Source organism: Diadema antillarum, unplaced genomic scaffold (assembly GCF_040938485.1).
Source record: "Diadema antillarum isolate AM-2024a unplaced genomic scaffold, OU_Dant_1.0 seq00001332_RagTag, whole genome shotgun sequence".
Lineage (NCBI taxonomy): Eukaryota > Metazoa > Echinodermata > Echinoidea > Diadematoida > Diadematidae > Diadema > Diadema antillarum.
Genome location: NW_027272102.1, coordinates 18,170 through 90,258, shown reverse-complemented (window position 1 = coordinate 90,258; position 72,089 = coordinate 18,170). Strand labels below are relative to the sequence as shown.

Genomic DNA, 72,089 nt, shown 5'->3' with positions numbered 1-72,089 from the left:
GAACAGGGCCCACTGGGAGAACAGTGCCCAGATCACTGAAGTGGTAGGTAGGCCTATATAAAATTATAAATAAGACTAAAATGAGAATGATGATAATAATAGAAATAATTATACCGATTTATGCAGTCTATATTAAGGAGGTTACGTTTAGTGGAATTATCCATCTATTTCCTGGTTTTCAAGACATCTCTTAAGGCATATGTCTACCAATGTACAAAAATGCATATCATGATATATATATATATATATATATATAATGTATATATATATATATATATACACACACATATGTATAGCTATATATATAAAATATATGAAGAGTTTATTCGCAAAATCGATAAGTCCATATTTGTCAAAGGGAGATATTTGCAATTAAAGGTCAAGGAAAATAAAGAGAATAATAAGAAAATGTTTGCTTCTTTTGACCATAACTTCAAGTATGTACCTTTATATGTAGTGACAAATATATCATTTAGAAAGTATTATTTTGTACTTTACGACAGAGACCACACTTCAAAATCTTCAAAAATGGACTTATCGGTTTTTGCGAACAAACTCTTCATATATATATATATATATATATATATATATATATATATAGATATAGATATATGGACTTATAGAGTCGACGTCGAGCTTTCCGATCTTTTATTATGGCATATGCCATTCTTCAGTGATCAGGTGGGCTTCTGCACCTGTCCGGTCGCCGAACCTTCGCTGCTATACAATGAACTAATTTACTCTGTAAATTATACCCGGTAATGCTCACCTTGCGAGTTTGAATTTTCGTAGAGACGCTCTCTCGCATTCGAACGAATTTCAGTGCTCTCGAGTACCACTTTAATTTGAATGACGTGAATGCTAAATTTATTGTGTTAGCGAAATCGAATGATTTTTTTTTTTCGGAAAAAAACGCAGGTGAATGACCGACTTGGTGCAATCTCTTTGCGGAATTTTGAACGACCAGATTATAATCAAATTACAGGATGAAAGAACGAAACTGATTGCAGAATCTGTATTAAGACACTATCCCCTCATTATAAATTATGAGTTTGGATTTCCTATCATCGCTTTGGCTATTAGATAGCTGCATAACTGTAGGGCCTATTCCACTCGCATTGATCTCTTCATGTTTTCTCGATGATATCTCGAGAGTAAACGATTACTTTCTCTGGTGGCCCGAGAAAGAAAATGTAGTAGTCCAAACGAAACGGAAGGGTAACAATTCCTTTTTATTTCTATTTTCAACTCGCCGATAGGGCCACCACAAGATATATATATATATACATACATCAATATATGTTTTTTTTAGTTTTTTTTTATTATTATTATTATTTTTTTTTTTGGGGGGGGGGGGAGGGGATTTGGGAGCCCGACATAAGTTAGTGGTGCCCCACCACTCTCGTCGAGCCCCCTTGTATAACCGATTTGAAACAAATCTTGGTAAAAAAAAAATATATATATATATATATTCCGTTTGAGTACTTTATATACTGAGTACTTTCATATACTTTGAATTATTTCAATGCGATTACCACTTTGATGCTGATGTGTATCTATAAAATATTGCTATTCTGTATTGTTAATTCATGTAACGCTGTTCATATTACTTTTTGTCATGTTGCGAATTCACGTATTGGCTCCAATGTAACGAAGAATAAACCGGTTATGCAATATTTCGCCAATATTGAGTTGAGTTGCTCAATAAACTCAATATTGGCGAAATATTGCATAACCGGTTTATTCTTCGTGATATATATATATATATATATATATATATATTATATATATATATATAATGTATGTAAGTGCGAGAGATGCGCGGTGTATACATACATATATATTATATACATATACATACATATATGTATATATATGATTAAAAAAAAAAAATGGCAATAGATCTAAAAACACTTTATCCTGGCGAGGAAAGCACATGATTTAGAAAAAAGACACCAAACAGGTTAGTCATCGCATTCTATATGTATATATATATGTATATTCTATTATATATGTATATGTATATTATTTCCTTCTATATTTTGACATAATTGATGTTGATGACGTCAAACGAGAGAACCCTAACCCGACAAGATTTATGATTGCGTTTCTCCAATTTTCTGCTTTTCACATAATTATTAGTATAATTGGTCCAATGAGGGAACGTTTCGGTGTACGCTCGGGAATGAATTCACAGTGAAATGAAACACGATGTACGATTGGTGAATATAATTGTATTATAGGTAGGGAACACCATTATCAGACAATATGAAATTGATTGTTATTTAATTGTGTTATTCGGTGGAATACTGAGTTCCTCGTGTGTTGACCTTTACGAAAGTCAGTGACCGCAGTGGTAATGCCGAACTATGAATCGTATTGAGACTGTTCGAGAGATGCCGCTCCCCCTATCAAACGGGAAAATCCAGTCTATGTAAAGTTAGTCTGATAAGAAAGAATAAGATATCGAAATCGGGTGAAAAATAAGGAAGTTATGACATTTCAAAGTTTCGCTAATTTTTCATGAAACAGTTCTTAAACGGTCAATATGAATACGTAAATGGAAAAATGAGCATGTCATGTAGTTTGTAAATAAAATCCCGAAATTTCTATTTCTTCATTCAAACGCAATTATTCTCGATACTCAAATCCTTGTATACCTAATTGATCACTATTCTGGAGATATTCAGTCATGCAGGAATAACATCATGTTTCAGACTTCAATGACAGGAACATTAAGTTTCATCATTTTTTTTTAATTGTACACTATTTATGGAAATTGTGATGGTATGACATTGTTGATTTACTCACATTACATAGAATCATTCATATAAACTGTTCAATAGCGCTGTTTTGCAGAAATTAGCTTCAAAACTTCAAAATGTCATTACTTCTTTATTTTTCATTCGATTTCAGTCAAATTTTTACCGTAGAACTTTTTTTTAAAATCTGACTAACTTATGTTTGGACCGGATTTCCCCTTTTGATGTATCTGACTCGACTCGATTAGAGGGAGGTATAATGCAGTGTTTTCGAAAGACACTGTATGTGACAGAAATCGGTACATTGATCAACCCTGCTTGTGAATTTCACCACCACGAGCGCGTTCATTCTCAACGAAGAATATTATATTTACAGCAATAAAGCGAAGCTTCCGTTTGCAATCTAAATCAACAGTGTGGTCTTTCGAGCTGAACAGCTCTTTCATGGCATTACTCATTACAGTTCTTACATAGACCTAGACATAATTATTATGCATGTACGTATACTGATGAATTTTGCTGGGACTATACTAACATCTTCCACGTACAGATATTCTTTGTCTGCATGCATGCATTGTATTATCATGGGAATATCGTTGCTCAAACGGTGACTGTAAGGACTGATTTATCCGCCACGCTGGAATGAAGAGCGATCGTTGAAAGTCTTGAGGTCCCACCCCCAGAACTCTATACACAAAATAGAGTTCTAAGCTGGTTGAAGCAGCTTGTCCCTTCACACACCAGTGATGCCCTTCTTGGGTGCGTCCCGCTGAACCCTCAGTCTTTGACTCCGGAGATCCTATTCGGGAAGTCCGTCCTGTATCTATTGTACCCTGTTACGCAAGAGGGTACGAACACGAACAATGGGGACAAGTCCTCTCCTTTTCAAAGTGCGATTCAAGAGAGGAGACGTGGTAAATAGCTCTCCCATTTCACAACACGAGGACAGTAGAGGCTGATGTTTTTTTGCGGGGACTCATGCATCACCAATTCCTTCGAGTAAGAGAAACGATGGACGGATCGACGCACTCCTGTAATGATCAGTAAGTCGACGTGATTCAATGTCACGGTGATGGTATCGACTGCTATTTTCCCACACTCAACAAACTCCTTCTTTACGGCCTCATCATGTTATCACACCTATGACGATTCCAGCGTCTCTGTTTGAAGAAGTGACTGACAGTCCATGATCAGGTGAGAAAAGTGTGACATTTTACTCTTGTATACCATGTTCTCATGCTGTTAGTGACGTCAGTTCTCTACAGGGAGTTACTTCAAGGTCAAGTCAACGGAATTGACTCTTCAAAGTTATGAATACTGGCTGCCGGAAGGGCCGATGGTTTGTGGAAATTTTTATCTACAAACAGTTTCTTAGTTTTTGCTTGCACTGTAGTTTAGTTCTTTTATACTGCACACAATATCATGTGTGTGTTTGCGACCTCACCAATTCATGTACGACATTGCGAAAATACTCCACACAGAAAACCGTATAAGAGTGACGGCAGAAGAGAAGAAGAAGTATACAGAATAACTTTCAGTAATCATAGTCTATTCGTAATACGCCTAAATGTGTATGCACGTGTGTACGCACGGTATGCACATAATCTATGCATTTACGTAGGCCCGACACGTATGCAAGTAATCAAGGGGATGGTTACTTTGTATCTCCGTGCCGGTGCGATTTCTATAACGTTGCAAAAAAATAAAACACACACACACACTAAAAAAACAAGAAGGAGAAAACGCATTTACATTTATGCGTGAGCAGACAAGAACAAACAGCAAAATGAGTTACTGAAGATTGAGTGATTGAGCAATTCAGGTTCCCATTAATAGTGTAGTTTCTTTACTGTGTTTATGTGTGTGTGTGTGTGTGTGTGTGTGTGTGTGTGTGTGTTTATGTGTGTGTGACGGTTTCATTGATATTCTCTTGCTGTAGGATTTTTGTGTGTGTGTTTGCTTGTTTGCTTCCTTCTTGGTTTTTTGGTTGTTATTGTTATAGTTGTTATTGTTTAATGAAAGTGGAATTCTTAGATTGATATGCCTAAACTTTGTCTGCTCTACGGTCCCTATAGATTTAACTACATTACATGTAAAGCCAACCATAAGGCCGATTTCTAGGGATCCAAAGATCGAGGGACTTATCTGACATTATGTTCTCTGTAACAGAGGAGCGAATTCAGTTCTGTATAGTCAAAAAAGGATGACTTGAGTGGTTGTGTGTTATGAGGCGAAAATAGAAAGAAAGAAAGAGAGTGAAAAAGAAAGAAAGAAAGTACAACGTACAAGTGTATATAAAATGAAACTAAAGGGAGCAGTATGACATTTTCTATAATAGGTCCTATATACTACAGTACGTGTGCCAAGTTTTGGTACGTTGATGTTGACAGCCTTTTTATATTTCTGGTCGAAATAAGCATGTATAATACCTTTTTTTAGTATTCACTGAACACCGCCATTCCAGTTGGTGATCAAGCGCTGCCTAACGAAATGGAACACTTCTCAGATCTTAGGGCATCCAACCATTTCACACGATAGAGGTACAATGTACATGCAGCTTTTCAAGATTTTTGCCTATACACGTCTAATATCAATTTCGATCGCGGCCAACATTTTATTGTATTTCCGGAAGTTAAACAAAGGCAGCTGACCAGAAAGAGAATGATACAACTGGACATTTGGCAAATAAAATGGGCTTCCATTAGAATTCGAGCCCGATGCCTCAGTATTGCAGCTAGACCGGTGACTTTACCCACTAAGCTATGAAGACCTCAATTGTTTGGTGTTTGTTTCTAAAACTACTTAATTTTCGCTACTCGTATGGAGAGACGCTTTACGTGTATCTGACACGCCCGAAAGATACAGGTAGAAATAAATTATTGGATGAAATGCTAAACATCACCAAAGTGTTGCCGCTTTTTGGAATATTCAGTTAACGCAAACAAAAGGAAATTGACCAGAAGATAACTGATTTACTATTAAATGAGAATTGAGCAGCAAAACCCGATGAAATCTCATTCCTTTACTCAATTTCATTTCTCCATTTTTTTTCCATTAGTATTCCATGAACAAGCCGTGCACCTGGATTTTCTGTTCTTTCATATTGCCCCTCTGAATTGATTAATTTGTTATGACAGGGAATATAATGCAGGTTCAGGAGGAGAGTCAGAAGAAGATGGCTACATCTCCAAGGGAGTTCATGCTGTCCTTGGTGAACTATCGTCGACTTAGAACGCCTTCTGTCGAGGAAGTGAGTAGATCTTTTTAATAAATATAATAATAATAATAATAATAATAATCATCATCATCATCATAGCAATAATGATGATGATAATAATATTAATGATACTGATATTAATAATACGAATGATAATTATTACTATCATTATTATCATTATTATTGTGTGTGTGTTTTGTTTGTTGTTGTTCTTTCTATCTTTTCCCCGCAGTTCATTAGCAGGGTTCGTCACAAGAATGTGTATCAAAAGGAATAGGCATGGGTTAATTTGTCACACCCTTTTAAGTCCTTAGAGAAAATTAGACCGGAGCAATTAAAATAGTCACAGGAGTAAATGTCGTGTCACCAGCACTTATTTGGCACAAAGGGCATAATATGAACAGGCAAAACACGAGACGAACATGGAACAAACTAAAACTAGTCAGACAGATGCATAGAATTAACATCTCTCTATCTCCCTCTCTCTCCCTCTTTCTCTTATTCTCTCTCTCTCTGTTATTTCTCTCCAATTTCTCTTTTGCTAATCTTCTCATCTGCCATCTTCTCTCAGATATTAGGGAGCTTTAGATTTTCGAGAACATCTGACGAACTTTCAGAGAAACAAAACAAAAAAAATATGAAGAATAGAAAAATCTGTTCTGTTGCATGCACGCCTTTACTTGTATCGTAATATTGTATCGTAATATATTGCTTGCAATATCTATCTAAACACAGATCTCGTGCCGTCTGAGTTTTACGATCAGGTTTTGATTTTGATTTTTTTTTTTGCGTTGAAAATTTAATTAAAAAATAATTAGAATTAATCATGGATTTAACGAAACTGATTCGACATGTTTTCAAATTCAAATCACCTTCAACTAAACTGTACACTATTTAGCTATTACTCATATCAATGAAACTATATTATCTGATGTATAGTTTTCGACCTATTAGTAATCAAAAGAGGGATTAAAAAAAAAACCAAAAACCTAGTATATAGATGATGATTATGTCGATATATTTTGATTTTGTTTTGTTTGATTATGTTTATCATTCCGAACTCCAGGTGCGGTTCACCCTAGTAATATTTAGTTTGGCAACGATGTGTTTCGTGTTGGGATGTCTGACGTCAGATGGTACGTATTTAGTCAATCAAACACAGGAAATCGACCGAAAAAAAATGGGTCCGATATCAGATGCAGTGATTGCTGAATGTCCAACGGCGTCTGCCGATTACCTGGGTTAAAAAGAACGAAGAAGAATAAGAAGTATTGATAATGATTCAATTGCAGGAATGCTTTGTTTTTTGCAGAAAATTTTGCTAACAGTTTTTTTTTTTAAACTATAATTCATCTTAGATTTTCCTTTTTAACCCTGAACTTTCTGTGCCGATGAAGTAAAATGTGTACAAATGTTACATACATACCCTTGGACAGGTAATTAATGTGGTATGCAGAGAGTTAATGGAAGTATTGAACATGGTTTCAAGAGTGAATTCATGAACATGATTTCTCTTTTCCCACTTCTTTTTATCATTCCGTTATGTGCTTGTATCTTTGAACAACAAAATTATAGCATTGCATTAGCTATATTAAAAGAAAAAACGATGAAAAGGAAATCTAAAACTATTTTGTCGTCATTCTTACGTTTCATTCAGAATACACGAATCCTTGGAAGCCAAACGCTCCCCATTACGCCATGAAGGTTCAAACTCTTCGAGTAAGTGCCGAGGAGGCCCTGGAGTTTGATTCTTCCATTTCCTCTTCCCAAGATGCATTGGTTCACTTCCCTTCATCGTCTTCCTTCTCATCGACCTCGACGTCGATCTCGTCATCGAACATCATAGACTCTTCTCCGCAGGAAGAAGGAGAAAGCGACGACAGTTCAGCGGAAGTGCGGGGAGAGCTGTCGGATTTTTTCCAGGAACCTCAAAAACGAAAGACGCTGGAACACTTTGTCTTCCCTAATGCAAGCTCAGAAAAGAGAGGAAGTGACGTTAAAGTGACCAAAGTTGACAGGTCACGCCCTTGGACAATCCTTGCTACAACTAATGAGGGCTTCGTTAATTTTACGGAGAACTGGCTGGAAAGCCTGAAAAGAAGTGGCGTCGTCGATCACATCACAATCATTGCCGAAGACACACAATCTTACACTTCACTGAGCATGCGCGGTGATATGACCCTTGACGTTAAACTAGCCTCAAAAGCCGGCTCGTTACAAGGCGTAGTAAAATTCGGCTCCGCAGCTTACAACAACCTAGTTAACAAGCGCCCGCAGTACATTCTAAGCATCCTGGAAGAAGGTACAGACGTTCTCTTCTCCGATGTCGATATTGTTCTCCTACAAAACCCCCTTTCCTATCTATCAGACGACTACGACGTTCACTTCCAGGTCGATCTCTACTCTGCCGACAACAAAGGCCGTCCTGACGTCATCTGCGCGGGCTTCGCCTACTACAGCGCCACCAACGCCACGCGAGATCTGTTGCGCCGATGGATACAGCGCATCTCGACCGAGCCGAAAATTCCCGACCAGATCTTGCTGAACAAACTGCTCAAGAGCAAAACGCTTTCAAAATCGTTGAGGATAAGAAAGATGGAGAGGGTGCTGTTCGTCAACGGGAGGGACTACTTCAACGAGACGTGGAGGGCAGCAAACATCCTCAAACAGCCGGTAATGGTGCACAATAACTGGATCAAAAGTCACACGGAGAAAGTGGAAAGATTTAAAAAGGCAGGACTATGGTACATATAAAGACATGAAATACTACCAGACTCTAGTTATATTGTTTCGAAACTTTCTTATCATGCTATGGCTATTCTAAACAAAGAAAACACAGAGTTAGAGAAGTTATACACATAATTCCACCTTTTCACGATATTTGTCACCTTTGGCTATAATGATATTACCGGTCTCGATCCTTATGCAACTCTTACAACACTGTACTCAAATCGTATGTTCGACTATCAGTGTAAGCATCAATCAAAATGATTATTAAATGATTACGTTTACTAGTATAACGCGCATTATAAATGTAATTATTATTATTCATTATGTCTATTTTGTTCTATATCTTCTTCTTTTTTTTATAAGTGAACCTGTCTGTATTATATTTCTTTGCAAACAGTTGAAAATGAACCTAGAAACAATCAGTGATACGAATGACCGTGTAGAGCCCACTAATGTCAAAATTACCACAAATCTCATAACACGACAACTAAAGATGTCAAAATTTCAACAAATGTCATAACACGTCAATGAGTTTTGACATGAACGGTTTACGCGTTATGACTTTTGCGGATAAATCTGCATCAACCTTCATCCACCCACCAAGTTTCATCCCATTTTTTACAGACAGATGGACAGACAGACCAGGCAGGTGGGAAGAGACTCTTCCTACCTGCCTGGTCAGACAAACGTTATAGTATGATCCACTATTTTTCATTGTCATAATGCAAGCACTGAGTTTTGACATTTGTGGTTGACGCGTTATGACATTTCATTTTGTGGCACTTCTGACATTAGTGTTCGATTTTAACGTTTGTGGGCTCTACAGACCGTTTTGATTTGATTTGTCAAAATTCCCAGTACTACTAAAAAGATTTTTTTTTTAGATAATTAAAACAAGGAATGGGCAGCTTTAATATTATCACTTCGAATGTCCAAAATGTTCAAAAAGCAAAATAAAATCATGACAGCTGTATTACAGGCACGTTAACATCATAAAATATTAGGCCTGTTTCGAAAGGAGTTTTGACGGTCTAAGGCTTGCTGAGGGAAAGAACAAAACGGACCGTAATTCTGTATCATAAAGACATAATATAGGTCCTATCTATGTGGTGTTTTTTTTTTTTCAAATTCAAAGCACAGATTTAAAAGTAGATTGAGTGAATTTTTCTGAATCGCATCAATCGTAAAAGCCAATGTGACGATCACTCTTTATGAAACAGGCCCCAGATCTGGAAATCTGATGATATTCTTAGATTAACGATAAGAACATAATTAACACTGCCTTTCCCACTGTGTTACAGCAATGTAGTTCGTATCAAAACACGCGAATGCCATGCTTTACACGACTTAAAGGCACTGGCATGGATGAGATTAGTAGGACCCTACTCTTTGTGATTGGAACACTTTTTTTTCTGCCCTTCCCTACTATGTTTTTCCCCCAAACCCCCAAATTTTCTTCCATTGAATTTTCCTACCTATAATTTCCGATAAATACATGTTCTGTTGTTGCAACATACTCTTCTGGAGGTTAGTCACAGGAGAGATACCAAATGGGAGAGCTCGTTATCCAAGGTACAGTGTATTTCCGTTGCATCGCAATGCTGTTCAGCGGTGGCATCACGATCTCTTTTACAACATTCTCCTCAAATGATGACGTCATAATGATCAAAATAGTCGACTGCGTTCAGGCATATCATGACATTATGTGAGCTAGACGTCTGGATGAATTCTGATGGTACACCTGTATTAGTTGTTGTTGTTTTTTTTATTGGTCCATGAGTCTGTAGTACTGGTCTTCTTTTTGGTTTTTTTTTTCAGCCTTTTCCCTGTTACCTTAACAATCATCAGTCGATGATACCAAGCGGGCTGTCCGTGGTTACAATATATCACAGGTGCAATATGCGATGATATGAAAACAACAACAACAACAAAAACAACAACAACACACACACATAAAAAAAATGTGCACAACCATAAACTACATATATATATATATAATATATATATATATATATATATATATATATATATATTTGCAACAGATAACTAGGAGATAATGATTATCATTGTATACATCGAAAATTATTTTGTTAACAAAAACCTTGTTGGAATGGCCTACTCGAGACTCCTTCGGGTTATCTTGAAATGTTGAGAAATGGCGCTGAGCTCATTTGGCAATAAAACTCTTAATACATAAAATCTCTCTCTCTTACTCTCTCTCTCTATATAACATGTTTATTTTTGTATATTTGTATATATATATGAAGAGTTTGTTTGCAAAAACCGATAAGTCCATTTTTGAAGATTTTGAAATACGGTCTTTGTCATAAAGTACAAAATAATACCTTTTAAATGATATATTGGTCACTACATATAAGGGTACATTTTTGAAGTTATGGTCAAAAGAAGCAAAAATTTTCTAATTATTATCTTTATTCTTCTTGACCTTTAATCGCAAATATCTCCATTTGGCAAACATGGACTTATCGGGTTTTGCGAACAAACTCATACATATATAATGGGCCGTGACGCGAGAAAAGGGCTCTTAGCGGCGCTGCGCGCAAACGCTAGAAAACGGCGCGGAAGTTTAACAAAGCAATACGCGCAAAAAAGATCAACTAGCTAACTACGCGGAAATGCATAGACGCATCAAAAAGTGACAGGATTTGGGCAAAACATGCTGTTTTGAATGTCGTAATTGGAGCATTTACGCGTGGAATTTCAGACAAAGGTTTGCATATCCAAATACGTCAGAGTTTCTTCTACAATATGGAGGTGAAAACTCATTTTCGGTATATAATGCCCTAAGGGCCCTTTTCCCGCGTCACGGCCCAATTATATATATATATATATAAATACATATAATTTCATTACATTCCAAACAAATATTCTGCTCTTGACCTCATCTGTTTATCATTGCTCAAGTACTAATGTTATACTTAACAAGAGACTCAGTCGAACTTCCAGTGGACTGAGCATTACTTGCATGTCTCCGAGTCGGTAACTATTCATACATTGCAAGACATTGAAGTGCGTTCCAGTATCTTTTGTTTCCCAATCTTAAACAATAATTTACGTCACGTACTAACTATTGATTTCAAATGTTTTTGTTTTTTTTCGGCGGGGGGGGGGGGGGGGGGGAGGGGGGGGGAGGGGGGGGGGAGGGGGGGGGAGTACTCTGAAGGAAAATAGTAGACAAATACTATAAGATACCTGAAACGTTTTCAGATATTCGTTGCACCACATAAGTGATTTCGGGAGTATCACGAAACAACACAATCATGTCAACATATATTTTGTCACAACATAGGTCCTTCAAGTTTACGGCAAAAGGGACACTGAATAGACCACCTAATACATTAATTCTGATTGCATTGTAATTCATTCTCTTTTACTATACGCTGTGTCTCTTTTTTTCTTATTTCGGTGCTTATCGATACTTTTGTTATTCCCTGCTACCATCCTAATGAACATGTTCACAGATTTGAATACACATAAGATAGATGTGTGATATGATTGAATGAATACAGGAATTAATGGATAAGTAAAGGAACAAAATAATTTAATCAAATGAATGGGTACATTGATTAATGAAGTAATTAACCAATAAACCAATTATCCCCAGTCAATGCATAAAACAATAATTGAACAAACATATTTTCATTAATGTATAAGTAAATAAATTGGACAATTGAATGTTTTTGCGCTCGTTGACCAGCTGTGAGTGAGCAAATATAGGAAGCGAAGGATAAACCACGCCGGTAACGGTCGACTCAGTTCGAGATTCTTCTTCTTCTTCTTCTTCTTCTTCTTCTTCTTCTTCTTCTTCTTCTTCTACTTCTCCCTCTTCTTCTTCTTCTGGTTAAGTCTGTCTCCTTTAATAAGTTGAAGATTCTTGCAGACTGTGTGTAGTTACATAGAGATCAATATTATGCTAAAGCTGTGCACAAAATCATGAAGGACAATTCTCGCCTATAGATACGTCTTTTCACACTGGGCCAGTTCTCCCATTCCCACTCGTTGCTGCCCCTACGTATGATACCGGGTCTTTAAATCTCATTTGTGTTTTGTTATGACAACGTCTTTCGATGAGAACAAGTCAGAAAGCGCACATCGAGGAAATCCTGATTATTTTTTACCGGTTCTCACAAGAGGGGTGCCGTGTTGTTAGGACTACTGACAGACTGCGGTTGGCACTTGTTAGTTTCAGAGTGAGAACAATAGACAAGTCTAGAGCCACGGGACCTGACGGTAGGGGCAGCAACAGTTATGAAAAGAGGACAAAGTCGGGGGGGGGGGGGAACAGCAAACGAAACAGCTACCATACAAAACGCTCACTTGGGAATAAAGAAAAAAACCCCGGAAGGATTTGGTGGGGTTGCACAAACTAAGTATACACACATACACACACACACACACGCACGCACACACACACACACACACGCACGCCCCCCCCCCAACAATACTTACTTGTGGGAGTACCCCGTTATATTCTCCAAAAGACAAAACTCCCACAAGGTCATTTTTACCCCAATAGTACCTGACTTAAAGGGGAAGGCTAGTAACTGATCAGTGTTGATCAGTGGAAATGCTGGGAGATGATTGTTCAATCCTTATGGGATTCATTCAAGAGTACATTATATATCTAGTGTTGTGTGAAAATTATTTGCTTCAGAATGGTCTCATATTCAAGTAATGTGCAGTTAAATGTTTCCAGGTTAGCATGCCTGGTCAGTGACAGGGCATTAAGCTGCACATTACTTGAATATGAGACCGTTCTGAAGCAAATCATTTTCACACAACAATAGATATATAATGTACTCTTAAATATATCCCACAAGAATTGGAACAATCATCCCCCAGCATACGCACTGATTCCCACTGATCAGTTACTAGCCTTCCCCTTTAATGATGCGAAACATACGATGGACCCCGACACTCTACCTATAGCTCGTCCTAAAAAGCGTTCCATGGAAAACAATATCATGTTCGTGTGAGTTGTGTATACTTGTGAAAGTCGCAGGGAGTGGCATGTGGGAACCTCAGAAGTCCATTGCCCATAGGAACCTGCTATTAGACCCGTGAAATGTCAATGACGCATTGAATTGGTCAAGGGGACACTAATCAATATCTGCATATAGGATGAATAACCATTCTCTTTGAGGGTTTTGTACCTAGTTCAAATTCAATGTCAAATTCAAATTCAAACTTTATTTTCACTTATTTTTCAAGAGGAAGGGGAAATCCAGTCCAAATATAAGTTAGGCTGATTAAAACAAGAATGAAATCTTACGAGTTCAACGGTAAAAAAAAATGACTGAAATCGGATGAAAAAATAAGGAAGTTAAGACTTTTTAAAGTTTTTTGAAGTTTTTCTAATTCCTGCAAAACATATTCAAGTAATGTGCAGATTAATGCCCCGTCACTGACCAGGCACGCTAACCTGGAAACATTAAACTGCACATTACTTGAAAATGAGACCATTCTGAAGCAAATAATTTTCACACAACAATAGTTATATAATGTACTCTAAAATGAATCCCACAAGGATTGGAACAATCATCCTCCAGCACTCCACTGATCAGTTACTAGCAATCCCCTTTAAACCACCTTTCCAGGGGCCTATACATGGAGAACAAGGAAAACAGGCATTTACCAATAAACTCTCTGACGTCATTTCCTGCACGCTTAGTGACACAAACACACGCTCCACCCCCTCCCCTCCCCCCCCCCCCCCCCCCTGCCCCGATCCCTCCTTAACTTATCATCGCAGAAGGTAACTGGATATCTGCCCCAGCCGGGAAAAAACAAAATACCCAACAACATATAGAAAGTCATATTTTTGTTCTTGCATGGTGCTGACGAAAGGGGGTTATTCTCTATATAATGTACACTGTATAACGTACATTTCAGAGAAGCAGCTCTACCCACTATCTCAACTTTTATACACTGCAAAAAGTCCGGTGTTAAATAGTGAACACCGAGCTGGTGTTAAATCTTCGGTGCTCCTTTATGGTGTTAAATTAACACCTCCGGGTGTCATTTCCAAATATAAAACTGTTTTTTGAAGAGTTTCTTAGTAACTGCACTTCTTGTTGATTTTTAATTTAAACAAGACGATCAAGAATTTTACATTAAAATACTAGATTTTTGAAAAAAATGTGAAAATAAATTTACACCACAGTAACACCAGCTGGTGTGGTCTCTTATTGAAGCTGGACGGGTGTTAAACCATTGATATTAACACCAACAAATATCAAATCAACACCATGTGGTGGCATTTTTGAATTAACACCAGTACAGTGTCAAAATAACACCAGGTACAGTGTCAAATTAACACCACGTAGTGTCATGTGAACACTTTTCAACACCATCACAGTGCATTTTCTACACCTGTGGGTGTGGTCCTCTATTGAAGTTTGAGCGGTGTTAGATTTAACACCCATGGTGTTAAATCTAACACCGATGTTTTTACAGTGTAGGCACTTTTTTCCTGGATCTCTCACTCTCTGACCTTTTCTGTTCCAATAAGTCATACAGAAATTTCACACACAAACCTGTGGACGGGTAATCAATGTAGAACACAGGTTACAGCGAGATGCTATTAAGATTTTTACTCGCACAGAGCACACGTATATTATACTCTTTTTATTGTAAATAGAGATCACCACATTAGCACCTCCCGACTCTGTCACAGTTATGTGTGTGATATAGTTCATCTCAGTATTATAGCTTCTTGGAACTATTGGAGAGGGATTACCTCATTCAATATCAAAGATGGGATAAATCAACTGCTATAAAAGCCCTGCGTTTTAATTTTCAGAGAAATTTCAGAGAATAATGACATTATCTATCATCGTTTACCTTTGGAGCTAATTACATTTTGAATTGCATCGTCTTTATTATGCGTCTGTTATCTGAAAAGAATTATTACATAATCTGTGAGCCAAAAAAAAGTCTCAAATTCTACTTAATTTCTCATTTTTAACGGCTGAGTCTGAGGTCCATCACGCTATGTCCATCGTGGTCTCTGGGAACCTGATATTAATAATCAATAGAAACACAAAGATGGATGCATATCCCATTATTCATGCATACACACATACATACATATTATATACATACATAAACACATAATCATACATAACATTTAGGACACACACACAAGCACACATACGTACATACACACATACATTATAGGGTCTACATACACTTGTACATTCCAAAGTACACGGTGTAGGCCTATATACATCGATTTATAGGTAGAAAAATAGATAGGTGAGATAGACGATGATAGAAAATAGAAAGACATAGGAAGATCGCTAAGAAGAAAGAGGGAGAATCTGAGAGGAGAGGAAAGAAAGAAGGTAGAAGGAGGAAGAGACAGACTATGAAGGAACAAGGAAGAAAAGAAGGAAGAAAGGAAGGAAACAACGCACTCATTTCGACAAAGAAAGTCGCCTCCATGCTCAGGATTTTGCCACGAATGTATATATAGAGTGCGGTCGGAAATAAAGATCGTGGAGCGTACAACGAGACGTATGGTATAAGGAAGTCACGATTCAACCACATCTTAATATCAGATTTTGCACGCAACAGCTTCTTTAGTCAACAGATATTCCCACACATTACTGGATATCGCATTTGGGCTATACACACATTTAGGCACTACACAAATCACATGGGTTTGTTTTTCTTCTCAAATCATAATAAAACAAAAAGGGCCTCTTCTACCGGATCCAGTTATTTTGACTATAAAAGCCCCTGTTCCACTGTGCCGTTCTCGCTACGATTTGACAGTTTTCTCAGATCGAGAAGGATCGGGTAAAACCTGAGCCGATCTGGACACAGTACGATGTTAGAACGCTCTAAGTACGCTGCACTTACGACTACCACGTGCTTGCTACACGCTCTTACTACGATGATCGCGAAGGAGGCATTACGATCTCTGCCGCTGCAGCTATTATACGCTTTAGGACGATGTAGCTACGCTGTCATTGCGATGTTGCCGATGCTATCCGATCGATGCACGCTGTATCTACGCTCTGAACGATCTATACGATCTTATCACGCTGTCACCCTGTTCAGAGAGCTGAAAAGTGCCCGATGTGCCCCGATGTACCCCGATTCGACTGTTGATCTGCAGTCAGTCAACTTATTAGCATGCAGAACCGAAGAAATATACTGTGGACCTCGAAGAGGCTCCTCAACTCACAGTTCTTTTGCGCAATGCATTGTTGTAAACACTGACGTGCTGATTTTTTCAAGGCTTTTTCTTGATGTCCTTGCTTTTATAGTCCGTCTTCCTCCAGTTGTAGATGATTTCATATTCTTCAAAATTCTGCTATGTCCCCTTCCTCCTCTTTAAGCATCACATGCAGTCTCTCTTTCTTCGCCTTTTGGGTAGCTGTTTTGCTGCTTTCTTCTCTTCTTTTTCTTCATCTCTTCTCCTTCTTCGAAAATTTGAGCTCCTCCTTCTTCATGTTCTGCCCTGACAGGTGTAGCGACAATGCCCTCCTCCTCAACAGTTCTGCCTCTCGATCTCCTCGATCTTCTTCTGGCAGACATTTTTGTGTAAGTTTTCTTCCCGTTCTTGTGCCGATGTTACTACGCTCAGATAGACCTTGTTACGCTCATTCCGCTGCGTTTGCGCTGTCACTACGCTCTCCCCGCTTGCCGTACGATTAAAAATAGGTCAATTTTGATCGGGGAGATCGGGAAGAAATTTTGAACAGGTTCAAAATTTCTTCCCGATCTGAAAAAATGCCCGCTCCAACCCCGACCTCCACACGCTGCTGCTACGATGCTTCCGATCCCCGCACGCTTTTGCCGCTCTCTCCCGATCTGCTAGATCGGGACAGATCGGGGTCCAGATCGTGATAGTGGAACGGGGCTTTTTAGGGCTATAGCAATAAGAACTAATAAGGACGTGGTTATTGTCGGGGATAGATGCATGATGCAGGCGAACCGCTAGAGTGTCGATTGATCGAACTGAATTAGAAGCTAGTTCGTCATGACCTTATTTTGTTAATGTGTTTGTTTACCCGTTTAATGATTATTCGGGGCATTCTGGACACCAAAAAATGAACACAATACTTATATAGCTTTGATAACAGCAGCTAGTCGGTCATTTCAGCAACAAAATGGTGACAACTTTGTAATGATCAATAGCATCATTATTATGAGGATGATTATTAATGACACCCACTATGTTTTCATCATCTCAAAAGTAGGTGGACTTAAACTAAATTAGTATGGGAAAAATTTGTAGTTAAATATAATGGAATGTCCCTGACCGCATCACAAAAATCGCACCAAAGATACTAAAATAATTTAAGAAAATATTGATTAAAAATCAAACATGCAGTTTGGCAAAAACTGAGTATGAATTTTTCTATACAAACTGCATTTTGGTTGGAAGATGAAAGCTTTTCTATGGAAATTGAAGGGGCTATATTTGATTGGGTGCATGTGCAGAAAATACGTGATTTTTTTTTTTTATAGTAAAAAGAACTCGTAGTCTGGCTTTGCGAACCCTTGGACAGAGTTTGAGCTGAAGAACCCCCCTTGGAAATTTGATGGATGAAAGGATATACATGTATCTCACTTTTTCAGGTTAGTGAAGATTAAACACTTCATTTCTCCCAGCTATTTTAAAGAAATTTTTGAATTTTGAATTTTAACACACGTCTCTATGGGGAAATATTTACGGCCGTGTGAGCCCTATAGGGAGGTCATACCCCCTGCTAGAATAGCCAGGTAGGGAGAATAACAACAGGGAGCAATTTTGATACAGGTAATGACATCATTATAATTATGATTATAGAGAGTCACGGCATATACCGAGTTGGTACAACCGGGCGCGATTACTGCAGCCACGGGGAATAACCACGAACTTCGCGATCGTTTCCGCGAAAGTGTACTTATGGAAAGCCATGTGTTGCAAGAGTCGGAAAACCGCTGATCAGAGGTTTTTCTTTGCTAGTGCAAAGTAAAAACTACTCATCAGAAGTTTCCAACTTTGCATGAGCGAAGAAAAATCTCTGATTAGTAGTTTTAACTCTGCACGCACGACTATAAACCGCAGCTGACCAGTAGTTTTATTTATCTATTCGCGCACAGCTCGAAACCGCCGATCAACTCTGCGCGTGCGAAGAAAATCAATGCTCTGATCGGTGGTTTTCCCAATTTTTGCAACACATGGCGTTCTATACAAGCGTTCATTGTGACGTATTTGCATAGAGTGCACAATGCCATCCGACACGACTGTATACTGTAGTAGCTACCCGCTTGTTCCTCTGTTTTTCTCTGTTCGTGCATATGTACTCGCTCTCCCGCGATTCTCGCATAGAGAGTACAATCCGTGCAATTTCAGCGTACACAAGGTACAACGTCAGAAAGTTTGCTGTCAAATTCGTGTCGAAGAAGCCATCCTTGCATCGATCCGCCTTTTCGCTGTGTGCACCCGGATAAGTAAGCATTAATTGTTTCCTTCTTTGTCATTCATTATCACTTACATTCACTGCATGAGGAGGTGACGATGTCATGTCTTACGATTTTACTGTTTACGACTACAGAGAGGGCCATAATAAACATAATATTCTCGAATGTGCTATTGACTCTATTGTAACATAGATTAGAGTGCAGTGCATGGGAACGCTGGGGGGGGGGGGGGGGTGAGACTTCTCACCTCCGTGATAGAAACGAGAACGTAGTAAATCACAAAACCATAATCTACTGTAAACCCCTTTGTACAGATCGATGTACTGTATTCGGTGCGGGAAGTATTTTTGGACTGAGTTTGCATTGCATTGTGTTGCTATACCATTAAAGTCTCTTACAAGTATCCAAGCACGCTCTCTCGGGTTGTCATAATATACAACTTTCAAGGTTTATATTAGGGAATATGTTGCATTCAGTTTATATAAGGCATAATTGTGTTAGCAGACCGGTCTTGTACGTCTATTCACTGTTCAAAGAGGATGAGAAGTCGGGTTGAGCTCCTGCCACACTGGCTACACTACAGAAACCTCACATTACCAAAAATGGTATAGACAATGATAGACCTATCATTTAATTAGGCTAAATACCCCTGTAGGCCTGCTATACTTCAATTGAGCTTATTTTCTAACATATTTTTGTATTCAGTATTGTTTACACTGCCTATGCATTCTCTGCCAAATGTAATACTTGTGTCCTATCATTATGATAAGTGAGTATAGGACCTACACTGTATGTGTACACAATATTGCAGTGTGCATCGACTTCTTACGTTCATAATATTGCATTTATATAGAGATATATTGTATACACGCCCTTTCATATCTCTATATATATCTATCTATCAATATAATATGTATAAACATATATAATATAATATATATACATGTATATGATATATATGATAATATATATATATATATATATATATATATGGATATGCACACATAATCATACATGTATTATTATATTTTTTTGCGGGGTGTATCATCGCGTATAGGGTACATTATCTTATATACTTATCCCAACATGCAAGTGAAGGTAAACCAGTAAATAACATCAAAATCAAACAAAATATTTCTGAAATATCTAGTATTATGATGTACAGTTGTAGATATAAGCCTACACATGGCTGTATTCCGGGATGAACATGGTTAATCTCCATTTAGAAACAATATGTATATCCCACGTACATCAAACTCCACGCCACAATTACAAATCAATGTATTATTCTTGAAATTCCGATGCAAAAAAAAAAAGAAAAAGAAAGAAAGAAAAATCACAATAAACAAACAAGTAAAAACAGTAATTACATTGTATGTCAGTTTTCAAAATTAATTTCTATTATTATAAAAATATATACATCAACGTGAAAATATGAATGTATGATTAAGAAGCTGAACAAAATTTATTCATTGTCCTGTATTTCCCACCTGTGATTACTTCAAGATGGTCATGTGTTGAGTACCAAATAAAACATCACTTGGAGGATAATCATTAAAAAAAAGATGAGGATAAGGTGAAGTAATTTTCAACAATCTTTTAAACAAATACTCTACAAACACGTGTTGGATTTCTAATGCATACGACAGACCGATCCCCGTATGTCCCCTCCCCCTAAAAAAAAAAATAAAAAGATAAAAATAAAAATACAGCGTGACTCTCCGCATTTACTTTAAAAATAATGAATAAATCCAAATACAATTTCAGGGTATAAGCTATTACCCACGTCTTGCAGGAAACCCCAATCCGATTTGATTCAGTGGTCAAAGAGAAACGAGAAATGATTATTCAGTTAAAAGGTTAAAATTTAGTGATTTTTTCGCTCCTGGAGAAATTCGCGAAAATATAAAGAACAACAAACGTGCTCATTTTACAGTATAGGGCCTACATACGGAATTGTATGAAGGAAATGTTAAATTAGTATTACAAAGATGACTTTTTGTGAATCAAAAGCAGTTCCCTGTAATAGGGTAAGCATTATTATTATTATTATTATTGTTATTATTATTATTATTATTATTATTATTATTATTTATTATTATTATTATTTATTATTATTATTTATAATCATTATTATTATTATTATTATTATTATTATTTGGTTTTCCTTTTGGACAGGTGTTGGACCCCTAATTGGTGATTCAAAGAACAAGAAAAACACCACTTCTTCAGGAAATAAATCGCCGACGGCATATCTGTGTCTTAAAAAGTGAGGCTATATTTTAAAGGTACTGTTTACCATTGGGAGCAGAGATTAAAGAAAAAAAGTCTGTTCACGTTATCAAATTGTGATGCGTTGTAGGTCAGTTATACCTCAAAACAGCCTACCTTGCATCCTTTCCGATAAAATTTTGCAATAAAGTCTAAAATATGAGGAGATATCACTATTTTCTCAAAAAAACCCAACAACCACCAACTGAAAACGGTTAATTCTAGAAGCAATTTAATCATAATCATTGTTAACATTTCATTTAACAGTTTACTGGTCATTATATTAATCAACGTTTTTACATTGGTTGTTTTTATCCCTGACTCATATTTTTGGAACTTCTGTGAAGCGCTACTGTTGGATTTTCGTTTCATCTGCTACAAATGGTAAATAATGCCTGAAATACTTTTTTTTTGGGGGGGGGGAGCGTCATGACTTGAGTGCGTAGCGTATCAGACACTTTTCTCCTTGGAAGATTCTTACGTATTAAGCTCACGGGGATTTTTTTTTTCCACCAGCAAAGCAAGCAACGAACAGCGAGATATCTGCTGACGCAAATAAGTACTGCCAGCAAACTGCCAGTCCATACATTAAAAAGTGTGTTGTATGAGTGTGCGTGCGGTATGCGGAAGTTTTGTTCAGTTCGACTATGACGTCACAGTCTGTCAGACTACGTTGACCAAATGAATCCTAGCAACCTGACTCTGCCACTTGTATGAGGGAGATGCGCGGAGAGTCTGCGGCTGCCAACGCGCCTGTTGAATATATGCATGATTGACGTCATAATCCGTGGGTTTATAATTGCACCCTGCAGATGAACACCTCGAATAAACAATAATTCATTTTACTATGTATTTGCAAGCGTGTGTTGCGGATCCGAATACCCAGTTGTTGTGGGTAGTGTACGGACTGGCGTTCTGCCATGAATAGGGCAAATAATGACGACACATAACCAACGTGCCTATCTAGCTGCCCGTTGTTTCCCTTCAAGTTCTATGCAATAGTGAACTTCTGTAAGTATAGCGGCTGATAAGAGACATAACGTTAGTAAACTAACATTAGTCACGCTAGTAGCAACACAAATTGTTTGCAGTAATTTATACAATTTCACATTTCAGTGACTGTTTACACTAGCGAGATACAATAGACACCACTTGATCAAAATGCTAAAGAGCATGCAATTTTAATGAATTCAAAGTTTATTTGATATGTACATATCAGTTTTGAAATGACTGAGACATCTCAAACCGTTGAAAGCAAAACAAAGCAACCAAAATAAAAGGTGGGTCCCACCTTTTTTTAGAACCACTTTTTTTATTTCTTATTTTTGATATTCCAGCCATTTGAAAATAAATTTTCATCAAATAAACATTGAATTTCTGTTAGAATTACATTGTATATGCTCTTTTATATTTCATATTAGGTATCTCATTACCTTGAAAAATAATCATCAAAAAGCATTAGAGACCAGACGCTCCATCTCAGTCAAAACTATACCATCCTTTTGAGAGTTTACTTTTACTTTTTAGTTCACTGAATTACGCTGAGCACGTTTTCTTTACAATGCAGATGACAACGTTTGTCGGTGGTAACGCTGCCACGGCTGCCCAACCTCAAGCTATGGCACCCCATCCCGTCGGCCCAGCACCCGGTCCGATGGCCGTGAACTACCAGCATGCGGTTATTGTGCAGCAGACGCACCCGAACCAGAGCTCACGGTACAACGCCAAGAGAGGTCGCGCTACTGGGTGGGTCCAGCTTACATGTTCTATCTTATGTCTCGCACTGGGCATCGCTCAACTCGTCGTGGGGTCATCGGTGAGCATTGTTGGCTATGGCATCTGGAGTGGTATTTTGGTAAGTTATTTTTTTCAAATTCATGAAATTCTTCCGTCGAGGTGTTTTCATTGCAACTGACTGACAAATTGCCCTACATCGACGTAAATAAGCACTGAATTTATCAGTGTTTTCGAGTATGTACGCCCGTGATTTTTTTTTTTTTAATCATGGCTACTACTAAAACACTGATCCATTCGGTGCTTATTTACGTCGATGTAGGACAACTAATCAATCAGTTGCAAAGTTATTTTTTCCCCTAAATCATTATCTTTTCCCTTAAATGGATGGTATAGTATTGATGAGTGAACATGGTATTGCAATTTAATATATTCTTAGGGATTTGTCAAAAAATTCAAGAGGAAGGAGATTAGCTGAAGGAGAAGAAGAAATAAAAAAGGAAGAAGAAAAAGAAAGAAATACAGAAAAGAGGAAAAACGCCCCACACATTTCTCGACAAAGTCTTTGCACCTAATAGTTAATTGTCCCTTTTCAGGACCATGATTACTAGCGGGTAGTGCTACCATAAGTCATAATCATGGGCCACGCTGGGAGAGCTGTGTGAGATGCTAATGCCTGATTGGTCTCGTTCATCATTTGTATAATAAAAATTATACATCATATGGCTCTCCTCCCCTCTCTCTCTCTCTCTTTTCCTCAGTTCTTTTTGCCTACTGGAATTCTTGGAGTGGTCTCGCACAACAAGAACACATGTGTGGTATGTATTATTTTTAAAGATTTCTCCTATTTGTTTTGCTTCATATTCCCGTTTATTTATGTATGAATTTCTCTCTTGGTTCATATTGTGATATTGTACTAGAATGTCTGCCGCACCTCAAGTCACTTAAAATGTAATAATACATAATAAAACATACCAGAATTGTAATAAATAGAGACGCATGTTATGTATGTAATTTGTATTTATTCTTTTACCTTGTAATCATTGTATTTTTATGTGGACCCCTTTGAAAATCAGTCTTGTGCTGAAAGGGCTATCCATCCTGTGAATGGAAATAAATAAATAAAAATAAATGAAATGTTCTCACTATACCGCACGTCACTGTTATTCAAAACTCGGCCATAGTGAGGAAAGTGTTTAATAATTCAGTGCGTTTTTTATTATAGTGGTGCTCTAATAAAGGAGCTCAACATGCCTGTATCAGATGATTAACAAAACATCTGAAAATGCAGAAAACGTATGTAGATTTCTAGTTGTCAAGTACAATATATATGATATATATATATATGAACAGTTTGTTTGCAAAAACCGATAAGTCCATATTGGCCAAATGGAGATATTTGCGATTAAAGGTCAAGAAAAATAAAGAGAATAATAAGAAAAATTGTGCTTCTTTTGACCATAACTTTAAAAATGTACCTTTATATGTAGTGATCGATATATCATTTAAAAGGTATAATTTTGTACTTTATGACAGAGACCATACTTCAAAATCTTCAAAAATGGACTAATCGGTTTTTGCGAACAAATTCTTCATATATATATATATATATATATATATATATTTATTTATTTAGTTATATTATTATTATCAATAATAATATATGTTTTGTGATTATGATTCATGTCATATTGATATATTTTTGGTGATTTTGTTTTATTGTTTGCTGCATACTTATCATGAGACTATGACAGATTACATTCATGATAGATTTTCATGATTCACGATTTTTCTCTTTTGGGCTGTCTATCTCTCTGCTCTGTCTGTCTTTATGTATGTATGAATGTATGTACATGTATTTCTTTATGTCTATAGGACTATAATTATCATACACATAGATAATAGTTTATTCGTCGTTTGTTCTGGCACACATCTAGATCGTCTCCTACATGGTGATGTCCATTATATCTAGTCTTGTCGCGTTATCTGTTCTTGGGCTCGGCTTCACATCGGTTTTAATCAGTGCTTCTGAAAGCTGCAGCTATTTAGGCGTGGCCGACTGTGGTTACGGCATCCAGGTATGTATTTCTAATGCACACAGATTCCTACTTGTGATTATGATAATGATGATTAATAATAGATTTGTGTAACGCATTTGCCCTAAACAGTGACACGTCATTTGCTCCTGCCAAAATTGCTCCGGTCAATGACTCGCGGTTAGGGTTATGGTTGTGTCAGGGTTTTAGGTCGAGTTTGATGTGAGGAGTAGAAATAGGGTAATGGTTATGTTTGTCGATAGAAATTTAAGTTTGGCTCAGCATGCAGATTATTATTTTATGGGAGCAATTATTGTCACAGGTCGGAGCGAATGTCATGGGACCTCAAAGGTGTACAAATATGTTCAAAGTTGTGCTTTTTGATGAGACTATAAATGAATTAGTGAGCTTTTTAATGTTTTCGATTTAATTATGTATTTATGTATGTATTTATTTATTTATTTATTTATTTATTTATTTATTTATTTATTTATTTATTTATTCATTTATTTATTCATGATGGTTACTTATTGAAGAGTTGAATGAACTCACTTGGTGACTGAACTCATTGAAAATACTAAGTGTAATGTGAATTTTCACCTGAATTATATTTAGTTTGATTGAAATATGCCTATATAATGTTTCCCACCTCATGGTTTGCTTATTATTCGTTTTCACTTACGTGCAATAATACCCGCGCGTTGAATCTTTATTTAATTGAAAAACATGAATATGTATGTCATTGTTTGCAGCTCTCGATGGAATTTTCACCAATGATCGTCGTCTCTTGGTGAAAGGAAAAATAGATTAAACAAGAAATGATTCCGTTTTTCATGAGAGCGAATGCCCAACGAATGCTTAACAAATTCGAAGATTGTTTTTGAAAAATACGTTGGCATCCATTGCTAAAAATTACCGGGAAGTTAATACATGGAATCGGTGTCCTATCGGTACTCAAATTGAGAAAGACCAGTGGTACCCAATCGCTTCTTGTACTAATGTCAACAGGCTGTCTTACAGACACAGAGTGCCATTATCTTATTAGTGTCTTTCTTTTTTTTCTCTCTCTCTCTTTCTCTTCTGTGTGATTATGTATTTATCGCTCCCTTTCGGGTTCACAGAAAGTTCGGATTGCACTGGATGCCTTGATCACAGTCGTCGGCTTTGTCGAGCTCATCACGGCCATCGTCGCGGCGTCGTTTTGCTGTGCAGGTGTATGCTGCGTCACTCAACCAAACACTGTGGTAAGCTGCAATGACTGCTGAAGACCGTAGATCATTACTAAATATTCCATTGAACGGAAAATTGTTTATACCGTTCATTTTTCCCCTTCAATTATGCAATTTTTTTTTCGTAAACATGAAGGATTTGTGATGACACTCCGGCATCAGTCCAAAGCCGTTCATTGATATTCTAATATATATATATATATATATATATATATATATATATATATATATCGGCGCTGGCGCGACAAGACCTCGTATCTACAAAATGTCAAATGTTCAGGGGAGCCAAAAAACATGGCGGCCAAAGCACTATAGCGAATGATATAGCCTTTCCTTTGACATGCCGAGGTGGCTTCATTTTTGGAGTAAGACAGTTGGGATTTGGCCAGGACATCACTTAACCGATTATTTGACCATTAATCCAAAAAAGTCATTTTCACTAAAATTGCAGATACAAGGTCTTGTCACCCCAGCGACATATATATATATAGATAGATATACATATATATATATTTTTCAGTTTTCTCTCATTCGTAAAAGAGATAGAAAAAAATGAGGATATTAATATTTTTCAAGGCTTTCCAGACTTTAGTTCAACTCGGCCGTAAGTTGTTATTAAGATTAATCACAAGCTATTAATTTTGTTTTTGTAATTGCAACATTCAGTGCACTGGATTCACCGTTTTCACATAACAGCTATCAATGCACTGATGATTCTTGCGATTAAGAGAAAATAATAATAAGAATAATTATAATGACAATGATTATGATAATAATTGTGCTAACATGATAATAATCATCATCACCATTATCATTATCATCATCATCATCATCATCATCGCCATCATCGCCATCATCATTAAATCAGATGATTAAAAAAGAGCCCCAAAAGAAGATACTGTACTCTCTAAAAAAAATCGAGTGAAAATTTTCACTCTTAAAAGAGTGAATACAAAAAAGAGTGAATTTCGAGTGAAATAGGAGTGAATTTTGAGTGAAAATGCTCATTTTCACTCATTTTGGAGTGACGTCAGGGATCACTCGAAGATTTTGGAGTGATCCCTGACGTCACTCCAAAATGAGTGAAAATGAACATTTTCACTCAAAATTCACTTCAATTTCACTCGAAATTCACTCTTTTTTGTATTCACTCTTTTAAGAGTGAATATTTTCACTCGATTTTTTTTAGAGAGTAGTTCAATGTTTTAATTGTTATGCAAATGGGGTTCAACCAAAATTTATCATAATTTGTAGATCCTGATGACAATATAATACGTTAAAGTGATACCAAGGCATAATCATCCCATTGGTCGCCTATCGAAAAAAAAAGAAGAAAAAAAAAATTGTCCTCTTGAAGGCTTGCATGGTGGTGAGAATAGATTAGGGGAGGTTCACTTACACCGTGTTCAGAAAAGACATTTTGAAAGTGGAAGGTAAGATTGAAAGGGGAGGGTGTGGGGGGGTGGGGGTGGGGGGTGATTGGTAATGTTCTAAATCGGTGTGATGCAAGAGTCCACGAGTCCAGAGTCCCCCCCCCCCCCCCCTCGTTCCGCGACCCCTGCAGTGAGAACCAACATCACTCGTAAGCCAAGTCCATCAAGTCGTGATCACTGTGTAACATTTTCTTCATTCGCAGGTGATGCAGTATGCCAACAACCCCGCCCCTATGGTTGTGATGTCACCGCCAGGTTACACACAGCAGCAAATGGGTAAGAGCATAGCAAAAAAAAAAAAAAAAAAAAGAAAAAAAAGCCATAAATCGGTGTTAGATTTCACACCGTGGGTGCTTAATCTAACACCGATCAAGTGTTCGTAGAGGACCGCACTGGCAGGTGTAGAAAGTAGATTGAAATGGTGTTGAAAAGTGTTCACCTGGCACTTCGTGGTGTTGATATAACACTGCGCTGATGTTAATTCAACACCACAAAAATCATACACTTTATCGGAGAGTTTTTTTATCGTCTTGTTTAAGTTCAAAATCCACGAAAGAATAATAACTAAAGTAGCTATTCAGAGAACAGTTCTATATTTTAAAGTGACACGCGGAGTGTTAATCTAACACCACAAAATAATCACCGGAAATTTAAAACCAGCTCGCTCTTTCATATTTATAACGTCAGACTTTTTGGAGTGTATAAGTGAATGCAGTGCCTCTCTCAGGTCGCAATGTTTCTTTCCACTGGTTGATAAGGGTCCTAGCAGATAACCTTTTCTCGTAGAAATGAAAAAAAAAGCAGAGAAAATAGATAAAAGTTGTCCCCATTCACACTCATATTTAACTGCCTTTATTAAAGGGGATGGCTAGTAACCGATCAGTGGGAATGCTGAGGGATGATTGTTCCAATCCTTGTGGGATTCATTTAAGAGTACATTATATATCTACTGTTGTGTGAAAATTATTTGCTTCAGAACGGTCTCATATTCAAGTAAAGTGCAGATTAATGACCCGTCACTGACCAGGGACGCTTACCTGGAAACATTAAACTGCACATTACTTGAATATGAGACCATTCTGAAGCAAATAATTTTCACACAAGAATAGATATATAATGTACTCTTAAATTAATCCCACAAGGATTGGAACAATCATCCCTCAGCATTCCCACTGATTCCCACTGATCAGTTACTATTCATCCCCTTTAAGATATACTTGTTTAAAATCTCTATTCGGTGTGATGGTTTTATTTTAATACCATAAGAGTAGGCATGCATATACAAGACTTCAATGATTATGGAAGTTACAGCTTTCTTTGTCTTTTTCTTTTCTCTTTTGTGGAGAATCTTCTCACCTTATTGACACACGAACTCGTACGGATACAATTGAGTTTGAAAGTCAACCACCTCATTTTTCTTTTCCAATTTAGTTCCACCGTACGGTCAGCCGGCTGCGTATATTCCCCAGCAGTTCCCTCAGGCAGGTATGACGCAACCGACTTATCCCCAAACCGCGGCTAGCGCCCCACCGCCCGTGGCCCCACCCGGAGGATACGCCGAAACACTCCCACCCCAGTACACACCAAGTCCAGGGTTCCCTGACAACACATACAACACTAAATCATAAAAGAAGTATAATGATGTCTGCTACCGTCCCCGGTATGTCAAGGAACCAAAAAATCTTCGATATCGGCACATGAAGCTCTGTGAAGCACTGGGGCACACTTTTCTCAATTATTGCAATTTCAGTTTTGTTTCTGGTCGTGATTACCTTGTTGCGGTAAGCGGCATTCCGAGAAGACATTTGTCACGATTTGTTTCTCGTTTGCAGCGTTTCGTGACGTGAGAAGTTCACGAATATGAATGGATCATGACTATTACAAGAAACACTCCAAGTACGGAGATATAAGAGGCTTGAAAACTGTAAACATACAAAAAGACTAAAAACAAAAGTGAAAGAAACAGACCAACGATAACAACAACAATCCCAAGCCACAACAAAGACGAAAATTGCAGTTTCATGCCTGGATCCATCCTAGCAAGAGAAGAGAAGTTTCAAGAGATGCCTATATTTGTAAATACATGGCGATTGTATCACTCTTGGCTGAAATGAAGAACAGTGGTATGTGTGGTGTTACGAATGGAAGATTCGTCTTAGAATGCTGCAATATTGGTTGGGTCTTCACCTAAACTGATGTGATTTTTCTTGGCGATTCTGTGGTAGTTTTTTTTTTTCTTTTTTTTAGATAGATCACATGATATTATTGTATCTATATTTGGAAGTCACATTATGTGTACACTGAAAATACAAAAACGTATATTTCTTTCGTACTCTTTTATTCGGGAACGAGGCTTTTTTATGCAGGTCACAAGATTGACTGTACAGTGTAGTTTACAAACAGGACCCCCCCCCCCCCACCTCCTTTTTTTTTGGGGGGGGAGGGGAAGTTAGTTTGACCTTGTAACAATGCATTGGTTGTCAGGGCCATTGTGTAATCATTCCGTCTTTGGCGAAATAAATGAGTTGTGTCCACTGTTTGGGTGTAGTCGGCGTGCGTGGATGTCAATTTGCTGTCGGACAGGTCGTACAAGAACCACTTGTTTTAGTGGGCTGTCATCATTGAATTTAGTCATGAGTCAGTCTAAGTTTGTTTTGCTTGCGCTATAATGATAAGTCCAAAATTAATACCTGTATGTCTATGAAATTCATATGGTGAATGCTAATTATGTAAATTTAAAGTTATATCTTTTATATATCTGCTGAATATATGCCTATTATATCTTTCTATCTATCTATCCATCTATATACATGGAGAGATAGGTATATGATATATATATATATATATATATATATATATATAGAGAGAGAGAGAGAGAGAGAGAGAGAGAAAGAGAACTAGGAGCTTTTATATGGGAAAATATATTATGCCTATATCTTTCGCCTTTGTTTTGTTTTGTTTTGTTATTGTTTTTTTAAGCGCAGAAATGTGAAGGTCATCGACGTGTTATGATCGCAGCATTTTAACCGTGTAATTATATGTCTGTGCCCTGCCGTAATGATGTCTGAACACATACATTGTACGTGCCGTTTTTTCAGTTTTGAATTTGCCACTTACATAGGCAAGCTGTTTGTTCGTTAATATTTTGTGGGATTTATAAATGGGTATCCTGGTGTGTGGTGGAAGTGCTAACCTCCGTGCGGTGTGGGAGTCATTAGATAACCATGAATTTTATCTGTTACATCTGTACAAAATGATGCATAATTATAAAGAAATTATCTGATATAGTTAATTATATAATAAATTTATTGTTAATTGTAGATGTTTAATTCATTTGTTATTAAGATGATCTTGAAAAAAAAGAAGAGAAATAACTGTTTGCATGATTCTTCGTCAGTTTCATGTGTAAGCCTCATTATGTCTCTCATGTTGCAGCTATATTAATACTGTACCGTATTCACCTGCAACCCTCTGCTGCGTTGTATGAGGGAATTAAGTCAACATTACACATTTTGTGGAACTCCTTTATACATAAAGGCGTTTGTGAATCAACACTACTGTTTTTTTTTCAACATTTATTTTGGTCAATAAACAAAACACGACGCAACGTTCAATATGTTACGATTATATCAATATATGTGTGTGTGTGTGTGTGTGTGTGTGTCTGTATGTGTGTTTGTGTTTGAAAACGTGTATTTTTTAAAGTTACTGTATGTACATGCGATTTATTGTACATTGTACGTTGTCTATTGTACTGAAGTCGTAGGCTCAGCTTCATCGTATTCGCTAATATTCGCCATAGATTGGTTTTAAGATCTATATTGTATTATATTTTGATTTATTTCAGTATTATCTTGTGTCTTTTTATGACCCTTTTTTTCTTCTTTTCTTTAAACTCAATATTGATTCGTGAGCTGGCCTCTGTTTTAAATATTTTTTAAATCAGCATGAGTACATGGCTAGAATAATTGATCATTTTTTTAAAAATAAAATTGCAAGGCATTACTTCATAACAAACCGAATTTTGTCAGAGCCTTATCTAACATAAAGAATTAATGTACGCAACCTGATATTCTGAGTACACTCGCACTGACACCAACCTCTCCTTTCCGGACATGTTGGACATCCGGATATGGGGAACATAATATCTACCGATACACGTGGCTGCCTACCTAATGGAAGCTACAAGTTTGCGTGTCACGTCCTCGTCACCTGATATGCAGTCAGAATTATCTGATAATTGTTCAATGAACGATCGCCTGTACCGTGCCCTGCTTTAATGGAAAGTTTTCTGTCCATGTTCTTGCGGTGATGTGGGGGTAGTGAATGTCTGAATGCATGTTATTATATTTTAGATGACAAATAGATGGGAATGTATTTGAAATATATTGAGAACGATATTCAATTCATGTGAATTTCTGTAAGAATTTTTTTATGACTTTGGAATCCCCCTTCAGAGTGATAAAAAAAAAAAAATCCGTCGAGATTGCATCCGGATAATATAGAGATATGTTAAAGCAGGGGCGGATCCAGGAACTCCGTAAAGAGGGGGCGCGTTAACAAATTAAAGGGGGGCGCACGCACCCCTCCCCCCATTTTTTTCTTTTTATTTCTTTTGTTTCAACAAAAAAAAAGGAGGGCGTGCGCCGGTTGCCGTCCTCCCTGGATCCGCCACTGGTTAAAGGGAGGCCGGATATGAGAGATCGGACTGTATAAAGGTATAATAAAATGGAGTATATGACAAGAAGATGGAACGATGGAACGACGTAATAATATTGCAAGGTCCCAAAACAAGTTCATGTTGTTGTTGTTGATTTCTTGTACATGCATTGTCAAACACTGGCTTAGTAATGAAGCACCAACTCACTAATAAAGACAGCTAAGCCGAACACTGCAAACAGCTACATTCTGAACCTGGTATAGTAAAATAATCATTTTCTCTATTTTTTTCTGACTTGTAATGGTTAGGGAAGTTTCGTGAAGTAATTCTATCATTTTGTGAGTAACGTTCAACAAGAGATTCCCGAACCTAAAGGCTTGTCCTTTAATCATAACCAACTACATTGTACTGATTGATTGTTTGAGAAGCATTTTCTTTTCTATCCTTTGTTTCTTGTTGTATAAAGTACAGAACAGGTGAAGAAATCTGACATAAATTTTGTTGTTTACTAAAAAGAAACATTCATCAAATCATATACGAGAAGACATACAATAAATCCCTGAAATATCCGATAAAATAGAATTTAAAACAAAAACAAAAACATAAACAAAATAAAGAAAACAGAAAGAAAATATCGTTGGTAAGGAGCCAAATCAAAGTGGAAAGGGTTTTTCTGTGTCGGAAGGGGGCGCTGCACTATCAAAGCACTCTGGCGCCGGAGTGCTCACTCAAGGTTGCAGGAAACAATAGCTAATACATTCCTTTATAGGAAGCTTGAGAGATTGTAAAGTGAAGAACGTGAGAGTGAAAGAATCAATGATTCATCTGGTATTCACATCGCAATAGGGGTAGTCTGGCTTCCAGACCGTCTGCTTGTAATTACTATTTCCTTTGTATTACTCAATATGAACGCCATCTAACTACAAAAGAAGTAGCAGGATTATAGCTACATGGTCCATCGGCAAAGGCAGCGACTTCATCACGGGTGCCGATTTCGTCACCACAGAGTATTTTGTAAAAGGAGTACAGTTGACAAAGGGTCTGGAAATCAGACTAAAGTCGGGGGGGGGGGGCATTACGACTGGATAGACTGGCTTTGCGGAACTAGGTTTGCAGGAACGAAATTCCGCTTTAGGTGTCGTTAGGGAGTCTACATTGTCATTAAAGCACCTTGCGAAGGCTTGGCCGAAAGGCGTCTTGTATACATCTACCTGAATCCAACGTGTAATATAAACAAAGAGAGGAAGACCCTCTCCAGTAAGGATATCGATGTGGTAGTGGTAGGTATAATGGCGGTCGGTCGTAGATAGGTTAACTACACGTTTTTGCCACACGGTGGGTAAATAATAGTTAACAATGAGATCAACGGCAGTCAAGGGACGAGTTCTGGCCGCTGGTTTATTTCTACTCGTATGGTGCTGCTCACGAGGACATGTTGGAGGCGAGAAGGCAGCCAGCTCCCCACCTAACGTTGTCTTCATTCTAGCCGACGATCTGGGGTTCAATGACGTGGGTTACCACGGTCGTGACCACATGTCGGCCATCCGGACCCCCGTACTGGACGCACTGGCTAGCGAAGGGGTCAAACTTGAGAAGTACTACGTACAGCCCATCTGCACGCCCTCTAGAAGTCAGCTACTAACGGGGAGATACCAGGTCAGGAACAGTCGCGCACGTACACGCTTTAATTCTTTTAATATTCTTACCACTTTCATTTCATTTCACACATGATGATTGCGGTTTGATTATGTCTTATTATCTATCATTGTACCTAATCAACAGGAAGAGCTACCCAGGGGCCGCGGAACATGTTTTAATAGCATGTGTGTGTGTGTGTGTGTGTGTGTGTGTTTGAGGGTGTCAAGAGTTAAAAACAGAACTTGTAAAAAACGTCGTGGTTTTCGTTAAGACTATTTACGTTATATGATTATGATTCTGATTAGTACTGTTATTATCATTACTATTATTATTATTGTTATTATTATTATTATTGTTATTATTATCATTATTATTATTATTATTATTATTATTATTATCATTTTGGTGTGTGTGGATTGTTTCAAAGGCCCTGATAATACAACGCAAGCATCATCATTATAAAAGTTTGCCAAACACAGAGCAAGAACCAGCTAATATATGCAAAGGGCATTCGGACTATTGAAATGAATTTAACGATTGTTCGGAAAGAAGAAATGTTATTAAGGTCCTTCGAGGGGTAAATTTATCTATACTCTAGTGCACTGGCGGAAAACATACCGAGAGAGATGCACGTGAAATAACAAATTTTGTCAAAACACGTAGGCCTGTACACGCGTCGGACCCCCCGTGCTTTATCTTTAAATCTCACCTGTTAATCATATATTATGTATAGTCATGCAATCTCCACCTAAAGAAATAGAAAAAAAAGTGCCATGCTCTTTCTTTCTCATTGGTCTAATCCCTGCATGTTGGCGGTTTGCAACAGATTCACACGGGGCTTCAACACGGTGTGATCCGGCCACCTCAGCCCAACGCGCTCCCGTTGGACGAAGTCACGCTGCCGCAGAAACTGAAGGAGCGCGGCTACGCCACATCCATGGTGGGCAAGTGGCACTTGGGTTTCTACAAGGACGCCTTCCTGCCAACTGAACGTGGATTCGACTCATTTTTTGGTGATTCCTCGGGGTTTTTCCCTTTTCTTTCTTTTAGCAACTTATTGGACTCAAGAATTCGCGTACACGTAGTAACATAATGCACAATGTGAACCATTCCCAATACAGTGGACTCCCGTTATAACGAAGTCCTGGGAACCGGCAGTGTTCTTTTGTTATATTGAAGTTTCGTTATAACCGAACAAATAGACAATAGAAAACAAAGGTAGGAAAATAACTTGCGGTCTGACTTTTTATTTTGTTGTAACCGGAATTTCGTTATATCCATGTTCGTTATAACGGGAGTGCACTGTTTTATACCGCTGTAAAATCTGTGGTATATAAGCCCAGAAAATTAAAAGATAAAAAAAGACTAAAAAGCAATCGTGGATAAAAATGTCAAGTTTGTTATGTAATGCCATGTAACTTTTCAACGAAATACTCTGCAAAATTCCACGATAAAAGCCTGATGAGTCCGTTTCTGCACTCCTAGAAGATGTCAAGATGACGTAGAACCGTACAACTATACTGAGAGGATCAAACAACAAAATATATATTTATCGTCTAATGAGAAACACTGCCCTTGTTCTGCGATATTTCATGTTGAGGTGAACATTTTTCTCAATGCCATTTAGAGAGATAGTCTAACTTCATTATAGCCTAACTGAAAACGTAGATTTGTTTGTTGTTGTTGTTGTTGTTCTGCTGTTGTTGTTGTAGTTGTTGTAGTAGTAGTAGTCGTAGTTGTTGTTGTTGTTGGTGGTGCTGTGAGATCCTATCCAGTTAAGAGGACGACGCATATTAATCGACAAACAGAAAAAAAAAAGTCATGAAATATGAACAGGTTGTCTGATTTTTCCCAAACCTTGAATAAGTGTTGTTGTTGTTGTTGTTGTGGGTTTTTTTTTTGTCCGTCTCCTCTTTTCCTGCCTGAATTTCCTGATTTAAAAACAAGAGTAACATGTGTACGGCATCAATCATAAAACTATTATGAAGGTTACCTGTCTGGCAAGGAAGGGTACTACACACACAACAACACGTTCAAGCTAGGCGGAACTGTGATGAAGGGCTATGACCTGCGGGCTAACAAGTCCGTCGTGAAACACTTCCGGGGTCACTATTCCACGCACCTCTTCACAGAAAAGGCCGTGCACACTATCAAGCATCATGACAGGTCAAAGGTGAGAGGGTCAAGGGTCGAAGAGTTGTAGGGCCTAAGGCATGCTTGATGCATTCAATTTCTTCTTTTTTTTCATTGCACTGATCTTTCTCCGTTAAGTAGTAAGAAATGAAGGGATGTTTAGTAAGTATAATCTTTTTATCCGTTCATTCATCATTTATTTCATTCAGTGACCCATTCATTCATTCATTCATCCATTCATTCATTCATTCATTCATTCATCCATTCATTCATTCATTCATTCATTCATTCATACATTCATTCATTCATTCATTCATTCATTCATTCATCCATTCATTCATTTTCATTTTCACGTTTCAAATGTCATAATAATGAGACCAACCATGTGACATTGCGATTCGTGTGTTCGACACCATGTACAGCCAGCACATAATAATTCTATGATTCTCCCATATTGCTGTAGGCCCTATAATAACATTAATGATTGATAATTTATCATCATGATAACACGTTTTTTATGATATTTTTATGTCATATTGTGTGCCTGGTTGTAATGTGCTTCATATAAGACGTATATCTCTGACAAAAAAAAAGAAGAAAAAAAAAAAGAAAAATGCTCTGGTCAGTAAAGTTTGGATCAATTTCACACATTGGTTACGCACCTACACTTAAAGCAATTTAAAGGTTCATGACCTAGCGATTATCAACATCTCCACTACTCGCCCCCGTCAACGAATGGAAGGAGGATGACTTGCCTACTCTGACACATCTACCAGTGGATTCGTATTTTGAACGATGTACAATTGAGCCAAAACAAGGCAAAATGTAAAAAGTAGGAAATTCTCCAAGTCATTCATCTTACCTGAAAGAGTATAACTCAAGCTTTAATATGAACCCAATTATACTAGGATTTTCCCAGAGGAACAAGTTTTTATTCACCGCTGAAGTTTACCATGTCCAGAGCAGCGAACGTCCGTGAGGAATAGTACTGCACATACATTTGAATACCATTTAACATAGTTTCCGAAGAGCTGATTCAGTTCAAAATCCTAACGAAATATCTTAAGGGACATGTGTACGTGATTGCAGAATATTAAGCTTGTACTCTTAACCTGTACGTAATGGTAGACAACTGATGATTTAACTAAATTCGTCATTTCTGTGGAAATATTGCTCTTCCGCTAAACACTTTCTTAACTTTACGCGCATTTTACAGAAACTCAATATTTTCACCTCTTATTTCACTATCTCATACTTTAATCCTCACTCCCAAATAATAATATACCTTTTTAAGATGTATCTCATCTGGGCAGTTTCTATAACCCAACAAACATAGCATAGTTTTCATCACGGAGGTTCGCATGTAGCTCACGGACGTTCGGAACAAACAAGATATTGAACAATGCAGCTCTCTTGAGTTGAAAACGCATTCTACTCACAACAAACAGCAATTTCATGTCGAGAACAAACTCCTCTACAAAATCCTGAATAGATATTACCAATTCTCAATTATATAAGCTTGTTTATCTTCTTATACTGAGGAATCACAGAAAACAGTTTTTCCATCTCTCGTAAATGAACGTACAAACGTACGTGTAATCTCAGTGACGTAGTCCATCCTTGAGAACGAATATATTTATTAAAATTTCGTTATCATTAAGTAAATATTCAGGTCCTAACCTTGTTATATAAAGTCTACAATGCAAAATTTGCTTTTTATATAACGAACATGATCACAGCTAAAATTATGACAAAGAATTAATATAGACAAACAACAGAAATGTGTTCCGTTATAGAAATACGAAGTTTAGCTGGGGAGGGCAAACGAATACGTTAGGAAGAAATCCCTCTGTGTTTGCTCCTTGTGTTACACACTGTTACCGAGGAGAATTTGTGTTATTATATTAGTCAGAAATGATAATAGGTTCGATACTGCGAAGTTTCGTCATAACAAGACACAATAAGTCCATATAACTTGGATGGATGTTTGTGACTTCGATATTATACAATATGGTTTGTTATAACAAACCTTTTGTAGCGCGTCATTTCGGAGGCTCGTTATTCATACAGTTTGTCAATACGAAAATTGATAGAGTTCGTATAATTATGAAGCTTTTTTATTCGGTAAATGATAGGAATCTCCGAAGGTTAACCGAAAGGTTTATTAATTGGAACATGAAAAATTATGTTCGCTTATCCAAATGTGGAGAAACAAGTTAACAACTAAAATCCTCCAATTTCAAAACCTCATAATAACCGTTTTCACCTAAACGAATATCAGGCCCATTCCACTTTTAGAAGAACGGACCTAAAAATAATGATCCTTAATATCTATTTTTCGAAGAACATTTCTAATAACAAACCTCCTGAATTAACTACAATTTTTTTTTTCCATTTTGGAATAACAAACCTTTGGACATCGGAGTAACGAATCTTAGGAAGAGCGAACGTATCAAAGTGCGACCTTAAACCTATTCTTAATAATTTCTTTTTTAACATGTGTTTTCAATGTAAGCACAAAAGCACAAACAAATTGACGATCTCTCTGTCTCTTAAATGTAAAATGAAAAAAGAAATCTTGGAAAAAATTACAAATGAATATTGCTTTTCATTGATGAGTATAAAACAACACCATGTGATGATAACCGGAGGAATTGTGTGTTTTCATCAGCCAATAATTGTATACTGCATGATTTTTGTTTGCTTGTGACGGCATTTCGATGAATAAAAAACATAAACAAACAAACAAAAACTTCTCCAGAGGAATTTGGTATAACGGGAGTGCACTGGCAATTCTTTTCTCTGTGTGTTGGAGCTCGATCCCTTCTCTGTTTCTCAGTCATTTTCATTCAACTGCTTCCACGTCCTTTTGAAACTTTTCGGTTTCTTATTCAACACATGCTCATTACAGACTTCTTCCGTCATTATCCTGAATGTGATTGCGTAGCACTTTTCGGATATGTTTTGGTTTGTTTTGTATTGTTTTTGTTTTCAGTTTGGTCGCAGCATGTTCAGGCTATTGAGGGAATGAGAGAGAAATCGTCATGAAGAGAAAAATAAGAATGAATTAAGGCATTTAATATCATGACAATTACAGCGAACGTCCGTTATGGAGACCAAAACTGGATGTGTTCTGTTTGAGACGGCAGCTACCGTACTCAACAGATAAACACTTAGAGCACCTGTCACTAAAAAGTGGCACTGATCCTCTTTCTCCTACTATGTAATCCACTGACTTATTCAACCAACGAACATCCGTGAAAAAAACGTTTTCCGTTTGTTATTACAGGTAAATTGAGTGCTGAACGCTATTCACTTTCGGGTATGAGCGGCTCGGTGATTTGGTAATATTTTCAACTAACATTAATCTTATGTGCAGTGATATATTTGTAATTGTCAGAAATTTCCTTTCTCGGACAGAACGTCCGTGAGCGAAACTTTCAGAACCTGTAACAGTACAAATTGTCTCCAGGACCTCATTAGAAAGAAATTTAAACGCACAGAAATTACAGATTACGCAAAATTCCATTTTCCTATAACTTTGTTTTAAGCATTTAGCTGTTTTATGTATAATTAAGGGGAAAACAAGCGTAAAATTGTGAGTAAATTTTCAATTGTTTGTTCATCATGATCACATAACGCCTTAAAAATTCTGAAACTACTGCTCTAAACTCATTTTCTACTTTGTAAAACTTTATTTGTCGCTATTCGAGCCAAAAGTTTTAAAGAATACAGGACACTTTCGGGACAAGTTATCCCTATCGGAGGGATTGCATACGTCACGGACGTTCTCTGGAATTATCACGGACGTTCGTTCTACTGCTAGGGTCATGTTCCAGGACGGATAACTAATCGGCAGAGAGTACCTAGCCTTCCTAACTCTTTCAAAAAATTGAAAATGTATTGTCAATGCAAATTATAAGAAATTTGACATCCTTACAACATATGTATTGCTCAGAGGGGGATCAGGAGGTGAATTTTCAGAGAAAATATTAATTATTTGCTTGGTTTTTGGTGAATTGCATGGTCCAAAAACTGCGGACGAACCTCAGTCCGCTCCAAAAATGGCATGCAGCTCCTCGGCTAGAGAGCCAAAGGTAAAATGCACCTTCGCCATCAAAGCAAGATGGTGTCCCACTCGAAAACGTTTTAATCATCACGGACGTTCTTTTTTTCTTGGAGGTTCGTCTAAAAATATAATTTCGGTTCCTATTTGACAAAGGATGGACAGACACTCAAAACAAACATATTATCGTGTTGCTAGATCTTAGTTGATTACGACTCAGAACAATATCACCAATAACGTTTCATGGGCTACGATTTTTATTAGAAAATAGCGGAGGCACGTCCGTGACGAAAACTCAGTATAATTTTGCATAAAAGAATATTACGTCCCATGTACAGCCAGCAGACGTACAATTTTTGCAGGATATGTCCATTAGGTGGAACACCAAATTTTCGTATACGTTACAGTTGGGACAACAAAGTAGAATTTGCAGAAGCGATAGAAATAAAAGCATCACGGACGTTCGTCTGTTTAGGACTTTGATATTTTAATTGTTCTCTGTAATTTTATACGTGCTCATAAAGTTCTTATAATTTTGTGGTACATACCCATGATATGTCAGATCCAGAACATGGTCAGATATTAGATGCCACGTACCATTAAAAATGCACATCATTAGTTTGAAAAACAAAAATTTTTGTGAAAATAGCGTTTTTACCGTATTTTTACGCTCAAAGTCCTTGTGAAATGAAAAATATCAGGCAAAAGTCAACCAAACCATATATTTCCTGAAAGGAAATTTACCAGTCTTTGAGATGACATGAAAAAATCTGGTTTCTTAGATCATTCTGGCGTGTTCTAAGGGAAAGAATGTCATAAGGTACGAAAATTGGCAATTGTACATCGTTCAAAATTCTCACCCATATATATATAATGTATATTATATATATACATATATATATAATGTATATATATATATATATATACATATATATATATATATCCCTAGTTGGCACCTTAGGGAGACATATTGGGGGGAAGTGTCTTCATTAGGGAGACAACTGGTCATTAAGGAGACAATTTTCGTGTCTCCATTGCGTACATTGCCATTGAACATGTATTTTAAAATTTGCATATAAAACAAATGAAATGTCTTCCAAATGACCCATCTAGGAGTATATATATATATATATATATATTTATATATACATATATATATATATATATATATATATATATATATATATATTAGTACTGTGGTTTTCTCTGTTTGGCTTTCTATTGTTGTTTATGGTCTCATATTGTTTCTGTCTTCCTTTTTCTTCTCCTGCCCGTAGCCGTTGTTTCTGTACATTGCGTACCAAGCCGTGCACGAGCCCCTGGAAGTCCCTCAAAGCTACAAGATTCCTTACGCACACGTGGAAAGCGAGCGGCGGCGGACGTATGCCGGAATGGTATCATGTATGGACGAGGGCATCGGCAACATTACGAAGGCGTTGAGACACTCCGGCCTGTACAACAACACTGTTATCATCTTCTCTACCGGTATGAATGATGATGTTGATCATAATTATGATCATATTAAATTAGCCATTGGACACATTTTACTATCCCATATCAAGGAGATGTCAGTATTTTTTCTCCTTGTGTCCATTTGTCTGTCATATCTGTAGTCCTACGTCTCACTTTCTGTACTTTGGGATATAATAGAAATTATGATGTATTTGCATTATATTCCTTTACACTAATATAAAACATGCACTAAAAGGGAATAATCTACAAATAATATGTCACGGAGAATTATGTCATGTCATAGGAATTTAGGAACAAATTTACAATTTAAAAACAAAAATAAAGAAATAACAGTCATACCACGGATACGTATTATCAAAGGAAGTTATCAAAAATAGCGACGGGACATAGGCCTAATTATGTGGTACTGAATTAAAACAAAATTTGGTAAATATCACGGCTTCATCTTACATTCTCATGGTAACATCTTCTGCAGATAACGGTGGACCAACGCAGTGCGCCGCCAACAACTGGCCGTTGAGGGGCGAGAAAGGGACCCTGTGGGAAGGGGGAGTTCGGGGCGTGGGCTTCGTCCACAGCCCGCTGCTACCTGCCTCCGTCCGAGGCAGCAGCAACCACGAGCTCATCCACATCAGTGACTGGCTGCCCACCATCGTGGCTGGTTTAGCAGGTGGCAGCCTGAATGGGACAAAGCCCCTGGACGGCTTCAACATGTGGGACACGATCAGGTAAAACAATTTATTCACTGGTGTTAAGGAAACCCTATGCGTCCTGAGTGCTGATTGATACAGAATATACAAAGCATTATAGGCACTGTCCAAAGTCTTCACACAACTAATAAGGGTCAACCTCTTTCAAACGAGATTTTCAAGTTGATAGCTATAACCATTGTATAGGAATCATCAAGGTCCTGCCATTAACGACCTAAATGACTGCGGACAAAATATTGTATACCTTTGTATGTGTGTTTTCTGCGGATATTATCCACTGAAATACGTCCGCGCAAATGTCAATATCCATCCCTCTTGCCGTTTGAGATAATGAACTGAGATTTTGAATTTACACTTAATTCTGTTTTGCACATCAAATGGAGTATGGATATCTCTAAGGGTGAAGTGTAAGGCTTCAAGTAAGTAACGACAACGTTGCGCGGGTTTCAAACAAATAGTAAATGTTTTCTATTGACAAACACATCGCTGTGAACTCGTCTTTCTTTGATAACACTCACTGTCTATTATACAAGTGCTGTGATCTCGTACACTGCAAAAAGTCCGGTGTTAAAAAGTGAACGCCGAGCTGGTGTTAAATTTTCGGTGCTCATTTATGGTGTTAAATGAACACCTCCGGGTGTCAATTCCAAATTTTAAACTGTTTTTTGAAGAGTTTCTTAGTAACTGCACTTCTTGTTGATTTTTAATTTAAACAAGACGATCAAAAATTTTACATTAAAATACTAGATTTTTGAAAAAATGTGAAAATAAATTTACACCAAAGTAACACCAGCTGGTGTGGTCTCTTATTGAAGCTGGACGGGTGTTAAACCATTGATATTAACACCAACAAATATCAAATCAACACCATGTGGTGTCATTTTTGAATTAACACCAGTACAGTGTCAAAATAACACCAGGTACAGTGTCAAGTTAACACCACGAAGTGTCAGGTGAACACTTTTCAACACCATCACAGTGCATTTTCAACACCTGTGGGTGTGGTCCTTTATTGAAGTTTGATCGGTGTTAGATTATCGTCGGCGTTTTCACGAACCGACGCTATTTCGTTTTTGAGCGAAAATGCAGTTCTGAGAAAATCGCGTTTAAAGATCTCACAAGTTTTAGACAACGTTATCAATGACTTTTCCTGTCTTGTGTGTGAAAATTTTGACAGGGTGATGAGAGTGGAAGTTGTTCTTCATATCCATAGTGTAATTTTAGTGTGAATTCAAAAAATCTACGAGATTTCTGTCTTCAAACTCACTGCGTCGGTTCGTAAATCCATCGTTTCTTGCGCGCACCATAGGCTATGTACTTAAGCGCGGGTCTCACGAACCGACGTAAGTTGTATTACGCCGGTTCGTGAGACCCGCGCTGTAGGGCCTGTACAATAGGTAACGTGCAATACGCGTGTATTTACGAACCGTCGCTATTTCATTTTCGTATGTGTTTACATACTAATACTATTGGGGCTATACCTGCTTATCAACAATAACCTTATTAATTGAAATTAATTGTCATGTAATGATTGTTGTGATGATTACAATACATTTAGTGATAATTAAGATGATAATACAAGCCAGTTTCTCTTGTTCTAAAAAGAGTGTTATTGTTTTCATCTTCATTTAATACACGCATGTATTGTTATTATAGCTGTGGTTGATTGTTCCAAAGATTTCTTTGCCCCCCCTTTTTTTGTGGATATATTATTTAACACTTTTGCACGTGGACATCTATCATTTGGTAATACATGTACTCGGTATACTGTGTTTCATATCTTTTTACTTTTTACTGTTTTTTTTAACTTTTTTAACTTTTTTATTTTTTCACATTATTGTTAATTCAAATTCAGTTCACTTCTTTCATAATAATTATGAATGTTTGTTCTAAGATGAAGGATACCGCTAAATCTTGGGAAAAAGACGTGCCAGTCAGTAATAATTACTTGTATTTACTCATCTTTCATACTCATGCATGCACTCTGTTATTTCTTTCTCTGAAATAATCTATTAATTTCTTTATTTCTTATTATTCCACATATTTGTGACATTTACTTTGTCACAATTTTTATCAGTGTCATTATTGTCATTTGGCTCGCATGCGAATTCACTCATAATTCCTCATTTTCCATCTTTCTCTTTCCTGCTCAACAGATTCTATGATAGCTGCACCTGATCATATAAAACATAAAACTCATCCTGCATCCACTCTTCGAAACTGATAAACTCCTAAAAATACATAAATATCAACACTATCAGAATTTCAAGCTTCATTTTAAATATTCAATAATGGTCATGTTTAATTATGCCTTTTGCAGCAATATATTGAAGAGGTACATTATGTAATCGAAGAAACATAGGTCCTCAATAAAATATCAAATTTGAATTATTCAGAGATGAGTAATGACAATGGGAAGGATAACAATTGTGGAAGAGCTCCATAAATCAATACATATCTAATGGCAAATGGAGATGGAATCAAGATTCAAGAATATGTGTAATTCAAGTTCATTATTACGTCAGTTCTTGTGTGTTCACAAAAAGAGGAACACAGTTCGAACATGCACACCAAATCTTACATCGTACATTTACATCTATAGAGTGCGGACGGAACATATACAAGAGAAAGAATAACTTTCTCAAATCAATATATCAAGCATAACTATGTATATGAACACAAAAAGATGTTGCTGCGTATGCATGAAGCTTGAGAGTGCTGCAACACCCATATGCTCAGATAAAAACTTGATGTATATCATACAAAAGAGAAGAGGTACTGCATGTACATGTAGTTACACTATTCACAGGACAGTAGAGAAAAAGCACGAGAGAGAGAAGGAAATGGGTGTCTAAAATAGGTCGATGTAAGGAGTGCCAAGCCAATTAAGTCTCTAATAGAAGTCATACATATATAAGGAAACAAATTAATCACAACATAAATGATCGTGCTCATGTTAACCAATAATTAGCATCTAAAAATGTGTGTAGAAAGCCCATAATATCAGCCTTTCGCCCCGTAGGCTTGTTACATATGAGAAAAGAGAAATTTTGGCCGACCCCCCCTCCCTGTGAATCCTTGATCCACCAGTACTACATGTATAAAAACATTCTGAGAATGTGTTTTAGTACATGTACTAGCAAATTCACCAGAGGGGTGGGGAAATTCGGCCAAAATTGTGTGTGGCTAAAATAATTAAAAAGAAAGGTCATCAGCAAAACTACGGGGTGGATGCAAACGAATTTTCATGTGATGACTGAAAAAAAAATGCAGCTAAAGGAAAAAAAAAAAGACGGCGGAGAGGGGCCAAGGCTAATTTGACTCCCCTCCCCCCCCCCACCAAAAAACAAACAAACAATCACCACTGTTTTACAGCACCTTTAAAGGACTCTTAATTTTTTGTTTGTTAAAAACAAACGTCTCGAAGTAAAGAATTCCATATTGTAGGCAAAATGTAGACCGATACAGTGTATAAAGTGTACATCCCAAGCTATTAAAGAAAAAAAAAAAAGATTATGAATATCATTTAAAGTAAGAATTTCAGTGTGTTTAATCATCTTTAGTTGAGTTACAAATGACATGTACATATTTAATAAGAGCAGTAAACTTCGAAGCGCCCCCAAGCCCTTCTATACTTAATTATTCATGTGTAAAGGTAGCGCCAGGGCACTTCGGTGGTCTAGTGGTTATGACGCTGGTCTAGTAATCCAGAGGTCGTGGGTTCGAATCCTGCTTGGGCTGCCTGTGATTTTTTTTTTTTTTTCACAGCAGCCTACAAACTGCACACTGCAGTTGCGTGCGTTACTACGGATGGAGACAAATGAATAATCTATTATTTTAATATACAATGTTTGACATCCTTATTGCAATCACTTTCTTTAATTGTAAATTTAGAGACATAATGAATTATTATTAAAAAAAATCATATTTCTGTATTTTGTTGTGAGTTTGCATGGGAACATACACGTATCATAATTTACAATTTTAGTTAAATAAAGAACATCTTATAACAGAACTGTCTAGTGATGGTTGAATAATTATGTCAATTTGTTATAAGTCCTATCAGTTACATGGAGTGCATGTTCCCATGTTTATAAGAATCATACGTGACACATTCAAAGTGGGTTGAAGACAACAAAATAATAAATAAAAGAATAAAGGAGAATAGAACTTAATCTGATTACAGCATCATCTAAATATTGCCAATGTGCACTTAGAAATCTATCAAGATTTATCACAAGGTTATGATTACCACACAAAACCTTCAAGATTTATTATCATGAAATACATACCAATGAACACTTAAAAAAATCTAACATTCCATATCCACATGAAGCTTTCCTTGATATAAATGTCTCTCTGTAGTGTTATTAAAGTGTAGCAAAATTGTAATTACGACATCACAGAATGGAATGCATTGTTTTCACCTTCAATCTTAGGATCTCCTTTCATGTTTCCACTTTACAATCACATTTCACTATAGATATACCGTCCTTATGTTGTCGCCCTTCATCCCAATTTCTCCCTTCTATCCTATCTGTAGATTGTCTTCTTTCCTAAGCCATTGTATTCACATTCCTTGATGATCAGCACGATGCTGTACTTTTTTCTTCTTCTCTGAAACAGTCCAGCTCTTCGCTACTGCATGGCATCAGTCATCTGAAAGAAAAGACAGAAATTAAGAACTTTCGATTAAAATCAAACATCATGATACAAGATACAACTGTCATTTTGAGAAAAAGAAATCAGCCAACTAAACTGTAGTTGAAATTATTTTGCTCTATTTATATTAAACATAAAACAAAACGGTATACAGGATCAAAGAATGTCAAAAAAATACTGCTGTTCGTCTTTGATGCATATTCAAATTGTCTCGCCTTTTACATATTTTAATGATGCAAGATCTTATGTCTAGCACTTAGTAAGTCTCATGTAGAATTTAAATTATTATTCACATGAATAAATCTACATGTCCTTGTAAACAAGGCATTGCTTTGAAAAAGCTGAATATTACTAACTGCATTTGGGAAACAGTCTACGACAATCAAACTTGTTTATTATCAGAGACTTTAACATCTTAATTAGACCTAGACTCTACATTACCATTGTATTCACATCCGTTGGTGATGTACACGACCCTGTACTTTTCCTTTTCTTTTCTGAGACAGTCCAGTTCTTCGCTACTACATGGCACCAGTCATCTGAAAGAAAAGAAAGAAATTAAGAACTTTTGATTAAAATCAAACATCATGGTACAAGATACAACTTTAATTTTGAGAAGAAAAAAAAATCAGCCAACAAAACTGAAGTTGAAATTATTTTGCTCTATTTATATTAAACATAAAACAAAATGGTAGGCCTATGCAGGATCAAAGAATGTCAAAAAATGCTGCTGTTCGTATTTGATGCATATTCAAATTGTCTCGTCATTTACACATTTTACTGATGCAAGATATTATGTTTAGCACTTAGTAAGTCTCATGTAGAAATTGAATTATCATTCACATGAATATAAATCTACATGTATTTGTAAACACGGCATTGCATTGAAATAGCTGAATATAACTACATGTACCTGCATTTGGGAAACAGTCTATGACAATCAAACCTGTTTCTTATCAGAGACTGTAACATCTTAATTAGACCTAGACTCTACATTATCATTCAGCTTTTAAAGGGGATGGCTAGTAACGGATCAATGGGAATCAGTGGGAATGCTGAGGGATGATTGTTCCAATCCTTGTGGGATTCATTTAAGAGTACATTATATATCTACTGTTGTGTGAAAATTATTTGCTTCAGAACGGTCTCATATTCAAGTAATGTGCAGATTAATGCCCCATCACTGACCAGGGACGCTTACCTGGAAACATTAAACTGCACATTACTTGAATATGAGACCATTCTGAAGCAAATAGTTTTCACACAAGAATAGATATATAATGTACTCTTAAATGAATCCCACAAGGATTGGAACAATCATCCCTCAGCAATCCCACTAATTCCCACTGATCAGTTACTAGCCATCCCCTTTAAAGGTATTAACCATTCACCTATAAAACACTGGCATTGTCATGTGCATCATATTTCTTTGATACTGCACATATTTTCATGAAGTCTGTGCAAGAATGCAAATGAAACACGTCTGCTGTTTGGTATTTATGAAAAAAAAAAATATCACTAACCCGGAAGTCCTTGGCCTTAGGAATAACACGTTGCGAGTTAGTAGGAATTGACGTTAAAATAGAATAAGAATAGATCTACTAAATAGGCCTTTGCCTCATGAATGTCTGGTCTAATTATAGACTAAGTGAAGTCTAGACCTTTCACTTTTAAGTTACCAGTGGCACACAGAATTTATATTATAGATCTAGACTACATCTAGATCTAGACATCTAATACTATTAGATCTTGGCAACTTTTGTCTTTGTGACACGAAATTAACACGTCACGGATGATATTGCAGCGATATCCAACAGGATGACAGTACCACTATTACTGAATCAGTAAGTTGACATAGATAACTAACATCAACTTGTTAACGTACGTTAGAGATGGCACCATTATACAATAACTGGTGACACTGACACTGACAGATCTAACGACTACGTTTAGACTAACGTTAAAGAGTTAGACTCGCCATCTCAGTAAGTCGGCCAAAGACAAAGTCAATACAGGGCTAAGTCAGTGTTACTGTTATGTTAGGCCTAACAAACGTTAACGGTTGCTCGGTTAGGTTAGGTTTACCAGGACTCAAGAGTCCTGGTTAAATCAGTCGAGGGACATTTCTTAGAAGTCCTTCGATTCCAAGAATAAAAAGGGTGAAAGAACAAAGGGAAAAAAGGAAAGAAGAAAGGACAAAAGATTATGTATGGCTGCTGTGGAAATCGACAGCGCTACTGTATCACTATCAATCACGCGTAAATATGTAAACGCCATTTGGTTGGGCCGCATTCACAAGTTTTAGGGAAAAAAAGCCCCACCGCTGTGCTTCAAAGGTACTCCACTCGAACTAACGTTAGACATAATGTCACATATCTACACAAAGTACGGTACTAGGGCTGAATTCACAAGTATACTAACACTGCACTGTACAGGAAAGCCACCTAACCTGTAAACTACTCGTAGTGTTTAGGTAGTATCACTAGACCACATACTGTCATAGATGACATCTACACCAACGCTGCACACTGGCACTGGTCCGACGGTCCCTGACCAGGAAAAATCACTGTTGGACACTGACCAGTAACTTTTTCAGGAATGGACCAGTAAAAATTGGGGGAAAAAATGGGTGGACTCTACCTACTATTACCACTAGTCTAGATGTAGATCTAGAGCTAGACTATAGACTCTGTGTTAATTTGACTTGGTCTTAGACTTCAGCTGATCTTAGTTTTAGTAACTGGTATTACAAGTCTTAACTTAGACTTAATAGTTAAACTTGAAAGTTAAAGTCTAACATGTCTAACTTTATTCTTTACTCTTCCTTTGAGTTTTACTTTTAGACTTTTTACTTTTTGTTTAGTTTAGTAGGCCTAGTTAGTCAATCTCATGATTTCATTTTCAACTCAAGTCAAGGCATAGCCATGAGTGTCTTCGAGACTTTGACATCTTGCATGTCTTGCACACAGACGTTACGACTACAGTACTCAGTAGTCTCAGAAGTAACGACATAAGTTGAAAAGAAACTATAAATAATATGATTTGGGATCTAATTTGAAATTGGATGGCGTTTACAGACTAGGCTTCATAAGCATCACGCGATTGAATACATGGGACTACACTCTACCGCAATTAATGGTTATGGTAGTCCAACTGACACTGTTATTTTGAGCGTGATTTTAATAGGATTATAGCTTACCATTCACTTCACTCGTGGACAGTGGGCTGGCTTAGGTCGTCATTCATCTTTCAGAAGGTTTGGTTCTCACTCTGAGATCTGGATTAGGGCCAAAACCTAATTCTAGGCCAGTAAGTTGAACAAAGCTCAAAATAATGCAACTGCGACGGTTCGTAAAACCCGCATTGCTCTTCACCCTAGCAATTCGGGTTTCACGAACCGGCGTATCTTTCCTGCGTCGGTTCGTGAAACCCCTTTTTCTCAATTTCTCGATATTTCGAGTACCGTCGTTTTTTTCTTTCTTTGATAAAATGAAGACTAATTAATTTTGTGATCTAAAATTTGGGGATTTGGTAGAGTTTTGAAAGCACTTTCATTTGGTACCAATATCTCGATTTTGAAAATTTTGACCAAAATCGAAATAGCGTCGGTTCGTGAAAACGCCGACGATTTAACACCCGTGGTGTTAAATCTAACACCGATGTTTTTCAGTGTAGTTTCTACAAAAAGGAGGATGTTATACAAAAGGTCAGAGCTAATATCGTAGTCTTAGAAATTCAACCCAGACCTGGAGCAATACACATATTATTATATTGCGCTCACTTAACCTTTCCCTCTCATATTGACGGAAGAAATTACACCGGTCCCCCGATATGTTAGAATACGAGGATATACCTATAGAGTGATGTTTATGAGCAGATTAACAAATCTCGAGTGAGAGCACAGAGAGAATATTGCCACCACAAAAGTTCGCATTCACTTAACCCAAACTTAACCCAAACTCTTTTTGTGACGAACTTTTTGTGCGGATTTTTTGCTGTTTTCAATTCAATTTCTACATCGGACTTCTAATAAAAGAGGGGCCCACACTCTACAAGCTCTGTCTTTTTAGTGGGTCCCTCCGTTATTTTTCACACAGTGCATATATTGAAAACTATTTCACTTTCGTTATCTCAGCAACTATTGCAATGTATCGCTAGTGTTATTTTTTTGTTGCTATTATTGTTGTTTTCTCTGTACAATTGTATGCATTGATTTTGTCACTTAAGAAAGTGAGATTTATGTTTGTGTTATATATTGTGGAAAAAACGAATAAATATGAACTTGAACTTGAACTTGAACCCATCTATGGGCAAATAACGACCTGTATAGTCCTTTTTGCAATGACTGTACAGTACCAAAGGAGTATGGGGGAGGGCAGCAAAGAGGCTAGTCTAGATTCTAGAGTCCTTTTTTACCATATTATTCTTATTCTTTGAAGCAGACACTGAAACTGATTGTACGTTTCCCAGAACCTGTCTAGAGTACGTAGATACTTTAAACGTGTCTGCCCGGAAATAGAGAGAGTCCAGTCTGGCCATAGAGTATTATGTCGACGACAGAAATTCAGACTGCTAGCGCATTGTAATTTTGCAGTGCCAGCAAGAAAACAGAATCGCGCCATCACTCGACGTGACTTTTACAGTGAGGTTTAGAAGCTGTTTCGCAAAACGAGTCCAAAATCTAGAATACAAGCAACAAGACGCGGGTATGTTTCTTAAAAGTCTTATGAGATATTTTTTTTTATTCATTTATCTATTTTTGTTTATTTTTTACCTCAAGAGACACATTTATGAGAGACATCATGAAATGGATATTACTTCCTTTAAGGTTGTCATAGCTATAAATATCATGAGCGACTTGGGTTATTCTGAGATTAATGTAAAGGCGTTTTATGTGATGACTTCATGAACAGGACCCCTGGTTATGTTTTGCTAGCATTACATCACGACAAACGGCACCTTTTACTACTGAAGAAACGATATCATAATTGCACATGAACTGCCTGCCGGTTATGAATATCAAAGAAGTCTAATTACTGTGTAATTGTGATTTGGGGTCACCTGATTGCCTCACGATGACAAGAAGAGACATTCCATAATCTATTTCACTAAACTGCCACTTTTTAGAAAAGGAATTTTGAACGAAAATGTTGCTACTCATGTAGGCCTATACTATCCATCATAGGTCCACCCACCCCTCACCATGGTTTGATAGTAAATGCTCTCACAAAGAACGAACAACCACCAAGAATTTGAGCTCAACAAACTTTTTTTTTTTTTTTCTAGGGGCGTAGTTCCATCACCCAGGAAGGAGCTGTTGCACAACATCGATCCGCTCGTTGTGTATCCATACTATCCGGAAGACTCGGAAACCGACCAGGACGCGTGGTCCGAGATGTGGTCGAACCGGTTAAGTGCAGCGGTTCCTCGGTTTCAACGCTTCAACTCGTCGATCCGGGCGGCACTCCGCGTTGGTGACTGGAAAATTCAGACTGGCCATGGTGGATCATGGAAGCCTAGTTAGTAGACAGTAAAGTTTGAGAATTCAAACGCTTAGAGTAATTTGTTATGTGGATAAAGCTATCATGGATAAAGCTTTGGATCCTTTTGCAGGAGATTTTTGGTTCTGTCACTGTTCAGTCTAAGTACTATGGGCAATAGTGAACCAGGGTCCCATTTAATAAAACTTGTTATCTGTGACAACTGCCACATTTCTGTGACAAATCTGCTCTCAGTCAATCAGATGCGAGGATTTCTGCAGCTTATTACAATATGACAACTTGTCACTGATAACAAGTTTTATGAACCGGGGCCCAGGTCTGTTGCCGACAGCAAATTAATTGCTTCCGAATTCTCCAGATTATATTTTTTTAGCGATTGGCAAATTCTGTCATACAAAAAAAAAACCCACAAAAAACAAACAAACAGACAGTTCTGGAGAAATTTGATGGAAATACCAAAGTATTGTGTGCGGCATTGTTTCAATATTTGAAAGTGCATCCCTATCATCATGACGGATTTTAGATTCTTTGGTTCTTCTTCCTCTCATTCTCCTCATCCTTTCTGCCAGGTTAAGTCTGCCTCCTTTAAAGGGGATGGCTAGTAACTGATCAGTGGGAATCAGTGGGAATGCCGGGGGATGATTGTTCCAGTCCTTGTGGGATTCATTTAAGAGTACATTGTTGTGTGAAAATTATTTGCTTCAGGATGGTCTCATATTCAAGTAATGTGCAGTGCAATGTTTCTAGGTTAGCATGCCTGTACGGGGCAATCATTAACGGTCCATTAACGATCGCCCCGTCACTGTACAGGCATGCTAACCTGGAAGCATTGAACTGCACATTACTTGGATATGAGATCATTCTGAAGCAAATAATTTTCACACAACAATAGATACACAATGTACTCTTAGATGAATCCCACAAGGATTGGAACAATCATCCCCCAATATTCCCACTGATCAGTTACTATAGCCATCCCCTTAAATAGCTGAAGATTCTTGCAAGCTGTAAAACTCAGCGCACACTAGCAGCATAACGCTCTACACTGCAAAAAGTCCGGTGTTAAATAGTGAACACCGAGCTGGTGTTAAATTCTCGGTGCTCATTTATGGTGTTAAATTAACACCCCCGGGTGTCATTTCCAAATTTTAAACTGTTTTTTGAAGAGTTTCTTAGTAACTGCACTTCTTGTTGATTTTTAATTTAAACAAGACGATCAAGAATTTTACATTAAAATACTAGATTTTTGAAAAAATGTAAAAATAAATTTACACCAAAGTAACACCAGCTGGTGTGGTCCCTTATTGAAGCTGGACGGGTGTTAAACCATTGATATTAACACCAACAAATATCAAATCAACACCATGTGGTGTCATTTTTGAATTAACACCAGTACAGTGTCAAAATAACACCAGGTACAGTGTCAAATTAACACCACGAAGTGTCAGGTGAACACTTTTCAACACCATCACAGTGTATTTTTAACACCTGTGGGTGTGGTCCTTTATTGAAGTTTGATCGGTGTTAGATTTAACACCCGTGGTGTTAAATCTAACACCCATGTTTTTACAGTGTAGAAGAAGAGATAGAACACCAACTGTAGAATGATTAAGGCACTGATAAAAGTGCCACTACATGTAACAAGCATCAGTGTAGTAGAAAAGTAACGCTAGAGCTCTGCTGAAGCGCTATTAAAATTACTGCAGCTGTTGGGGCACTGCGTGGCATAGTGCATGAGATTCAAGACCTCTTGACAACATCTCACTAATTATGTCATACCATGTCATGATATGGACACCTAATATGAATTTACAAATATGATGGACAGCAATAGATAGGGACATTTGAATATTATGTGATATAGGAAATTCAATACCTCCTGCATATACATACATACATACATACATACATACATGATATATACAATTTCGATATCGCCATCTTCCATTCTCATTAAATGCTCAAGGCGCTTTACACCAAAGGAAAAAGACTGAAAATACATATAAAATAAAAGAAGAAAAAGATGAAAAAGAAGACATGAATGTCTGTCTTCAAAATGCACTGTCGAACCGAAATTGTAGGTTACTCCTAAAAGACGTTATGGAGCTTGAATCTTTCAACTAACGTGGAAGTGAATTCCACAGTGTCTGTCCAGCTTGAGCGAATGCTCGTCCTCTTCCCCCCCCCCCTCAAGATTTGTTATCAAGCGGAATGACCAGAAGTTGAGGATCGAAGAGTTCTTGCAGGTTGCTATTGACGAAACAAACATACATTGTACATTTATATACAACTTACTGTGATTTCTGTGCTTTGCTTTTCCAGTGCCCCACCCAGACTCGTGGACCCCACCTCTAGAGTCTGGTCTAGGAATCGTAAACCCTATTTTGAGGCCAGGTCAACATCTTTGGCTATTCAACATCACCGCGGACCCCTTGGAAGAAAACGATCTCTCGGATAACTATCCGGAGGTAGTCGCTATGATGCTGGACCGACTTGACCAATATTATCAAGACTCGGTTCCGGTCAGATATCCACCGTGGGATCCACGCGCGAATCCGGCATTGCACGGAGGCGCCTGGGGGCCTTGGGAATGAATCTCCCGAACACAACTCTCCTTGTAAGCACGGACATGACAAGTCCCAGCAATAACATTATGATGTAATTTAATGTGCATCCTTTGTTATCAATTTAATTATTCATTCACTGTAAATATTTGTATGAGATATGATGGACCACGTGTCTCATAATAAGCCAGGTCGAGGATAGCTCGTGTGCTCGTGGGCACAAATGACCTTTCATTTCTCTCAGTTGGTTAGGCACTTCACTCGATTCTAAGCGACGTGATTTTTTAGCTTGCCCAACATAGCAATTCACGGAATTCGCATTCAAACAAAGAATGGACCTGCATCGACCAGGTGACCAGAATGGTTCGTCAATCAACATTCAGTGGAGCATTCATTTCATTGATTTGTGTTAAGTGCATTAACAGCCTTTTTCTTTTAACATTGCCAAATACTAGGCTTGCTGTCAGGCGGATGTACTGGCAAGCACCATCTATAGGGATTACATGAATAAATATATATAACATCATCGATGCTTATCTCAGTGAATAGAAAAAACCTACCTGTCTCTCAGTACAAATTACCTTTTTCTGCTCATGCGCAGACTGGAACCCCGAACTGGCTTTAAGGCGTCATAAGGCGATCATGTATTATCATACATTTTACTTGTACCATTTAAAAGCCTATAGACTGAGAAATATTTGTAACAGATCATTGGTAGCAACGAATTCGTTGTCAAATTAACCGACTTGACCAAACTGACCGCGGGGAGGGGAGTTATTGTAAGCTGTCATGCAGATCGGGGCACTTCATGAAGGTTTTTGTCAGATATTTCATCTGACAAATTGTTATAAGCTACCGCAATCCTTGCATCTGATTCAACAAGCAGCTCCATTCATCTAGCTTTACTCCGCCATTTGATCCGGTGTGGAATATTTAGTTTGCAATTTTGATGAGGACAGCCTTTAGATTCTGCGGAAAATCTCCCCTGAACGTGATTGGTTAACGAAGTTCACCCATCAATGAAGTGTGCTAACGGAAAAAAAAAAAAAATGTTGCGTCATTCAAACATTTCAGAGTGAATTTTGTTGCATTGTTGAAAACCATTATCAATATTTGCAGTGCAATAAACACCTCCTTATTCTGCTAATAGAGTCACCACTTATATCCGGTTCTTCCTTTAATTTGTTCGTTGGCAAATTTCCATATACCTTCTCTCAAAATATCCTTGATCCGTCGAGTCCTCATTTGCGCATCAATGTCAAAGTTAGTATGTGTGTGCGTTTGTGTGTATGTGTGTGTTAGTGTGTGTTAGTGTGTGTGTTAGTGTGTGTGTTAGTGTGTGTGTGTGTGTGTGTGTGTGTGTGTGTGTGTGTGTGCTATTGCAAGGGACGGGAATTGCAGTTTCCCCGCCTTAGGAGGCGAAGATTGATTGATTGATTGATTGATTGATTGATTCTTTTTTGAAGTTTGCAATTTTTAGTCATGACAAATCATAGAGTAGAAGTAACTTTGTTTGATTGTACAAACTCGACATATTCTTACACTACTTTTTTTTTTTCTCTTGCCATTTGAAAAGTACTATCTTACAATTTGCCTGATTAGCAAGGTAACTGTATTATGCATTACGTTATTTCCGTTGTTCTTGTTTCTACAATACCACATGTGTTTTATGATATAATGTGCAGGGCCTCAGTCTGAAAATAACGGTGTTTGTACGACTGCCAGAGCTTCGCTACTACTGAAACAAAACAAATAGATGAAAAAAAAAATGAAATTAAGTGAGTTGGAAAATCGGAATATGGTGTTGGTCTACAGTTTGCAGAGTTATTATCAGCATGTACACAAATCTACTTTGTCACTTATTTTCTGAAACATCGTAATGCACTAAAATCATTTCTTACATCTATTATATTATGTCTATATTATTTCAGTTTATAAATCTATAATTATGTATATAATGTATACATACATATACATAATATATTCATATATAACAATACATAGAAATATAAATGTGTAGTAGGGCCTTTAGATATATATATATATATATATATATATATATATATATACATCAAAACAGTTTTAAAAAAGACGGACATAATTACTATCAAAAGGAAACACACGGCTTAAGGAAATAGAGGAGCGAATCCATGAATTTCATAAGGGGGGGGGGGCGCATTTTTTTGGTTCAATTTGGCTGACAAGCAAGAACAACAACGACGTAACCAAAGTCTTCAACGCAATTTTCTGGTGACAATACAATCGAAAATTAAAGGGACTGGGCGCATGCACGTCCGATGCACGCCGCACCACCCAGATCCACTATTCATAAGTTAGTACGATAAGAGATCGTAACACCCTACGAGTACAACAGTAAAATCTTAATCAAACTTGAATATAGACCCTTAATTATGGAACTTGTGAAATGTGAAGTTTTGTTTATTTCAGCAGAATGTTTCTTGTGAGGTTGATATGAATATGAAAATGAATGAGCCGCCAATGATTTCATCACCATACAATTTTATGCTGATTGTGTACGAGACAAAATGACAACATTCTATTGTTCTGTTATCTAAGTGTCAAAAATGTCATCCTTAGTTGAATTACTTAAAGGACAAGTTCACCTTCATAAACATAAGGATTGAGAAAATGCAACAATATTAGTAGAACACATCAGTGAAAGTTTGAGGAAAATTGGACAATCGATGCAAAAGTTATGATTTTTTTAAATTTTTGTGTTGGAACCGCTGGATGAGGAGACTACTACAGCTTGTGAGTCATATGCGTACAACAGTATAAAGAAAATATAAAAGAAAATTCAACATATTTTCACTTTTTTCGCATAATAAAAGAGCAATTGACTTGCCTCTTTCTAAAGGCAGGGGGAATAATATTACCCATAACATTTATCGGTAACGAGTCAGGGGAATGTGTACTTTTTTCAAAAGATGGAATTTTGTGAAATTCTCCTTATATTTTCCTTATATTGTTGTACGCATGTGACATCTAAGTTATTCATACACTGCAGTAGTCTTCTCATCCAGCGGGCACTGCACAAAAACTTCAAAAATTCATAACTTTTGAACGGATTGTCTGATTTTCCTCAAACTTTCAATGATGTGTTCTACTAATATTGCTACATTCTCTCAATCCTTACGTTTATGAAGGTGAACTTGTCCTTTAAGAACAACGATCAATTAGATATATCATACATAGCATACACTTTAATGTGGTGCTTGCAGTGTTGCATTCAATATTTACTCTCTCTTCAGTACGACAGTTACCTGCTTGTTTGTGTAGTCGTTATTATATTCTGACAATGAAATGTTGCTGTAGCATTCCGGATATCTCAGGACAAATTTGGAGACCTCAATCAAGGAAACTCAGTAGAAGCTTCCGCTGAAAGTTTTGCGTGTAAATACACATTGAGTTGCCTTCTCCACCTCATCGTTACTGAAGGCATGTAAGGCTGATGGATCATCAATTATTGTTTTGATTTGGGCCTATACAAGATCTTTTGTACCTGGCTGTCTACGTCCGTATGAGGGCAATTACCCCCAGAGTGCAATATTACCCCCCCCCCCCCCCCGGCTAAATACTGGTTAGTGGTATCAGGTTAGATTAAAGATTAGGGTTAGCCCTGGGGTTAGGTTTAGGGTCACGAGTTTGGGTTAGGGTTAGGATTAGGTTAAGAATTACGATTAGGATTACGATTAGGATAAAGATTAGTGCCAGGCCCCCTGGGGAAGGGTCCGGGGATATTGCCCATAAGGTAAGTAATTGCCCTAGACCCGTCTAGGCCATATGCATGTACAAACAATGCTGAACCTGACCGCTCTTAATCTGTTGCTGACATGCTGAGCTTGCCTTCCCATATACACCTCGCATTTATCACACACGTCATTTTCTCCCACGTTCGACAATAGAAACTGCACTCCGGCATGCGGTTTTTCTCTAACTCAATTTGCAAGGTTTCTCGGTAACATTCATTCAAACTTGCATGGTGACTTTTAAGGAAGAAAAAACAAAGTTTCATTCCCAGTGTTTTAAAACGTACGTGGGTGATAAAGTTATGTCATTAGAAATAATGATACTACTACTACTACTACTACTAATAATAATAATAATAACAATAAAAAAGCTTAAAATCATTACCATGGAAAACCAAAGACTTACAAAGCTGCCATCAAAACACACTCATTTACATTAGTGAAATTGAAATGGAGAGATGAGTAAGGAAACCAAGTCAACCATAAAACATACACTGGGAGAAGGGCAACACAAATAAGAAGTAATTTAGAAAATCATACAATTCATGAATCGCATTACCTTATGAACACTTAAATAACCTTCAGTGACCAAAAATAATTTAAACCTTCGTTTCAATAAACGAGGCATGCTTAGTTTGACTTAGTTCATCATGAGGTTAACGTATCGAAATCGATGATCCTGAATATGAAATAAATATGAACCAGCAATTATTGTTTTACTAAATGATCACTCAGAGGTTTTCTCAAACAGCAGGAATGGATCGCACGGTTCAGACAACAGGGAAGCAAGACTGGGAAGAATACAATCTTTGAAATCATAAAAACATGAATATATATAAAAATGTTATAGTAATTAAAGTAACACGTCTTAAAAAACATAGTATTTCGAAATACATGACATGGGTTTAGGTTGTTCTGTATAAAGTGAATTTGCTTGCTTGCTTTAGGAAAGTTATGTCAGAGTTTGGTTTGTTATGAAAGCCCAACTCGTCATAATGATATTGATGCCGCCAGTGCAGGCCCATAGGGGAAGGGTGTGGGGGGGGGGGGGGAGTAATGGTCTCTAATTTCATTAGTTGTTCCTGAAAGTGTTAGTGGATCTTTTTTTCCCCTCAATTCTGAGTGATATGTTATAGAGATAACACGACGTTACTTACGTTGATTGTCGAACCTAATTAGTGGTTACCTTGATGTCATGATGAAAAAATAACAAAGTAAAGGCGCCATGACAGACCAATAAGTAACCATGCGGAACACTGATGCGTCGTGGTTCAGCGCTGTTACAGAGACAAAAGCATCAAACTACCGAGAATGCGAAAGAGAATGAGTCAAATACGTGACAAAGTGCTCTTCTATCGCTACAACCTTGACGCATTTCTTCCTATCAAATTGATTCGTCCATGTTACGTGTGTTATGTTATGTTTATAGAGTGCGTAGGTCAAAAGAGTAATGCAGTATGGTATTGATATACAGCTCTCCTTGAGAAATTTGTATACAGAGGCTACATCGGTTTCTTACGTACAAACCATCGCTCTATTATTGCTTAACTAACCGGAATTCAGGATAAACCAACTTGAAATTCAGATTCAGATTCAGATCATTTATTGTCATGCACTACGGCATAAAAATCTTTACAACAGTCTCCATTAAAAATTTCACATGTAAAGGAAAATAAATATATATGTATACATAACTGAAAGACAAGTAACATAGCACTAAACAAAGTACAGCAAGTACACGTATTGTAATAATCAAAATATTGCACTTGGTCCCTGCACATGTACAGTACATGACTAAAACTTGTCTTATTACACGCAAAAACATGCATGGCTCGGAACCCCACCCACCCAACACTCAAAAACAATACACGCAAACCCACACACAGACACACACACACACACACACATACACAAACGCACACACACACACACACACACACCCGCACCTACCCACGCTTCATACACGCCCACATCACAAGTGTACAGCTAAACCATAGGGCTACTATAGTAGCTCCGCGGCTGTACATACCCCTATCCACACCCACAGCGTCAGTGTGCGGCTGCGCACCCAAAACACTGACATGACACATATCCACCCACTGCAAAAGCATACCACATACACATACCACATACACATACCACATACACATACCACATACACATACCACATACACATACCACATACACATACCACATACACATACCCAAACAGACGACATAGACACACACTTACACACCCTATCAAAGTTCCCGTTTCCATGTCCCGAAACATGTGCGCACATGTCTCCATCAATGCACAGTACACGTACAACTGCAGGGATGTTATTCAAACAATACATGTCTATACATTGATAAATGAAATAGAGGAAATACACGTACATAACATAACATGTACAGTATGTTAAAATCCATAACTACTGCCAAAATTGGAATATAAAGTACACTATAAACATACAAACCAGTGACTTTTATATCACCAAAAAATTGACAGATTATCATACCCCTATATTCCAATATGTAAATATTATCCACTAAAAAACTTTATGTGTGTGTTTTTGTTTTGTGCCCGTGTGTGCGTGTGCATGTGAATGTGTGTATAAAACATGCACAGGGGTAGAAATACATATAATACATATACTTTCCTTTATACTGATATAATATCAAATATCCTGAGAAATCCAATCCTGTCATGCTATCTATTTGTCTACCAAACAAGTAAAGTTTATTTTTTGTTTTTGTTTTTCTTTTAAATAAAAAAGTAACACGTTATGTGACAGTATATCTGCATGGCCCTAGTTTGAAAGCTGCGATTTCACTGGCGATGACATATGAATTCAAAGACCTAAATGTTTTTTATGGAACCAAACTCAGTTCTGTTTCACGAACCGTTGGCAAAAACCTCAACATGTGTGACTTTAAAGTCTCATTATTTTGATAAACTCGACATTATAGTTGGCCCGTACCTAAGGGACTCCTCGAAACTTACATTTCCAGGATCCTCATGACATACCAAAACATAATCAAGATGTTAACAGGAACAAAAAGTGGCTGTTCTAGGTGAAATTCAACCCTTAAAGGGCCGGTCGGACGTTTTTGGCTATGCTCAGACCGATGGGGGGTGGATTCGGCCCCCCAAGATCTCGCCCATCAGTGGTGCAATCACGATGAAATTTCACATGTGTGAGACCCACGTCATAATCAACAAGATTGTGTCATAAGATTTTTTGAAATAATCAATTTCTAATTTTAATTAATTGATTATGCAAATTAAGCTCAAGATCATATTTTGGCCTAATTAAAGGCATTGAGAGTCTAAATTTTGATTTGTAAATCTGTTTCAGCATATTTAACAATTTTACATCACAAAAACTTCCAAAGCTCATTTCAATTTTTATGTATTCTATTGTTTTCAAAATTTCTTATGTATTTTTTGTTTTTCAACTTTGTTTTTCTTCTTTTTTCGATTGGAAATTGTCAATGACCACTTTTCTACCATAATTAGCGCAAAACTAATCAATGAAAGTGATTAATTGTAAAAATAATCACGTTTTCATGACTTTCATGACAGAGCACCCTTTCTCCATAGAAAATGTACACAAAATCACAAAATTGTGCCCGTTTTGGGGCGACATTCCGTAACAAAAATGGGCATGACTTCGCAAAAGTATGCGCGGATGTTGCAAATTTGGTCTCAAAAGTTGCGCGAGACTTGAACAAACAAAGTCAAGAAGCTTCGCGATGAGGCCTTCTCGCGTTACAGAATTATAGCGCGAAACGTCGGGGGGGGGGGGGGAAGGATTCTGCCTCCCGGTCCTTTTAGGGTTAATGTTTTCATTAAAAAAAAAAAAATCAATTTTCACCTATTTTCATTTTTTTAAGGAGGTGGTATGGTATGCTTTACTGAGTATTTATTACATATCTTTCTTTTGATGAATCGAAAGTCACTAACTAACTGGGTGTGTTCGACATACCGTGCCCTACATGTATATTGAAAGTCATTTTATTAGGTGAAAGTATGTTGTCATAGCAACGCACAACATCTCGCTGTAAATCTTAATTTTTTAAAGAAAATGTTGTTTTTTCGACGAAAAAATCAATATGTACTAACATAACTCTTTTCTATACAAACATTTGGCAACATCATGACGCATTAAACATACAGAAAATCCAAATAAGCCGTAATAAGCTCGAATGTAAAAAAAAATATGTATATATATTTCTTCTGTTTCCACGACAACAGGGTGTGCTATTTTAATCTATATACATTGAAACTTCAGCGGGTTACCAGCTCTCATAAGCCCCAAATTGTGTACATTATCACTCTACTTGTTACGGTCATATCCATGCCAATCATTATGAAATTTAGAAAATATTGTTTTGTCACAGTCTTATACTATTATGTAAAAGAAGCTAGTGACATTGAAATATCAATGTTCAATTTCTTAGGTTGTCATAAGGGGGCGTTGTGAGCTTAATTATGATAACACACAAGGAAATTGTTCATAGATGTATGCTGGGATGTAAATTTGAAAAAATCTTATCAATAAAAGTCATAATATTAACTGATGTATTATGAAATACATTCGTTACTTGACCGTAGTAATTACTCGTAAGAGTCCCTCTGAGTTGAGGGAAATCCTAAGTCGATCAATAGATGGCACTCTACATATCTCATTTTCAAGATATCCATAATTAACATCTTTTTTTTTTCACACCCAGAAATACTGATATTTGTTATTCTGACAGTGACCCTGTGTGAAATAGCAGTAACTGCCTCTGTCAGTGGGATGTAGGGTGGGGTGGGGATGGGGGGGGGGGGGGGGGGGCAGCGGATATTTTCCCCTGTCTACTTCTTGGGATTATAACATCCCATAGACATTTGCAGAGTGCTTCCATAATGTATACCTAACTATACGTAATGCTTACATGTAGGGCCTACATGTTTGCTAATAAAACACAGGCTATCTTGGCTACACAGGTAATGGGTTATGTAACTTGTGCAGTAGGAGTCCCCTTACTACAAATTGTGAACATATAGAGAACATGCTGAGCAATATGAAGATGAAATATCACATAACAAATGCAGAGCGCTTTGTGTAAGTTGTACTGGGATATTCTGTACACACTTATAAATGAAGGGCTTGTTTACAAAAACCGATAAGTCCATTTTTGAAGATTTTGAAAGTACGATCTCTATCATAAAGTACAAAATCAAACCTTTTAAATGATATATTGGTCACTACATAGAAAGGTATATTTCTTAAGTTATGGTCAAAAGAAGCAAACATTTTCTTATTATTCTCTTTATTTTTCTTGACCTTTAATCGCAAATATCTCCATTTGGCAAATGTGGACTTATCGGTTTTTGCAAACAAACTCCTCAAATGTTTCAAAAGAAAAAGCTTTTAAGTGCAGTAACTTTTACTAACTGTCCACAATGTGCTCCCATTTGTGGTATGATTAACTTGATATGACTTGATATAACTTTATGATCACTTGAAGATATGTTTAACTGACTTATGACATGATAACGGAAGGAGCCGTTCAAAAGTGGTGCAAATCCATCTTTGGTATAGGCCTATAAACAGTAGTTCTCTAGGATTCCTGTAGGCCCTGCGCCACCAGCACCACAACGAGACTTTTCAAACTTCATGCCAAAGTCTCTTCCATGGTCTTATCCACAGCACGTCGATTTCCAGGAAGATGAGAGCGAGTAACAGAGATGGCTCCATTTTCAAGTAGTTGTGTTGCCCCTGGATGACTTGTCTCAATGTTTGATAGGAACACGTCAAACCAAGTCAGATACCTTGCGTAGTTATGCTTCCAAAGCTAAAGAAAAGCTCTTCCATGCCTGCCATGCATTTGTGGTACACCTTGAAGTTGTTTGTCTTCACGGCATAGATCAGCATGAAGGCAGGACGAGAATGGTCTAGGAAGATCATCGAAATTTGGCAGTCTTGCCCAGCTCACCATTTCGGACTTCTCTTGGTAGATAACATAGTCTCTCAATTATAAGAGAACAGATGGATCTTGTAGAGCAGCAAGAAGATTCTCTTTGTTACACTTCCCAATAAGAGCATCCATTGTCATCTGCGCCAGATTTGTCATGGGCTGGACTTCGTCGCGTCGTGACGTTTTGCGCTATAATTCTGTAATGCGAGAAGGCCTCGTCGCGAGGCTTCTTGACTTTGTTTGTTCAAGTCTCGCGCAACTTTTGAGACCAAAGTTGCAACATCCACGTATACTTTTGCGAAGTCATGCCCATTTTTGTTACGGAATGTCGCCCCAAAACGGGCACAATTTTGTGATTTTGTGTACATTTTCTATGGAAAAAGGGTGCTCTGTCATGAAAGTCATGAAAACCTTATTATTTTTACAATTAATCACTTTCATTGATTAGTTTTGTGCTAATTATGGTAGAAAAGTGGTCAGTGACAATTTCCAATCGAAAAAAAAGAAAAAAAAAAACAAAAGTTGAAAAACAAAGATATAAATAAGAAATTTTGAAAACAATAGAATACTTAAGAATAGAAATGAGCTTTGGAAGTTTTTGTGATGTAAAATTGTTAAATATGCTGAAACAGATTTACAAATCAAAATTTAGACTCGCAATGGTTGTAATTAGGCCAAAATATGATCTTAAGCTTAATTTGAATAATTAATTAATTAAAATTAGAAATTGATTATTTCAAAAAATCTTATGACACAATCTTGTAGGTTATGACGTGGGTCTCACACCTGTGAAATTTCATCGCGATTGCACCTCTGATGGCCGAGATCTTGGGGGGCCGAATCAACCCCCCTCCGGTCTGCGCATAGCCAAAAAAGTCCGGCCGGCCCTTTAAAGGGGATGGCTAGTAACTGATCAGTGGGAATCAGTGGGAATGCTGAGGGATGATTGTTCCAATCCTTGTGGGATTCATTTAAGAGTACATTATATATCTATTCTTGTGTGAAAATTATTTGCTTCAGAATGGTCTCATATTCAAGTAATGTGCAGTTTAATATTTCCAGGTAAGCGTCCCTGGTCAGTGACGGGGCATTAATCTGCACATTACTTGAATATGAGACCGTTCTGAAGCAAATAATTTTCACACAACAGTAGATGTATAATGTACTCTTAAATGAATCCCACAAGGATTGGAACAACCATCCCTCAGCATTCCCACTGATTCCCACTGATCGGTTACTAGCCATCCCCTTTAAGGGTTAAATTTCACCTAGAACAGCCACTTTTTGTTCCTGTTAACATCTTGATTATGTTTGGGTATGTCATGAGGATCCTGAAAATGTAAGTTTCGAGAAGTTCTGGGGGGGGGGGTGCACGGTGACCCCCCCCCCCCCTTGCTAGGTATCCTATACTATTAGATGTGGGATATGCCCCCCCCCCCCCCCCCCCCCCTCTTGCTAGGTACCCTATACTATTAGATGTGGGATATTTTGTGGTTCAATTTCAGGGCCCCTATTCAAAGGCCCTATATCATCCCTTAAACACCTTAAAGATTTCAGACTTTCATTATCAACATGCATATTCATGTTACTCAAAAATAATATAGATCCAAACTCAGTTCTTCTTCACGAAGCGTTGGCAAAAACCTGAACATGTGTGACTTTTCAGTTTCATTATTTTTATAAACTCGACGTTAGATGAGGGATATTTTGTGGTTCAATTTCAGGAACCCTATTCAAAGTCCCTATCTCGTCGTTTAAACACCTTAAAGATTTCATCCTTTCATATCAACATGCATATGGGTGAGAATTTTGAACGATGTACAATTGCCATTTTTCGCACCTTATGACACTCTTTCCCTTAGAACACAGCAGGACGAGCTAAGAAACCAGTTTCTTTCATATCATCTCAAAGCCTGGTAAATTTTCTTTCAGGAAATGTATGGGTTGGTTTACTTTTGACTGATATTTTGTATTTGACAAGGAATTACAGCGTAAAAATACGGTAAAAATGCTATTTTCACAACAATTTTTTTTTCAAACCAATGATGTGAGCCATGACAGACCAATAAGTAACCATGCGGAACATCGATGCGCCGCGGTTCAGTGATGTTATAGAGGCAAAATCATCAAACTACCGAGAATGCGAAAGAGAATGAGTCAAATACGTGACAAAGTGCCCTTCTATCGCTACAACCTTGACGCATTTCTTCCTATCAAATTGAATCGTCCATGTTACGTGTGTTATGTTACGTTGATAGAGTGCGTAGGTCAAAAGAGTAATGCAGTATGATATTGATATGCTCTCCTTGAGAAATTTCTATACAGAGGCTACATTGGTTTCTTTTCTACAAACCATCGCTCTATTATTGCTTAACTAACCGGAATTCAGGATAAACCAACTTGAAATTCAGATTCAGATTCAGATCATTTATTGTCATGCACTACGGCATAAAAATCTTTACAACAGTCTCCATTAAAAATTTCACATGTAAAGGAAAATAAATATATATGTATACATAACTGAAAGACAAGTAACATAGCACTAAACAAAGTACAGCAAGTACACGTATTGTAATAATCAAAATATTGCACTTGGTCCCTGCACATGTACAGTACATGACTAAAACTTGTCTTATTACACGCAAAAACATGCATGGCTCGGAACCCCACCCACCCAACACTCAAAAACAATACACGCAAACCCACACACACACACACACACACAAACGCACACACACACACACACAGACACACCCGCACCTACCCACGCTTCATACACGCCCACATCACAAGTGTACAGCTAAACCATAGGGCTACTATAGTAGCTCCGCGGCTGTACATACCCCTATCCACACCCACAGCGTCAGTGTGCGACTGCGCACCCAAAACACTGACATGACACATATCCACCCACTGCAAAAGCATACCACATACACATACCACATACACATACCACATACACATACCACATACACATACCACATACACATACCACATACACATACCCAAACAGACGACATAGACACACACTTACACACCCTATCAAAGTTCCCGTTTCCATGTCCCGAAACATGTGCGCACATGTCTCCATCAATGCACAGTACACGTACAACTGCAGGGATGTTATTCAAACAATACATGTCTATACATTGATAAATGAAATACAGGAAATACACGTACATAACATAACATGTACAGTATGTTAAAATCCATAACTACTGCCAAAATTGGAATATAAAGTACACTATAAACATACAAACCAGTGACTTTTATATCACCAAAAAATTGACAGATTATCATACCCCTATATTCCAATATGTAAATATTATCCACTAAAAAACTAAATATGTGTGTGTTTTTGTTTTGTGCCCGTGTGTGCGTGTGCATGTGCGTGCGCGCGCGCGTGCATGTGAATGTGTGTATAAAACATGCACAGGGGTAGAAATACATATAATACATATACTTTCCTTTATACTGATATAATATCAAATATCCTGAGAAATCCAATCCTGTCATGCTATCTATTTGTCTACCAAACAATTAAAGTTTATTTTTTGTTTTTGTTTTTCTTTTAAATAAAAAAGTAACACGTTATGTGACAGTATATCTGCATGGCCCTAGTTTGAAAGCTGCGATTTCACTGGCGATGACATATGAATTCAAAGACCTAAATGTTTTTTATGGAACCAAACTCAGTTCTGTTTCACGAACCGTTGGCAAAAAACCTCAACATGTGTGACTTTAAAGTCTCATTATTTTGATAAACTCGACATTATAGTTGGCCCGTACCTAAGGGACTCCTCGAAACTTACATTTCCAGGATCCTCATGACATACCAAAACATAATCAAGATGTTAACAGGAACAAAAAGTGGCTGTTCTAGGTGAAATTCAACCCTTAAAAGGCCGGCCGGACGTTTTTGGCTATGCTCAGACCGGAGGGGGATGGATTCGGCCCCCCAAGATCTCGCCCATCAGTGGTGCAATCGCGATGAAATTTCACATGTGTGAGACCCACGTCATAATCAACAAGATTGTGTCATAAGATTTTTTGAAATAATCAATTTCTAATTTTAGTTAATTGATTATGCAAATTAAGCTCAAGATCATATTTTGGCCTAATTAAAGGCATTGAGAGTCTAAATTTTGATTTGTAAATCTGTTTCAGCATATTTAACAATTTTACATCACAAAAACTTCCAAAGCTCATTTCAATTTTTATGTATTCTATTGTTTTCAAAATTTCTTATGTATTTTTTGTTTTTCAACTTTTTTTTTTCTTCTTTTTTCGATTGGAAATTGTCAATGACCACTTTTCTACCATAATTAGCGCAAAACTAATCAATGAAAGTGATTAATTGTAAAAATAATCAGGTTTTCATGACTTTCATGACAGAGCACCCTTTCTCCATAGAAAATGTACACAAAATCACAAAATTGTGCCCGTTTTGGGGCGATATTCCGTAACAAAAATGGGCATGACTTCGCAAAAGTATGCGCGGATGTTGCAAATTTGGTCTCAAAAGTAGCGCGAGACTTGAACAAACAAAGTCAAGAAGCTTCGCGATGAGGCCTTCTCGCGTTACAGAATTATAGCACGAAACGTCGGGGGGGGGGAGGATTCTGCCTCCCGGTCCTTTTAGGGTTAATGTTGCATTAAAAAAAAAATCAATTTTCAACTATTTTCATTTTTAAGGAGGTGGTATGGTATGCTTTACTAAGTATTTATTCCATATCTTTCTTTTGATGAACCGAAAGTCACTAACTTCGTTGGTGTGTTCGACATACCGTGCCCTACATGTGTATTGAAAGTCATTTTATTAGGTGAAAGTATGTTGTCATGGCAACGCACAACATCTCGCTGTAAATCTTAATTTTTTTAAAGAAAATGTTGTTTTTTGGACAAAAAAAATCAATATGTACTAACATAACTCTTTTCTATACAAATATTTGGCAACATCATGACGCATTAAACATACAGAAAATCCAAATAAACCGTAATAAGCTCGAATGTAAATTTCTTCTGTTTCCACGACAACAGGGTGTGCTATGTAAATCTATATACATTGAAACTTCAGCTGGTTACCAGCTCTCATAAGCCCCAAATTTTGTACATTATCACTCTACTTGTTACGGTCATATCTATGCCAATCATTATGAAATTTAGAAAATATTGTTTTGTCACAGTCTTATACTATTATGTAAAAGAAGCTAGTGACATTGAAACATCAATGTTCAATTTCATAGGTTGTCATAAGCGGGCGTTGTGAGCTTAATTATGATAACACACAAGGAAATTGTTCATAGATGTATGCTGGGATGTAAATTTGAAAAAAAATCTTATCACTAAAAGTCATAATATCAACTGATGTATTATGAAATACATTCGTTACTTGACCGTAATAATTTCTCGTAAGAGTCTCTCTGAGTTGAGGGAAATACTAAGTCGATCAATAGATGGCACTCTACATATCTCATTTTCAATATATTCATAATTAACATCTTTTTTTTTTCACACCCAGAAATACTGATATTTGTTATTCTGACAGTGAGCCTGTGTGAAATAGCAGTAACTGCCTCTGTCAGTGGGGTGTCGGGTGGGGTGGGGATGGGGGGGGGGGGGGGGGCAGCGGATATTTTCCCCTGTCTACTTCATCTGGTTTGGGATTATAACACCCCATAGACATTTGCAGAGTGCTTCCATAATGTATACCTAACTATACGTAATGATTACATGTAGGGCCTACATGTTTGCTAATAAAACACAGGCTATCTTGGCTACACAGGTAATGGGTTATGTAACTTGTGCAGTAGGAGTCCCCTTACAACAAATTGTGAACATATAGAAAACATGCTGAACAATATGAAGATGAAATATCACATAACAAATGCAGAGCGCTTTGTGTAAGTTGTACTGGGATACTCTGTACACACTTATAAATGAAGGGTTTGTTTGCAAAAACCGATAAGTCCATTTTTGAAGATTTTGAAAGTACGATCTCTATCATAAAGTACAAAATCAAACCTTTTAAATGATATATTGGTCACTACATAAAAAGGTATATTTCTTAAGTTATGGTCAAAAGAAGCAAACATTTTCTTAGTATTCTCTTTATTTTTCTTGACCTTTAATCGCGAATATCTCCATTTGGCAAATATGGACTTATCAGTTTTTGCAAACAAACTCTTCAAATGTTTTAAAAGAAAAAGCTTTCAAGTGCAGTAACTTTTACTAAATGTCCACTATGTGCTCCCATTTGTGGTATGATTAACTTGATATGACTTGATATAACTTTATGATCACTTGAAGATATGTTTAACTGACTTATTACATGATAACGGAAGGAGCCGTTCAAAAGTGGTGCAAATCCATCTTTGGTATATAAACAGTAGTTCTCCAGGATTCCTGTAGGTCCTGCGCCACCAGCACCACAACGATACTTTGCAAACTTCGTGAAAGTCTCTTCCATGGTCTTATCCACAGCACATCGATTTCCAGGAAGATGAGAGCGAGTAACAGAGATGGCTCCATTTTCAAGTAGTTGTGTTGCCCCTGGATGACTTGTCTCAATGTTTGATAGGAACACGTCAAACCAAGTCAGATACCTTGCGTAGTTATGCTTCCAAAGCTAAAGAAAAGCTCTTCCATGTCTACCATGCATTTGTGGTACACCTTGAAGTTGTTTGTCTTCACGGCATAGATCAGCATGAAGGCAAGACGAGAATGGTCTAGGAAGATCATCCAGAATTTGGCAGTCTTGCCCAGCTCACCATTTCGGACTTCTCTTGGTAGATAACATAGTCTCTCAATTACAAGAGAACAGATGGACCTTGTAGAGCAGCAAGAAGATTCTCTTTGTTACACTGCCCAATAAGAGCATCCAATACAATCATCTGCGCCAGATTTGTCATGGGATGTGTTGGACTTCGTCGCGTCGTCACGTTTTGCGCTATAATTCTGTAACGCGAGAAGGCCTCGTCGCGAGGCTTCTTGACTTTGTTTGTTAAAGTCTCGCGCAACTTTTGAGACCAAATATGCAACATCCGCGCATACTTTTGCGAAGTCATGCCCATTTTTGTTACCGAATGTCGCCCCAAAACGGGCA

At 37.3% G+C, this 72,089-nt stretch overlaps 2 protein-coding genes across 2 annotated transcripts; both read left to right on the top strand.

Annotated features, from left to right (window-relative positions):
• Window positions 1-21,365: 21,365 nt before the first annotated feature.
• LOC139708396 (uncharacterized) lies at window positions 21,366-29,706 on the top strand. The gene is made up of 7 exons (XM_071620349.1): window positions 21,366-21,421; window positions 22,991-23,278; window positions 23,919-23,975; window positions 25,095-25,235; window positions 26,315-26,437; window positions 28,059-28,131; window positions 29,287-29,706. The coding sequence occupies exons 2-7, from the start codon at window positions 22,991-22,993 to the stop codon at window positions 29,481-29,483; spliced, it is 879 nt and encodes a 292-aa protein (XP_071476450.1). The 5' UTR covers window positions 21,366-21,421; the 3' UTR covers window positions 29,484-29,706.
• Window positions 29,707-33,871: 4,165 nt separating this feature from the next.
• LOC139708394 (arylsulfatase B-like) lies at window positions 33,872-55,292 on the top strand. The gene is made up of 7 exons (XM_071620346.1): window positions 33,872-34,171; window positions 34,980-35,166; window positions 36,142-36,326; window positions 41,630-41,837; window positions 42,301-42,553; window positions 52,484-52,716; window positions 55,021-55,292. The coding sequence occupies exons 1-7, from the start codon at window positions 33,872-33,874 to the stop codon at window positions 55,290-55,292; spliced, it is 1,638 nt and encodes a 545-aa protein (XP_071476447.1).
• The last annotated feature ends 16,797 nt before the right edge of the window (window positions 55,293-72,089 follow it).

Excerpts from the sequence above, each read along its gene's own strand:
- LOC139708394 (XM_071620346.1), top strand. The coding sequence starts at position 33,872 with ATGAGATCAACGGCAGTCAAGGGACGAGTTCTGGCCGCTGGTTTATTT. Across the intron at positions 34,172-34,979 it reads TACTAACGGGGAGATACCAG|ATTCACACGGGGCTTCAACA; the intron begins GTCAGGAACAGT and ends GGTTTGCAACAG. Across the intron at positions 41,838-42,300 it reads TGTTATCATCTTCTCTACCG|ATAACGGTGGACCAACGCAG; the intron begins GTATGAATGATG and ends CATCTTCTGCAG.
- LOC139708396 (XM_071620349.1), top strand. The coding sequence starts at position 22,991 with ATGACAACGTTTGTCGGTGGTAACGCTGCCACGGCTGCCCAACCTCAA. Across the intron at positions 23,279-23,918 it reads GCATCTGGAGTGGTATTTTG|TTCTTTTTGCCTACTGGAAT; the intron begins GTAAGTTATTTT and ends TCTTTTCCTCAG. Across the intron at positions 26,438-28,058 it reads TCACTCAACCAAACACTGTG|GTGATGCAGTATGCCAACAA; the intron begins GTAAGCTGCAAT and ends CTTCATTCGCAG.